Genomic DNA, 69,815 nt, shown 5'->3' on the forward strand with positions numbered 1-69,815 from the left:
ATATCGTTAATATGTTTGTTCGTTGAAATGTATAAAACAGCAATGACAATAGATCTTTGATCAGATATTTGACATTGTGTATAACATAAGTCACCAATTGAATCTTGTCCAGCAGTTAAGTGTGTTACGTAGTGTAAATTAGAATTGACTTGTCGTTTGTAAATAGCTACACCACCTGATCGTCTATTTCGCTTGGATTTAAGAATACATTCGAAATTCGGTATATCTATGTCCTCATCATTATTGATCCAAGTTTCAGTAAGTAACAAGAAATCGCAATTGTTCATGATAAAAGGCTCTTTTAAGTCGGTTCTGTGTTTTCGTAAACTTTGACAATTAAAAGTCAAAAATTTTAACCCTGTCATCGAAGATAACCAGCTTTCTAACGAATCCTGAATAGTTTCAAGTCGATTTAATGATAATCTTTGAAATTCTTTTTGCAATGCATTAACTGATGGATCATTTCTTCTTCCATGATAAAATTTTTTTTCGTCCTTTGCATGAGTAATGAATAATCCATCAATGGACGTGACTCTAGATAATGCTACATACACTAATGGGGTTGCATGAGTTTTATTATATTCATACACTATTTTGTCGAATGTTCCTCCTTGCGATTTATGAATTGTCATGGCACATCCTGATATTAGTGGAAAATTATTTCGTTTCGCATTAATGGTTTTATTGTTATTCAATGCTATTGTTGCATTTCTTCGTTCTATGGGTAACGCAAATTTACTAATATTTAATTTATTTGCATTTCCAGCCGCTTTGGTTCTAACTTTCTGGCCAGTTTTCTTATCGCGAAAAATTAACCAAACTCTAACAGGTTTATCGTTCTTCATTTCGATGTAAACTAATTTTCCAACAGCACCATTAGCCAATCCATCGTTAACATCAATATTTGTTGTTATAATATATAATTTTTCCAGTACAAAAGTTATTTGGTACGGTATACCACCGGTTTCAATGACCGATTTCTTATGCAACTGTTGCCTGAGAAAAGCTAATTGCTTCTGGTTTTTTTCATCATTTCCGAAGAAAACATCTACAGCTAACGAAACAATTTTATCTTTGTGTGATTCAAGAATATTATTGTTATATTTATTAACTGAATTATTGTCGACAAATAGTCTGGTACCATCAGGACACTTTAGAAGAGCCTCTTCTTGGGTAAAAAATCGACTTTCTATAAGCTCTAGTTCCGTTTTATCGAGCATACTTCCGTTACCAATTTTTGTCAATAACGGATAGAATATAACATTCGACTGTCTCATAACTTGCGTTAATTCATAAAATTTTAATCCTTGCCAAAGTACCGGACCAACCATTCGCTGTCTTGATCCTTTGTAAATCGGAGTAGCTCTAACCGGTGGTAATTGTCTTAAATCACCAATTAGAAAAATATCTAATCCACCAAAATTTTCATTATAATTGCCGGTTATTTGTTTTAGTCTTGAATCAATATGTGATAAAAGTTCCGATCCTATCATACTAACTTCATCAATAATTAAAACTTTCACAAATTGAAAAAGAAATCTAAATAAGTGAAGCGTTTCGTTGCTCAATGGCAAAACTTTAGAAATAGTTAATTTCAGTGCAGTATGCACAGTTGTTCCATCAATGGCTACAGCAGCTTTACCAGTTGATGCACAAGTTATGTATGAATTGCAAGAATCTTTGTTGTTCGAGAATCTGTTGTATATCTCCATTATTAGTTTAATGACAAATTTTTTTCCACAACCAGCTGGCCCCGTGAAAAATACTTGCAACGGGGAAGTGTGACAACTCTTATTATTGTAATTTATTACGTGATGAATAATATGATTCAGAAGTTTAAACTGCTTTTCATTAGCACTTCTCATTAAATCACAAAATTTATCAGTTTCCATTATGTTTTCTCTTTTCTTTGCAATCGCACCCAATTTTTGGACAGTAGCGAGAAGAAGATCTTGATACACAGCAGCATTTGGGTTTTGGTATAATTCTTGATAAGGATCTGCTTCAGGGAAAAGATGGACATCATGTTGCTCTTCGACGTCGTCATTTTCATCGAATTCTCTACATAGTTCACGACAGATTTCAATTGTCTTCTGTAAATCTAAATTTGATTCGAATTCTCTACATAGTTCACGACAGATTTCAATTGTCTTCTGTAAATCTAAATTTGATTCGAATTCTTTTCTTCTGTTCAAAATTTCATTTTCATTATCATCATATATTTTGATAAATTTCATGCCTTCTAACAAATCAGCTTTTTCATTTTTGAATGGAAAATGAAGAGTCACCATTTCTCTTCTGTATTCATTATATTCCTGAACTATATCATAATTTCTATATCTAATGATTCTCCATTTTTTTTCGGATAATACTTGGCAAAAAATTGAGCTAAAGTCACATCTTTCATGCTCTCTGGACGTTTTTCATACTTGTCAAAGCAATTTTCTTGGAAAATGTCAGTACACTCGTCGTCCATTGCCTCTAGAGCTTTTTGACATTTTTTAATTCTATCTCTGTCGGTAGGCCAACATGTATTAATATAAACAACAACTATCGAACTTTTTGACATTGGCTCTCTTAGTAGGTACCAAGCAGCTTCTTGACTACTCATTTCAACAGAATTCAACATATCAATACTCAATTTTCTTGTAATTTCCATAATATTAAATTCAGGGTGTTCGTCCATTGTTTCGATAATCGTTCGTTGTAAATTACTTATACCTCTATTTGTTTTATTTACATATTCGACGACATATTGAGCCACTGAATATTCTTCGGTTATTATTTGAAAATCCATATTAGATTGAAGTCTATCCAAAACAAAGGGATTAAAAGGATTGTGCCATTTTTCCGAAGGATCTCGCTTAAGGAATACTCTAGGTCTAATTATGCCAGCTGCAATGATCTTGTAATATTCCTCATCTGATGTAATATTATTTTTTTTATAAAATTCATCAATGTCGACAAAATCATTGCTCTCCAAATTAAGTCTAATATCATTGTATCTTTTTCTATAAGTCTGGAATGAAGGTTCTGATGATTTCATAGGAATCAAAATAGTTGATGCGACTATAATTTTTAATGAAAAAACCTTATATCCGTCAAATGAAGATGTACAAGTTGATCATTTAACTCTTACCCCACTGGAATTGGAAAACATAGAGGAAGCTTTAAAAAATGATGTAAAAATACTTGCCGCTGCAAATTCTTACGGAGATGTTACGTACGGAGATAGTTTTTTAAAGACTTTTGATACCGAGGTAAGAATGCTATCTCAATTAAAATATTACTATTATAAAATAATTTTCATCCCAGATCTACATAGACGATTCTCGCTTATTTTTTAAATTCTTCACATGATCTAATTAGGCGCTAAATCTAACATGTGAATTTTTAGTAGTCCTTTTTATATATTTTGCTAGAAACCATTTTTTTCTCGAAAACGAATAAGTACCGCAATTTAAAGTTATAAATAAATGTCTGGAAAAATGAACGGTCGGTGAATGATTCGAAAATAAACGTATTTTTTGTAAAATGCATGAGACTATTAGTGAACTCGCCTAAATACTTGATGGATAAATAAACGTTGACAGTTGGGTTACATTTTTTATTAAACTTTCACTGCACTAAACATACTTTTATGTTATCCAATGAAATGTGAAAATCTGTTTTTTATTAAAGCGATCCAATTCTTCTACTCTACCAGACTGAATTGAAGTGTATCTACCCAGTTGAAAAAAATTGCATGGATATCCACGTGGAAATCCACGAGGATTAGTAATCCTCGTGGATCGATCATGGGCTGAAAAAAATGCAATCACCACGGATATTCTACTGATCCACGCTGATTTTTTTTTCAATCCTCGTGGATGTGGAACTTGTTCGCGAGCACGCGCTCGTCCGCGAGGATTCGCGGCGAATCACCACGGATTTTCGACTGATCCACGCTGATTTTCTTTCAATCCTCGTGGATGTGGAACTTGTTCGCGGGCACGCGCTCGAAAATCAAGGAGGATTTGCGCGAAAATCCCCGTGAATCGATCGAAAATCAACGAGGATTTCCGCGCAAATACCTGTGGGTCGATCGAAAATCAAGGAGGATTTGCGCGAAAATCCTCGTGAATCGATCGAAAATCAACGAGGATTTCCGCGCAAATACCTGTGGATCGATCGAAAATCAACGAGGATTTGCGCAAAAATCAACGAGGATTTCCGTGCAAATCCCCGTGGTTTACGTACGTGGACTCTTTATATGATCCATGTTCGATCCACGTGGAATCAATGTCCCATCCTCAAGGAATCCCTGTATGATCCACGTGGAATCAGCATGGATAATCCACGTGGATATCCACGCAATTTTTTTCAACTGGGTAGTGCATTATATTTTTTTTAATCTTCGGTTTTTTAAAATAATTATTTTCTGATTGACGTTAATCATAAGTAGTATACTTTGATACATACATATTTCACTGAAGACGTTTGTTTTCGATTGGTAGATTATTATTAGTAGATTTGTAGTCAGATCCACTTTTCTCTATGATATTTTTGTACTACAGACTATTTTAACAATTTCATAGGTTCAAAATGACGGGGATAAAAGTAACGAGCAAGCATGGGAATTTTCTGCTAATGAGGTGATTGATTATAAGCACTATTATTTTCCGATTTTTTATTATGTCGAAAAAGATAAAATAACTACCATTGAATCGCTTAAAGCATTTAAAAGTGAAGTCAATGTAGATAGTTTGACAAAAAATAAAAATACTGGCAAAGCTGCGTCTCATGGGCAGAAGAAAATAAAAGTAAGGAAAGGGACTCCGAAAGTTGCTGAAAAGAGTCTAAAAAAGAAAAGTCTTGTCGAAACTGCATCTGCTGGGCCAAAGAAAAATGAAGTTAACAATAAAAAGAAATTAAATGATGATGATCAGACTATTAGGAAAAAGTTAAAAGAAATGGAATCAATGGTTCAAAGACTACAGGTAGAATTAGCAGCAAAGAATGTTGAAAATAAAAAATTAATTGAAAGAAATTTCAACTTACAAGATAAAATACTTGATAAAGTAGACTTATGGGGTAAGTTGATGTTTACAGTTATAATTAAGCTATATAAACAATTTCAGTTTAGAAATGCCTAAAAAGAATTATATTTTTGCCACTTTTTGTTGTAAAATATCTGATATTCATCCGTATAATTTTTTTCATGATGTTACAGAAATGCAATAAGCGTGCTTGTTTTATTTTTTTATCATCCATTTTTGAATGAAATGTCTAAAAATGAAATTTTAAAAATACGTCACTTAATTTATAAAAGAGAATCTCACAACAACTTCTAGTTACAATGAATTCATTAAAAATTAATTTAAAGCACGTATTTATCAGTTCTCTAAAACTTTTTTCCAATTATGATAACTGATAATTTTAAAATTGACAATGATCGCGCCCAATAATAATGTTCGATATAGACGAACACTGCATTCACCGGGTCGGTTTTCAATTTGTATCAATAAAGAACTTTTCTTTTAATAGTGTGAAATATATATTTTCAAGAACAAACCGGTAAAGATTTTTACTTCATATAATATTGGCATACATTTTTCTGTAATATTTTTTCGCGTAAATTGTAACTAATTCAATACTCATTTTTCTTTTTCTTTTTTCCAAAATTCCTAATCATATTAAACAATTGACTCTTTACAGCGAGACGTCAGATTAATCCATTTTGCTCTCGCAATAGGGGAGACATCCCGGTCGGGACAGAAAAGGATGATCAGGTATGGCCTTTAAATCAATAGTTTCCGAAATTTATTCACTGACATATTTTACAATTTTATAGATTTATTGTGGCAACAGTATTTGGATAAGCAAAAATGTATATGATGAGGCTCGATGTCACGCAGCGAGTGGAAAGCCTGGATGCGAGAATAAGAGATTTGTGTTTATAATTGGCCGCGCATTATTTACCTCGGATACATTAAAAACCCACAGCGTAACAGGCAAAAAATGCAATGCTATAAAGGAAGCAGTTGCGAAACCAGCTCTAAATCAATCCACATTAGAAGCTGTATATGGTAAACAAAATTTTAAAATCTTTTACTTATATGGCTAATTCTTGTATAACACATGTATCATTTGGTCTAAAGTTACAGTTTAAATCGATTCTGTAGAAAAACAATGTTTTCATCGTACAACATTCTTTCTCCTTTTGATGTAAAATCATTATCAAATATTGGCTCTTTACAATATGATATGATTATAGACAATGTCACGTTTAAACTTTAAATTGATTTTCTCTTTCTTGTTATCTCTTTTCATGCGACCTCCCGTGTTTCAATCTAAATTTCTAAACTGATTTGTTTATTTCTATTAAATATTTGTTCCAATTGTTACATAGAAATGTAGTATTATTGACAAATTTTCTGTAAAAATCTCGAAATCATTTCAATTTTAGTCTGTCTTCAGTGAAAAAAAACTTATTTATAGAGTTGTCCTGCAAAAAAATTCTTTTTCTCAAGAATCAAATATAGTTCTGAATCATTATATTATTGAACTGGTTAGATTTAATAATCAATAAACTATTTTTTATTTTCAGAAATTTTCGAATTTTATTTAAAAGATCATAGAAAAAAAACTTGTATTGAAATTCAGGACGAACTTCATCGAGTTTCGGAGTACATGAGTAGTTTGCTGATCGAAATAGGCAGAAAACGAGATCCAAAACCAAAACCAAAAAAAATCCAATAAAAATAAAAAGAAACAGCAGGAGTTTGAAATCTCTGAAATATCTGATAGCGATGAAATCATTGAAGATGAAGAACAGTATAAAAAAGTTGTAACTGATGATGAAGAAGAAGATAAAGATAATGATGAGGAAGAAGAAGAGAAGGAAGAAGAAGAAGAAGAGGAGGATGCAGAGGAGGAGGAAGATGAGGAGGAGGAGGATGAGGAAGATGAGGAGGAGGAGGAGGAGGAGGAGGAGGAGGAGGAGGAGGAGGAGGAGATGACTTATGAAAACGATAAATCAGATGAGGAGGGCGAACTTGAAGACAATAAAAATGAAACTAAATGAAGATAATAAAGATAATGATGAATGATAGTCGACATAATGGTGAATAATAGTTAATGATAATCAAGATAATGCAAAAGAAAATGATAAATACATTAATATGTTATACTAATCAGATAATTAGTTTTTCTTGGAACAAATAAAAGGATGTCAAATTCAAAGTACCGTTTTATGATTTTATTTAACCTGCATGATTTCATTAGTAAGTAGTAGGTTTAATTAATATTTGATTAATCATTAACTTCTTCTGTATTAAAATTTTTTACTTTAAGAAAATTGTTCCAACACAATGTTTTAAAACTTCTATGCGTTTAATGTTAAACTTTTTAACTATTGAATTTACATCTTATATGTCAAATGGTAATAATACCTAGCATAATCAAATTTTTCGGAGAATAATTTTATCTATACTCGTATGAAACTAGATTATTTATGTATTTCACTGCTAATGCAATTTAATGCTTACCGGTATGTACGTGAGGGTAAATATGAATTTTTCTACCTTAAAACCTTTCAGACTTTCAAGCTCTGCAAAGCTTGTCTAGTTTTACACTCTACACAGGAGAATACAAACACAAAGCTGAAGCATCAAGAAATTTTTTTATAAATTTTATGTTCTCATTTATGGGGATTTAAGCATTTTTGCAAAATCAATTACTACCACATTATTCATATATCTTTTATCGGTTTCAAGTAGAGAATCCTTTTATGATTTTGAAATTGCAACCATATAAATTCCAATAGATATAAGACATGAAAAAATTTCCCACTTCGAACCAATAAAAAACACTTTAAAAATGTGAGTTGTGACTGATTTTGCAAAACCAGATTGATTCCATTACATGTAACTTTTAGAAAATATTCCAAACTTCAAACCATTAACTAGAAAATGCTACAAGTTGAACCTTATAAAATGTCAAACAAGAAGAAGATTACATGTTGGGTTATGTAAATAATCGTGTACTCGAATCTAATGGGTTTTCCTGGTGCAGAAACCAACTTGAAACAAGTTAAAAATTTTTTTTAATGGTTTCTACAGGACTTTGTTAACAGGGAACGTTAAATTTTCCATTGATTGACATTTAATTTTTTTTTCCGGACGCTCGTTAATTTCAATTGAATTTTTCTGGTTAACTTGGTGTTTTTTTGTCATTGGTTGAAGACTATTACTCAAAAAATTGTTTCATGTAATATTTCATTCAATATTGAATATTAAAATTCAATCATGAATATAAAAATATTTAAATACTTAAAAAAAAAAAAATATTTAAAAAGATATTTTAAAAATACTCACGCTGATAATGATAGAGGTAAATTTAAATAAACTTGATGATCCTTGACAAGATTTTTAAACATTCTATCTAGCCTGTTATTAAATAATTTTTTTCATTATTATTTTCATGATTACTCATTATTGTACAGTGAAATCTCTCTATAGTGGACACCCATAAAACCTGGAAAACTGTCCGCTATTGGGAAGTGTCCGCTATTCGGAAGAATACGAAGCGGGTAAATATGAAAAAAAAAGAACATTTTTGACTATATTTTTTTTTCATCCCCGACGGGAAAAAAATTGTTCGAGAAAGAGTAAACGTAGATATTAAAACTATCAAATTAAATTTATTGTGTTATTGTATTTATTTTTTTTCAATTGTTTCAATTGGATTATAATTGCTTATAATCAAAAATAAGTTTGAATGCTTACGATGATGATTGTAGCAAATTTGCATAAATAGGATTTTTCTCCTTGGGAGTTTGAGACTTTGTAGTACCCTGACTTCTAAACGAGTGATCATAGTAATTTCATTATTATTCATATTATATTTATTTTTTCAATTTGATTATAATTGCTTATAATCAACAATAAGTTTGAATGCTTACGTTGATGATTGTAGCAAATTGGCATAAATAGGATTTTTTTCCTTGGGAGTTTGAGACTTTGTAGCACCTTGACTTCTTAACGAGTGATCACAGTTATTTTATGAATATAAAAAGTTTTGTTTTGAATTTGAATTATCGAATTAAACAAAAATATACTTACACGCTTAGTAAATGTGGTATATTAATGGGAAAATTGTCCTGTTTTTCATTTTCTCGTGAACAAGGTCCAGTAAAATGTAATAGTTTTGGCGATGTTTCATCGTTATGAACCTTTTGTTTCTTCATTTTCGTTACACTCAATAAGCACAGACACTTTTTTTGCACTAGATGAATTAAAACCAAAACAAAAGAAATATTTTGAAACTTATGTAGCAGATCAAACTCATTCGTCTGCGGTTCAAGTAAGACTGGTACCGATGGAAATGAACTCATTTTAGCAGTTTACATGATCAATTAGAAAGTGTCAAGACAATAAATATTATGGGTTATTTCGAACGGAGCAATGCCTGTTTTCGTGTACGCTACGGCCGCGGAATAGACATACTCGATCAATTAACATTATCTTCAGTTTACATGCTCATATTACAAACGCATTGACGATGAACAGATTTCAAATATCTCACACCTCGAAACAAAGACAGATGAGCGTATGCGCTCAGGTCTCACTTACGATATTTTTTTCGGTGTTCAGTATTTAAAAAAAGTTTCATGAGCCATAAAAGTATTATATCATAGATGTTAAATATAAAGAAGTTGACTCGTTTTCGAGTTCAATAAAAAAAAAACCAACTGATTCCCTTTAATATAAAAATTTCGAGAAAGGAAGTAATACAAATTTTACGAGTCCAAAAAGTGTTTCGATTACAGATAGTACGCATGAATAAAATTTTGTATCTTAAACTAAACTATAAGTATCAACTGAAAAGCGTCGTGTGTAAATAATGATTTTTTTGATAAGTATTTTTTATTTTTTTTATTGGACTCGTACTTTTTTTCTTCAACATTCAATTGTAGTTTCGAAAGTACATTTTTGTTAATTAAATTAGTGCAATGAATCTCGAAAGATGAAGAAAATTTTTCGAGTAAACTTTCACGAAACTTTCGAGTAAAACGCATTTACGCTTATTTGCTATACAATTTAAACTCCAAAGCTTGAATACTTTTCCAGTGTAATTGATAACTTGATTGATTACTCAATTTAAATTGTCATTTGCCCTAAACTATGTGACAGGCAAAGATCCTGAATTCGCAACAATAAGTTTAAAAGTCCTAAAAATTTCTTTTTGCAACTTATGAAAAAACATGAAAATTTTGTTTTTATTATTGTCGAATTTGTTTTTATTCGGAACCCACGAAGGTGCGTGATATTCATGAAATCGGAATATTTTGCCGTTTCTATAAATTTAAAGCATTTTTACACGTATATGCGCGGAATTCGAAGCACTATGTATGCACTAAAAGTTGCGCTCGCTCGGACGGACGGACGGACGGACGCTCGGTTTTTACGGGTTTACCCCTGACACCAAACGCGAATATAGATGTTTCACATCAAAAATTTTACGCGAAGTTCGTAAATAAGAAAGCCTGATAGACGAATGAAAATAAGATATAAGTAGCTCGTGAAGGAAAAACAATTTATCCTAAACCAAGTACATGGATTGCAGCTTCATATTTTAGTGAGAAAAAAATATATTAGATGGAGCTACGCGTTTTGAGATACGCGAAAAGATAAGTTACGCTTAGAATCGAAAATGCTCCACGCGTTGCTATTTAAACTATTTATGCGGATGAATTAAATATCAACAGTTAATTTGTAATTAACGAATATTATTTTAACATTGATAATTACCGAACACAAGTACACGAAGAAAATGCCTTTGATTTTAATTAACATTGAAATTAAATAATATATTGTGCATTACAGGCATCCCTCCGTATTCGCGGCTTCCGCATTCGCGGGTTTCGCTTATTCGCGGTTTTGTAAATGCGGCTATCCCTCCGTATTCGCGTATGCAGTTTCACTTATTCGCGGTTTTTTGCTGCTCGTTTCGATTTTGAAACCAGATATTACGAGCGAAAATTTTGGAAAATGTTGAAAAAATTTACGTTTGTATCGAGAAATCGCGTGTTTACTTTTGTAACAGAATAAAGAATTCTTTGTTGAAAGAAGTTTGATGATTCGCTTGGCTTGGCAAAAGATGTTAGTGGAGAAGGCTTCGAAGACATTCAAGAAGACGACGTTTTAGAGCTTGTCTCGAAGCCTGAAAACCCACTCACCATCACAGAAATCGAAGAGATTATAGATCAGCCTTTGAATGAAGTTGAAGAAGCAGCGAATGAAGAAGCTGAAGATACTTTCTCGTTCAAAAAAGTAGCACGAATTCTGAGTCGCGTGCAATCGGCCATCGATGAAGCTCTCGAAGAAGATCCGATCGTCATGCGAAGTTTGCGATTTCGACACGACTGTGAGCAAGCAATGGCTTCGTATCAACAATTGTATAAAGATTTAAGCAAAGGTTCGAGACAAACGCGATTAACAGATAACTTTAAAAAATCCTAATTTACTCTGTTTTTTTGTACTACATTTAATTATAGATTACATTTTTTTCAATAAAAGTTATGCAAAACTTTAACCAATCAGGTCTCATCTCAATTTTGGTATACCAATTACCCGTTTTCCCATAAGACTAATGCTTCCATATTCGCGGTTTCTGTATTCGTGTCACTTTTTGGATACGGATTAACCGCGAATACGGAGGGATGCCTGTAATTAAATGCGTGAAAAAGGTGACTCGTTACGCTCTAATTTAGTTTTAATATTTGAAAAAAAAACAATTATCTTCACTCATTTTCATGTATTTGAATAAAAAGAGAATGTCTAACTTATAATCAAACTGATTTGTACTGGCTTCATACATCCAAGTGTAGTTGAAAGTTTGAAAGTTGTCAGCCATATTAGCCAAATATAATCTGAATCATTTTTGGTTTTGTTTATGTCGTTGTATAAAAATCAATTTGAAAATATTATCCCTTCCAATTGTTTCTAACCACAACAAAATTGGTCGACACATTATTTGCATTAGGAAACATCAAATAAAGTATATTGTACTAATTTGAAGTTGCTTTGTATATATTGCTGTAAGTCTCGCACCGGCGGAGTGCGAGGCTCCGCTGGTTGCCGGTCGGCTGGGGTTTTTATAGTGCCACCCGGCAACGAGTCGGGTGGACTTTTTAAATTAAGGGCGAGGAGCAGACGCTCTACTCGGTGTCTTCCCCGAAGAGCTCCTTCAGGAGCTTCGGGTCGACGTGAAGTCGACGATCAGCTTTGATCGTCGGCACACCTCGGGCTCGAGGCACTCCGGTCCTCACGCGGTGCTTCGGCGACGCCGAGGGCGTGTCCAGGTCGATGACCACGGAAAGGGCGGCCGATCCAGGCAGCGGTCCGTCGGCCAGCGTCCGTTCCAAAGGCGGGCGCACGTACGGCGTGCGGACGGGGGCGATGCGTCTCCTTGGAAGTCGTGGTCGGGGCGCTGGAGCAGCGGGTCGGGCGGCGGCCGGAATGGCAGGCGTCGCTGGACACGTCTTCCGTGCTAGCGTTGCCCTGGGCGATGGTCGGGTGGCGACTGGCCTGTTGCTCCTCGGTGCGGGCAGTACGCCAGTCTGCGCGGCGGTGGAGACGGTGGTGGCCTCCATCTGGGTCTCGGCCGTGATCCGCTGTCTGGGCACTCCCGTGTCCGGCACCTGGGTCGTCGTGCTCCCTCTTCCAGTGGCGATCCTCTCGAGCTCCCAGACGTGACGTATTGCAGGCCACACGCCGAGTATTCCTGAGATACGACGTAGCTCCTGGGCTGGAATCTCCAGTGAGTCGGGACGAGGAGTCGGTGGGGACATGTGAAATGACAAGACTTTGTTTTGTTTAAATTGCTCTGTTTATTGCTTTCCGGCGAGCGAGCCCGGGAGAACTGACTCCGGCTCTACATATCGCGTCTTATAATCACATCGGTCGACTTTCTTTTTTGCGTGAACTCGCTGAGTTCGCGCGCGTGCCGCCTAGCGACGACACGGCTCACTCTCCATACATACATCAATATATATATATATATGGCCGATTCTCTGTGAAATCGAATGGCCAAAAAAATTTTTTTTCTGCAAATATGAAAAACTTGCTGTTCCCGATGTCAGAAATGTCCCCAAATTTTATTAGAATTTTTGGGACCATCTATCACTCTTTTTCAGGGGCCCGAAGTTGGCCATTTTAGGGTTTTTTTGAAATTCATGAAAAATCACAAATATTCAAATAAATCCTGGATCAGGGTAGAATGATTCAAAAGTAAAAGTGCCCAGCAACTTTTTTGTTGGAAGTTGTCCAAATTTTCAGAAAAAAAATATGCCAAAGTGATTGGAGCTACCCAAAGAGAGCATAGTGGGAAAACATAAAAAAAAAACCCAAAACAAGAAATCTACTCGAGTTCGAACCGGACTTTCATTTCCTAAACTATGTGAAAAGCTTCCTAAAGACGTCAACTAATGCCTGATAAAGTTTTGTAATGGGTCTTAAAGTTTAACGCAATGTAGACAACAATGTGTGGCGAAAAACATGCAAAAAAGGCCTGAAAATGGCCCAAAATGCCTAAAATCACTAAAAACAGCCATTTTCAGGCCTTTTTTGCATGTTTTTCGCCACACATTGTTGTCTACATTGCGTTAAACTTTAAGACCCATTACAAAACTTTATCAGGCATTAGTTGACATCTTTAGGAAGCTTTTCACATAGTTTAGGAAATGAAAGTCCGGTTCGAACTCGAGTAGATTTCTTGTTTTGTGTTTTTTTTTTTTATGTTTTCCCACTATGCTCTCTTTGGGTGGCTCCAATCACTTTGGCATATTTTTTTTCTGAAAATTTGGACAATTTCCAACAAAAAAGTTGCTGGGCACTTTTACTTTTGAATCATTCTACCCTGATCCAGGATTTATTTGAATATTTGTGATTTTTCATGAATTTCAAAAAACCCTAAAATGGCCAACTGCGGGCCTCTGAAAAAGAGTGATAGATGGTCCCAAAAATTCTAATAAAATTTGGGGACATTTCTGACATCGGAAACAGCAAGTTTTTCATATTTGCAGAAAAAAAAATTTTTTGGCCATTCGATTTCACAGAGAATCGGCCATATATATATGTGGCATTTCACGTCCACACTCCCAGTGCCGCGTAGCGCGACAGAATTAAGTCAAATCACTAAATTTGTGAATCGCTGTAAAAGTACTAAAATGCAGATAGAGAAAAAAACGAACCCATGATTCCGATGGGAAATCGCCTCAGCTTTCCGATGGTAAGGTCAGATTTTCCGAAATTTCCCGCTTTACCCGGGAAAAGTGCTGGGAAAACTTTAAAATCAATTATCTCAAAAACTTCATATTTAAGATTTTTTTAAATGTTCTAGATCGAAAGAGCAGGAAATTTTCCATCGATATAGACATTTTCCAGAGAGGCGTTTTTTGATTTTAGCGAGATATAGCGAGAAAAAGAAGAAAAAACGTGGTTTTTTGGCCCGCGCGGTAAGAACAAAAAATCACGGGTTGGTTTTTTTCGTTAGGTGCATTTTAGTACTTTTACAGCGATTCACAAATTTAGTGATTTGACTTAATTCTGCCGCGCCACGCGGCACTGGGAGAGTTGACGTGAAATGCCACATATACAGCCATTCGCTGTAGGTGAGCGCTGGGTCGACTCTCGTTGCTCCTTGCTCGCTGCTCGCTGCTCGCTGGATCGCCGCTGAGTCGTCCGTCCGTCTTGCGCTGCTACAGATCTCCTAGGGTCCGGGCTGAGAGGGGATGGTGAATAGGAGGGAGGTGAAAGAATTAGTCGAGATTCCTTTTTCAAAGAACTCAGTTTATTTATTCACCTCTCTTTCGCCTCTCTCGAGGCCTCCGAAGATACAAGCTTTTCTCGGGTCTATATAACGCTCAGACATTACAAACTCACTTGCGTGAACCGCACTTTTACTCTGTGCCACCTAGCGGCGACACGGCTTACTATAATACATACATCAATAAATATTGGGGGGTTTATACACATGTAGCCTATTTGGCCTGGAAAGTGCCCTCCGTATTGGAGGCTTACACCTTGATTTCCAATTTTTTCATCACCTTTTTTTTACCTCTCCTATGTTCCTTTACCTTTCTTTTTTACCTTCCCATTTTTGCCCTTTACCATTTATATCTATCCTTTACCTATCCTTTTCCTATCCTTTTCATATCCATCTCCGCATTTGTCCGGGGTCATGCCCGTGATATGGGGAACTCAGTGAGAAAAACCCATACCGGAGTTGGTCGGTGCCTTTACGGCACCTCCCGCTAGAACATGATGACGCTGGCAAACACAGCTTTGTATATATATTCGAGTGCGCAAAGTGTAGATTTGACCAAAGTCTCAGTTTAGTAGTAAGCTGTCACAACTTTATTTAATGGTTGGCCCTAACTCACTAGCGAGTCAAAGAGAACACTAAATTTCAATTAAGAGCAAATATAATTTATTACACTGTTGATCAAACTACTTTGTGGGTAAATTTAGCCAAAGTCTTATTTTAGTGGTCAGCGGTTAGAAATTTTTATTATCATTGTTACCAGTTTGTTTGAGAGTCAAAATAATCTTATTTATTTGATTATTTCAACTAAAAGTATGCAAAGAAATTTGAAAATATTATATTTATATACATACAGCCAAGATCTGATTTATCCAAATGGCGATCCTTTCCCAATTATTCAGCTTGCAATACAATGGCAGTCAGTAATGAACCATGATAGCGTAGTGTTATATGTACTGCAACATTCAAATTAAACATTTATTTATTATTAATATTACATCAGCACGCATACATTAATTAACAATTATATCACACACGTAGTTTTGGCTGAGCATTGATCAAGAAAATCACAGTCACGCTGCGCTCGAAGAATTTATTCGACTATTTCAATTATAAACATAATATATACCTTTGTTCAATTAAGATATAAGCTTCATATGCCTTGGTCCTCGTTTATCTGCCCTCGCTGCGCAAATTTTCACGGGCAGCAGCACTTGGTGTTATTTGCACAGCGATTCGCGAAGGAATTTCAAGTTCATCGCACAGTAACATATCACTTTTTGCGCATAAATATACAATTAGAAAAGCATTAAAATCATTACGCTTTCGGTGTTTTTGAAACCGTGTAACGTTGTTGTATGTATATTGACAATAACTTTGCAATCGCAAATCGAACGTGACTTGAAAGAAAGTTGAATTCGTTACACCGGAGCCATCGAACAAAGGTATATGTTATGTTTATAATTGAAATAGTCGAATAAATTTTTCGAGCACAGCGCAACTGTGATTTTCTTGATCAATGCTCAGCCAAAACTACGTGTGTGATATAATTGTTAATTAATGTATGCGTGCTGATGAAATCATAATAATAAATAAATGTTTAATTTTAATGTTGCAGTACATTTAACACTGCGCTATCATGGTTCATTGCTGACTGCCATTGTATTGCAAGCTGAATAAGTGGAAAAGGATCGCCATTTGGATATATCGGATCGTAGATGTATGTATATAAATATAATATTTTCAAATTTCTTTGCATTCTTTTAGTTGAAATAATCAAATAAATAAGATTATTTTGACTCTCAAGCAAACTGGTAACAATAATAATGAAAATTTCTAACTGCTGACCACTAAAATAAGACTTTGGCTAAATTTACCCACAAAGTAGTTTGATCAACAGTGTAATAAATTATATTTGCTCTTAATTGAAATTTAGTTTTCTCTTTGACTCGCTAGTGAGTTAGGGCCAACCAATAAATAAGGTTGTAACTGAGCTGACTACTAAACTGAGACTTAAGTCAAAAGTACACTTTGTGCACTCGAATATATACAGAGCAAGTCCAAATTAGCATTCCCAATGCAAATAATGTGACCAATCTCGTAGTGGTTAGAAACAACTTGAAGGGATAATATTTTCAAATTGATTTGCATACAACGACATAAACAAAAAAAATGATTCAGATTATGTTTCAAACTTTCAACTACACTTGGATGTATGAAGCCAGAACAAATCAGTTTGATTATAAGTTTGACTTTCTCCTTTTATTTACATACATGAAAATGAGTGAAGATAATTGTTTTTTATTGAAATATTAAAACATTGGTATTTTCTTAATGAAACTTGAATTTCGACCAAATAGGAAATACTTTTAATAAAAACTTTCTGGTCTGGTATATAATATTTTCCAATTATTTTGGATACATTGAAATGTATGAAGCATTAATCTTTGTCAAAGTGTATGCATAATATATTTCTTTGTTTTTGGTTTAAATTAGACAGTAGGAAAATAATGATACATTCGTTTTAATTTGGAAGCAAAGCCTAAGTCTTAAAAAATTTGTAGATATTTCAGAATTGTCATTAAATAATTGTATTAAAGATTATTTTCATTGTTTTCAGCTGCAAAAAACTGATCAATGTAGTAATCATCAAATCAACCTTAATGAGCACCTAGGTGAAACCGATTAGGGAGTTGAAAATTTGCAGTCTTCTATATTTACATGTAAAAATGATTCTTTTTATTAGTGTGGATTTGAAATTGGGCTGTTCAAAATTATAATAACTTTCATCTGTTGTAGGGCAATAAGAATCTTCGGGAAAATGGTTATTGACGTGAGTACACGCAATGATTTTCCCCTCTACGTCGCTCCGCCATATTTTCAAATTTGGCCGGTCAATCGTCCCATTTTCAAGTCTTCGTTGTGCCATTCTTTAAATTGGTGAGTGAAAAAGTTTTTTATCTTCAAAATCATCAAGATAACTTGATTCGTGCTTAAAAATCGCTAAATCGCTCGTGCGCGGACAGCGGGAGTTCGGGATGAGCAGTGTATGGAGAGTACGTGGAGGGAGAAATCTTGCTTGATGTATTGAATCGGCAATGAGAGTGCGATTAAGTTTGCCGCGATGCGTGTTGCTCGAGTCGTTCGTCAGAGGCGGGCTAGCAGCACCGCTGTGTGCGAATGCAAGGCTACGGCTACGGCCAAAGTACTTAAGGACAATACAAACGAGATGATCGAGCTGAAAGGCCATGTACCGAGTTGTCCACCCGACGATAATGCCGTGAGAATCGCGCGCTATAAAGAAACTTTAAGTGCCGCAGCCATTGCTGACTTTTGCGTGCCCCGTGAGCTGTACGATCGCTACGCACTTTTGGACCAGGAAGCAGCAGCATTTGTCCCGTTTTCGAGCGTAAGTTCAAGTACTGGGTGTGGCACAGATTATCTTTTTCACCCAGTCCGAACACGCTCGATGAAATGGCAGATCAATTACAAAGTGCTGCCAACGATCGTCTTTTCGGGCATCAAACTGGAACTCTACAGAGAAGAGTAATTATTGACGCCGACGATTGCCGCCATTAGGCCTTTTATGATCAAGAGATAATCGAGCATATAGCCCCGCATATCGAAATACTAATGTTCGATTGCACGTACAAAACGTGCCTGAAGGTGGAAAATGTAAGAGACAAACTCGGCACTTTTATGGCCAATTATCGAGGTCACGCGCTGCCAATTGATTGGTTCATTATGACCCGTAAAACTGGTAACGCATACCGCAAAGTGGCTTCTGTCATGGGTGAATTGCTAAACAATAGAAACATACGGGCTGTTGTAACGGACTACGAACTGGCTGTACAAAATGCATTGAGAGCTGAGTTTAATCGTGCGAACATCGTCGGTTGCTATTTCCACTTTATTCGGGTAAGATCTTCATCAATATATGCAAATTCTTCTATTCGAAACTTCATGCATATTTATTTTAATTTTTTTTTTTATATTTTTTACAGTGCCTGCACGGTAAGCTACACAGTTTAGGAGGTTTCAATCGAACTTGTGGAGAATAATGACGAAGTAAATGAGTTCGTGCGAAAAATCGCTGCTCTTGCATTTCTACCGGTCCAAAACGTAGAGAGAGCATTCAAATTTTTGATCGAAGAAGCACCCGCTTGTGTCGTTCATGTGCATCTGCGTGAATTCATAACGTATTTCAGAAATTTTTGGATGACTCGCATCAGACCGATTAATTTTTCCGTTTTCTGTGTACACACGCGCACGAATAATGCCGTAGAGTCATACCCCAGCGTAATGCTAAACGATGTCGGTCAAGATCCCCCTCTGTGGAAGTAGGTGTGCAAAGACAAAACAATTATCCAAAAACAATGGACCGACGTCGCAGTGATGAATACAGGACGCGCAGCAAAAAAACAGAAAAAAGAATAAAACTGTCTTCAAAAATCAGTTACTTCAAAACAGTGAGTTAAAAATTTCAAGTACCAAATAAATAACGGCTAATTTTTATTTGTATAACATGCCTTTTTTATTACAGCATGGAGACAAATGCATCAGGGTGAAATTGACTGTTATCAGATGATGACTATTGGTTCAAATATCATAGGCCAGTATTTTGAATCTCGTTTCCGAAACATACGCTCACTAAATATTGATTATTTGATTGACTTGGAGATAAGATTCAATTAAAATTTACAGGCTAACGACAATTGAGATCCAGAATATGATGAAGAATAGTTTAGGGAATTGGTTCCCAACGAGCTCTTTAGAATGCAAGAAAGCGAGCCCGGTCGACAGGCAGCAGTACCGAGGCGTAGGAACAACAATGGTACAGTTCATTTTGATTATAATCATTTTGATTATAAATTTCTGATTATGAATTATAAATGTTTGATTATTGATAAATATAGGTAATCGGCGCCGGCGACAACAAAGAAGACGACTAGGTGCAGGAGTACGATTGCCAATAAACAACCAGAATCGTAGACGGGGCGGCTTACGTCCGTGAATTTGGCCTGCCGTGCTGCAAGCTATTGTAACAATTAATGGAGGTAATCTTATTTTTTTGCTTCTTTTTCCAATCGAAATTTCACCACATACTGTATCAATCGATAGAGAATTATTACTACTTATTCATTTATTTATTTTGTTTTGTATTCGTGAAGGTGCTGTCGCTGCTGCAATCACAGAAGCAATGTAAGCGATCGAGGTACCGGCTCCATCAGTCACCGTTGCTCCAGTACCAGGGCTCTTTTATCCATCGCGGCCTAATATGCTGAACTACAGTTTGAATGGACTCCAAAGAGCGTTAGGTACGTTTTTTTGATGTGAAACATCTATATTCGCGTTTGGTATCAGGGGTCAACACGTGAAAACCGAGCGTCCGTCCGTCCGTCCAAGCGAGCGCAACTTTGGTAGAATAACTGCCGATACAGTGTTGGTTTGCGCTACGCGCTGTGATTGGCTGCCGCGCCAGCCACATAGAACTGCTTTCTGCTGCTGCCGGCTGCCGAGACTCGACGCGCGTATCTCTTTCTCTCTCGCTCTCGCACGCACTTATGACTGTGTTTACATATACGCACGATGCAACGTAACAACATAAGCAACAACAGTCGCCTTAGCTCACGGGATTGACTGCGTTGAGATATCTTTCTCTCTCTTGCTTATGCGTATAGGATAATACATAGAATACGTATGTGCTGTCTATGCACATGCGTCGCGAGACTACGCACTATCATGCACGTTGTCAAATCTGATATTGATTAATGCATGTATGTATACGTATCTACGAGCGTGTATCTTCTTAAGGGAAGTTGAAATTTTTATCATGTCATATATTAACATACAATTAATGATAACCACTTAATGCACTAGGACGATATTTTGATTCGGCGATGACTCGTGCAAGGAAGTCAATGTTTTTATGTCATATCAATACTGAGCTACAACCGCTCAATGCACTAATTTTATATCATAATTCATCAATAAATAATTTGATAAAAATGTACTTTGGAAACGTGATTTCCAATGAAAAATCTAAACAAAAAAAAATTAAAAATTGAAAAAATTAAAAAAAAATCAGCTGTTTTTGAACAGCTGCAAGATGTGAAACATCTTTGTCAATTAATTAAAAAAAATTCAATAATTAAAAAAAACTTTAAAAAAATCCAAAAACATGAATCAATAGTCAAAACAAAAAACCAAACTAGAAAGTAAAAAAACAAAAGACCAAACTAGAAACTAAAAAAACAAAAAAACCTAACTAGAAACTAAAAAAATCGAGAAACAGAAAAAAAACTCAGAAAATTCCAACACAAGCATCGATGTTTCACATCTGGTGCAATTATGCTCGAGAAAATACTCTGATTTTAAGAGTAAGCACTCATTCATTAGGCACCAGATATGAAACATCGATCCTTGTGTTGGGATTTTCTGAGTTTATTTTGTTTGTAAAAGAATCCTTTTTTCTTTGTATTTTTAAAGGAGCTGCCGCTGCTGCAATCCCAGAAGCAATGGAAGCGATCGAGGCACCGGCTCCACCAGTCGCCGTTGCTCCAGTACCAGGGCTCTTTAATCCATCGCGGCCTAATATGCCGAACCACAGTTTGAACGGACTTTCTTTGTATTTTTAAAGGAGCTATTCCCGCTGTTATCCCGGAATGGAGGAGTCGATGGCTTTACCATTATTTAATGAAGGACTAATACGCGCTGTGGCCATTGCTCGACCACCAGGGCTGCTCCCTGTTCTGCAGCAACCTCCACTTCAAGCATCCGGACTGATCAATGTTGAAGAATCATCGTCAAATCGGGGTAATGTATATTGTTGCAGTATAACGGGCCAAGATGACTCAGCTGAGTCTGTCCATTATGGACGTTATCAACTGCAGCATTGTGCTTCGCTTTTCTAAGCCTCAACTATTTTTTGTTGTTCTAAGGATTTTATTGTTCATGACGATTTTGATCTCTTGGTAACGATATTGTATGCTTCGTGTCTGATTTTTCATTGCAAGTGGTCGTTAATCAAGACTTGGTCGCTATAAATTGCACTTCGAGTCCGCAGCTTGGTAAATGATGTTTGGCATGATGGCCTCCGACTGCTGCCAATCGATGATTCAAATGTCTTGCGATTTAATCAAACTAATAAACAGTAGAGTTATGAGCCGTAACTTCGTCATTAATTTGACGAACGACACCTCATTTGACTCCTTTTGATTATTTAATTTATTTTCATGTAAATTATTGATACTCGATAAATTGTCATTTTTTTCTGAAAGTAATATTTATATATTTTTTTTTATCCATTGCAGCTACCTGTGTTGTGTGCTTGTTTGCAACCAAAACCCATGGCTTCTTTCCGTGTGGACATTTTATTGCTTGCGAACAACGCGCTCAGAGGATTTTTAGTGCTGAAAGATGTCCAGCTTGTCGAGCATTCGCTATTCGTATATATAGAATTTACAAGTAAATGGACGCAAAAAAGTTTATTTGGTCATCTGGTTAATGTTCTTTCGATATTTTCTTTACTGCATAGTTTTCAATTAAAGTTTTAAATTCTTATTATCAAGGAAAAATAGACTTGAAAAATATTTTCAAGTTTACTTAATTATTTATAAAATTATTTTTTGTGAAACATGTGCTCGTGAAATTTTTAAGATGTCAATCATTACAAAAATTTACGAATAAAGCACCCGAGTTTGTTAAAAAAAATATATATCATTTTGATAATGTTTTGCCCTAGATAATTGTAAAACTGAGTTTTGAATTCTCATCACTATGACAAAAAAAATTTAAAATCATTTTATATTTTGCTTACCTTTATTTGTTAAAATACTTTTGATAGTTGATACTTGATATGATTTATACTGCATTGTTGTAAAACTGAGTTTTGAACTCTCATTATCAAGAAAAAAACTTTTAAAACCTTTTTATACTTCGCTTACCATTTTTTGTTACAATGCTTTTGATACTTTTGAATAAATAAATGAAAAAGTGTTCGTATAGGTTATTTTTATTTTTATATCTTATTATCATATTCATATGGCATCTTTTTACGATAATTTATTCGAAAATGCTACCTTTAATTGTTGAAAGAAAACGTTTACGTACTAATCGAACCCTATTAATTTTACAATATATTAGAAGATGTCATCATTTTTCATTCGCAAACATCAGTTAAAACTATTATTGAATTTTCAACACTCTATGCATAAAACATGGTTTCTTTGTAACAACCTTTACGTGTCACAAAAATCACGTTCTACGCACAAAATGTGAAATGTCGTATGTAACAAGAACTTGAAGAACTAATTTCCGAACACAAGTACACGAAGAAAATACCTGTGATTTGAATTTACATTGATTTAATTTAATATATTGTGCATTGAATCAGTGAAAAAGATGACTTGCCTATTGATGAACCTGAAATTTCCTTCGTTGAAGTTCGACGAAAAATTCAAAAATAATTTTTTTTTATTTAAATGTTACAATCGCGATGCACTATCATATTTAGTTTTGGAGGGTTAATTGTCAACAAATATGACAGTAGACCAAGACAACAACATTCAAAGAATAAAAAAACTTTTTGAAACCCTTCGTCGAAGTTCAACGAAGGAAACTTCAGGTTTATCCCGCGAGTTGTTTTTGCCCGAGCGTAACGAGTCATCTTTTTCACTTATTTAATTAATGCACAATATATTATTTTATATCAATGTTAATTAAAATCAAAGGCACTTTCTTCGTGTACTTGCGTTCGGTAAATATCAATGTTAAAATAATATTCGTTAATTGCAAATTAAATGTTGAAATTTAATTCATACGCATAAATAGTTTAAATAGCCATGCGCGGAGCTTTTTCGATTCTAAGCGTAAGTTATCTTTTCGCATATCTCAAAATGAGTAGCACCATCTAATATATTTTTTCTTACTAAAATGAAGCTGCAATCCATATACTTGGTTTAGGATAATTTATTTTAGCTACTTATATCTTATTTTCATTCGTCTATTCAGGCTTTCTTATTTACGAACTTCGTGTACAATTTTTTAGATTAACGATTGTTTATCTCTTTGTAAATTATTTTTTGATGTGTAACGTCTTATGGCTCGTTGGGTAGGCTAGTGCATCCGTGAAAAACGAGCGAGCGAGCGAGCGCGATAATCGTAGGTTTTTAGTCTCAGTAGCGTCTGTTCGCTTCTCGCGCCGTGATTGGTCGACACTAGGCAGTGTTGAGTGACTGCTAGCTCGCTTCTGCTGCAACACGAATAGCTAGCAGTACTCGGCAGTCAGCGCTCATGTCTATGAAACGTACAATGTAGCGTTGTGTGTCTCTGCGTCTCTGTCTCTCGCTCATGAATTGCGTTATTATGCGTGTTGATCGGTCAAATAATAACTCGAGTTATTTTATTGTATAGCTTCGCGCACATGTCTACAATCGTAAATCATAAATCGTAGTGTTCTGGTACACTAATTTTTATAAATTTACGTAAATATAACTACAAATTCGTTGGTGAAGGATGGTAATATGTCGAGGCCGCGGAGCGGCCTCGGCAACCCCAATTAAACCTTATTTTCAATTCATAACCAATCATAATATTAATTATCCATCCGGATTATAAAATTCACGAAAACGCAATTCAAAGGACCCTGGGAAGTTAACAAGGCACCGTGGGTGGTTTTGACCTCCTGAACATAAGTCCTTATGGGCGGTACTCGGTCCTGCGAGCCGTTTTCGAGAAAAAAAATTATTAAAGTCTCGTCCTTTTGCGGTGACCCGACATAACCCCTCTGCGCCAGTTGAGCGTCGCGCGCGATCATTCAACGCAACCGACGTCTTTCGCTATGCACAAATAATGATAAAGTAGAGTTGTAACCCAAGAAATGGGATGATTCCACGTAATTTTATCTTCATGATGCTGAATTATAGAAAAAATGAGAAATAAAATCGATTGATATGATCATAAAACTCTGACAGAGAGTACATAACGAAGACGCGTTAGGATAGAAAATAATTTTTCTCTACCACTTGATTGCAGACGCGATTTTCAGAAAATTATAATGAATAAAAAAATATCTCGAAGTCTAAAAAATGTAAGCCCTATGTCTAAGATACTTTGAATGAATTTTTATCGCATAAAATACTAAAATCGTGAACAAATCAAACGTTCAAGTCGATCGCATACATTTTCCAGTAATTTCGACCGGAATGAACGTTTGTTCGAGGTAAACAATAATTTGAGGAAATTCCATGAAAAATAAGGATATCTAGGGGTCTTAAAACGTATCAGGACATCGCTTGCGACATTGCAATGGTTGGAGATAAATATACTCATCGATCGCCAGCTTTTGCAATAGGTCCAAGACTTAGGCAGCACGTCCGTCTAACTTTGAATAATTTTTGAACGATAATCATCACTTTTTTGTTGGATTATCTTCTGTTCGAGTTGATCGCCAACCTTTGCAAGCAATTTCAATAGGAGGAAATATTATTATCAGGTAAACAAGAATTTTAGAAAATTGTGTCAAAAATTAAGGTTTCTAGGAGTCTTAAAAAATATAACAATCACGTTTCAATAATTCTGATGGCCTAAGATAGCTTAATATTTTGATCGCCAGCTTTTGCAATAGGTCCAAGACTCAGGCAGCATGTCTGTCTTACATTGAATAGTTTTTTAACGATTATGACCTTATTATTTTTGGCTGATCTACTGTTCGAGTTGATCGCCAACCTTTGCAAGCAATTTCGATCGGAGTAAACGTTATTTTCCGGTAAACCAGAATTTTAGAAAATTGCGTCAAAAATTAGGGTATGTAGGAGTCTTAAAAAATATTGGCGATTGACTCGAACAGAAGATAATCCAACAAAAAAGTGATGATTATCGTTGAAAAATTATTTAAAGTAAGACGGACGTGCTACCTAAGTCTTGGACCTATTGCAAAAGCTGGGGATCGATGAGTATATTTATCTCCAACCATTGCAATGTAGCGATCGACTTGAACGTTTGATTTGTTCACGATTTTAGTATTTTATTCGATAAAAATTCATTCAAAGTACCTTAGACATAGGGCTTACATTTTTAAGACTTCTAGATATTTTTTTATTCATTATAATTTTCTACAAATCGCGTCTGCAATCAAATGAAAATGTTACTTTAGGCCGGGGGATTCACAAAAAATTGTATTTGCACCTATGTAGCGAAAAAAGAAAGTCTCAGAGCACGTGATTATCAGCCTCGGCTTCGCCTCGGATATTAAATTACACGTGCTCTGAGACTTTCCAGTTTTTCCAGGTGCAAAATATACTATATATTGTGAAACGCGTCAAACGAACTTACACCCTGAAAGAGTCGCGACCGGCATGTAAAAGTATGAATGAATGAACGCAAAGTACGATGTATGAAATTACACGAATGCACAAATGCACGAATATACCGAATCACGAAAATACTGTCAATATAAAGAAGTCCTGAAGAGGCCGACAAAGTGGTCGGCGAAACGTCGACTAGGTGACGAGGTAGTGTGTGATTACGCACTCTCGTCCACCGCCTGTTTTAATAAATTTGACTTTGGCACCGCCTTTATCGCTGTTTTATTTATATTGACATTTACCAAAAAAGGCGCAACAATTTTATCACGAAAATACTATTTAACTTCCTAAGAAACGGTCCGTGTGCCGATAATCGCAAGGTGGCGCCCAGATTTATACGAGCATTTTGTATTACTTTCTTCATAATAAATAATAATAATTCATTAATATATTTATTAAATTGAAAGTCTTTGAGTGATTTCTTAATCCTTATTATGCCTTATATACGCCTCTATCTTTGGCCTCTCTGTTAAGCTCATCCGATCTTAGCAATCGTCGGCTCACTGCTTTCAGCAGAACCCTATAATCAACTGGGATTAGGGGGCTCTTGTACGCAGCACTGCGATAAATGTGCTCTGTGGCAAAATCTAGCCTCACTTTTGGCACTGAAACTTGGCACTTGCACGACCGATGCATAGTCGCGACACTTTTGCTGCACTCAGCTATGCACTCGTCGGCGACTTCTTCGTGTCAAAACTTTGCTCAGCCGCAAACTGTTACTTTTTTAATCGTAAACTGCAATTCTGTTGTGACTTCCGTTTACACACGTGTCTACTCTTGCTCGGCTTGTGGTTATCTCTGCCATGCCGTGGCTTGCTCACAGGCGGTGCAGCAAATTGCGCAGCGGGCACGCTGTTGTACAGCTGTTTTTGCGCAGCCTGATGTTGCATATACTTGGCCTAAGTTTGTCGTAGCTCGGGCCTCTGCTCGCTATTTGGCCTCGGTGTCGAGTACTAGATGTCATCCGAGCTCGTCTTCTTCGCGGCCTGAAACCTAGGCTAATCGGAAATACACGCGAAGGCTCATTCGTTCATTCATTCTCGTGGCAAAACTTTCCACCACGTCTTGCCGATGTACAGCCTGCCTGTGGTTTGGCACGATCTTCTGGCTCATGAATTTGGGCCTTGTCACATATCATTAACTCGTGTAAACCTTCAGAAAAATTGCACGGGATCATATAGAAAAGTTTTTCATGGGAATCATCATTTTCTAACCATGGAATAATAATATAAAACATTTTTTGTGATGATTTATAAACTAATTTATTAGTATAATTATATCACATTATTAAAATTGTAAAAATTATTCTATAAAAATGTTATCTTATTCAACATAATTTTCGCATTCAAATTGATATAATGTATCTTTCATTAAAAATTAGTTTCACTTGTGGATGGGATCTTAAGAATACTCTAGTTTTTTTATAGGATATTTTTCACTTTGTGCTTGCGAATTCTAAACAGTGCAATTATCAGTTAGAATTATTAGTAATTTCGCACATGCTTGTGTATGTGCCTGTAAGAAAACCTAAAAATCCAAATGCTATGATTAACAAATTTTTCCATAATTTCCAAAAACAAAATCCGAAACCATGATCTTGCTCCCAAAAAGTAACCAATTCAATTATTGATGGAAACATCAGGCCAAGAGTTGATAGACATATTGCTCCAACAAGAGATATAAACGGTCCAAGGTTTGGTATAGCGATGGCCATTCCAACAGTAAACGTCACCAAAACTATTCGAACTATATATTCAGCTACAACTTTTCTGGATCCAAAAATGTGTTTTATATTTTTCCATATAATTTCCATCGGGACATAAAACTGAAGACCGTAAGTCAAAAAAATTGCCGTCGCTATCATTACTTTTACTGATTGTGCAAGCATAGAGGATTGCTCTAAATTGAGAGTGATTGAACCTTTAGTGTCATCTTGATACTTTAAATAACCAAAAAATCCAACAGTACTGTATAAGCTCACAACGAAAAACATTCCGATATTAAGAACTCCAGGACATCCGAGAAAGTGTGATGGTGTTTTCATATTATTTTCTAGTGGCATGACCTGTAATATTAAAAATTAAATGTATTTTTAAGTAATTTTTGGTAAGAAATGGTCCATTTTTATTTAGCGCATTCAATTAAAAATCGTTATTTAAATATTAACAATTCGTTTTCATCTAATAGAGATATTCCACAAACATAAAATCAAAAAAATTTTTTATTATTTTCTTTATATTTAGCCCCATAACAAGTTTTTGTAATTTTTTCAAGATTTTTCTCTATGTCTAGATTTTTCCAGTCTCTAAGACCTATCGAACTAATACAAAAACTCATAAGATATCGATTGTTGTTGTATGATAATGATTGCGGTTTTGGCGGCAAAGATACACGAAATGACTTTTGTGTTTTTTCTAAGATACACAAAATAATTTTTGTGGCCACTAATATATGCTTAAAACAATGTATTGATTCAAATAAACACTTCTGTGTAAACTATTTGGATGTTAATTTTGTCCAAGGAACGTGGATTAGAAAATGTATAAGCATACAGATTTCAAGTTCCAGGGACAAAATTAACATCCAGATAGTGTACACAGAAGTGTTTATTTGAATCAATAAATTGTTTTAAACATATATTCGTGGCCACAAAAATCATTTTGTGTATCTTAGAAAAAACACAAAAGTCATTTCGTGTATCTTCGCCGCCAAGAGCCTTCGAAGAGTTTTTTTAGTTTTTACTTTTTGCCATCATAATATAAGAATTTAACCCATTAACGACCAAAATGCTTGATTTTTTTGTTGGTTTTCGCAGCGATTTTTTTTGTAGTTTTAGACCTTAAAAAAATTTCGCAGGGACCTATTTCGATGTAAAATTTAATGCCCTTTCAGAAACTGAGCGCAAAATTTTGATTTTTTGTGTAATAAAAAAGTTATAGCTACTTAAACAAAAAAAAACGTAAAAATTTTTGAAAAAAATCAAGTTTTCGATTTTTTTTCGCCATGTTACCGGTAAGGAATCACGATATAAATATGATCAGGGGTGATCACGACTATCAAAGTATCTCAGAGAATTTTTATGGAATTTTTGAACCATTTTTCAAATCTTCGTTTTGTGCACTTTTTCTCTAAATTCAATAGTTTTCGAGTAAAAATGAGTCATGTTTTATATGAATATGAGTTATTTTTTGTTTGAAGTAATGGTTCGAAAATTCCATAAAAATTCTCTGAGATACTTTGATAGTCGTGATCACCCCTGATCATATTTATATCGTGATTCCTTATCGGTGACATGGCGAAAAAAAATCGAAAACTTGATTTTTTGCAAAAATTTTTACGTTTTTTTTTGTTTAAGTAGCTATAACTTTTTTATTACGCAAAAAATCAAAATTTTGCGCTCAGTTTCTGAAAGGGCATTAAATTTTACATCGAAATAGGTCCCTGCGAACTTTTTTTAAGGTCTCAAACTACAAAAAAAATCGCTGCGAAAACCAACAAAAAAATCAAGCATTTTGGTCGTTAATGGGTTAAAGTATTTTGATAATTTTGCAAAAATTTTTAGATAATAGCTGAAAACGCCATCTTGTCCCCTTTAAAACTCGATGAAAGTTTAATATTTCAAAGTTCTCTATACATTAAAACAATATTTTGGTTTTCGAATAGCTTCCGTGGCCTATTGAATCTTCAATTTAGTACATAAAGCAACTTTTCAAGCTATTCTGATGAGTCATCAGTGATGACCTAAAAACGCTTCAAGTGAGTACGGAATCTAAAAATTGGGGTTTTCAGTCAAAAATACTAATTTTGCTCTGGTGGCATCAGTGCGTTTTTTGCTTGTTACATAAGTGAGGCTCCCGGCCGCGCAAGTTAGTCGCCTCTCAGCAGTCAGCCAGAGCACTCGTAAGTTGACTTATGTCGAACGGGCCCCCAAAAATTTTGGCCCAGGGCAATATTTCAATAGTGAGCTTGGTAAACTATAAAAATACTCGCCTTATCGTTTCGCTACCTTTCCCCAGTTCGAAGCTTTAGAATCGGCTGCCAGGTGGCGCAGCGTTAAAACCCAAGAGGAAGAGCATTGTTCAGGGTATTAGTGTCAAACAACTTCTAATATTTAAAATATCGTAAGGAAAAATACAAAAGTGACGACTGGACCCTTTTTACTCGGCACCTACGATTGCTACAGACCCAGAAGGGCAAATCGACCATGGTGTCCATCAAAAGACAAAGGAAAATGTGGTCTTCTTCCCATAGTCTCATTCAATCGTCTTGGAGCGTCTCTGTCAATTCCGAGTGGTCCCTTGTGGCTTAGAGTCTTGCAACATCGCGAGAAATCTATCCGGGGCGTATTTGACTATCTTAAAGCCCAAATGGCACTGACAGAGGACTCACCAACAAGTCTCTGGCAGGTTATCTGGCTACACATTTCAGCACTTACCAACTCCAAGACCGGCAGTCATTTACTGCCCAGTTTAGAGGGAACAAAAGCCAAAGCTAGAGGTTATAACATCAAAAAAGACATGCGTCTCTCTAACTAGGAAGTAACCTGCCCAACGAGAAGCCGAGTAACGAAGTCAATAACAAAGATAACAGTAACTAACTACAAAACTAATCAGCCCTTTTCAGGGCCACGATAAAATTAAAACGTAGAAAATATTACGCACTAAACAGCTTTTAACGCTGATTAGTCTACAGATGGTCACATCAACTGATGCAATCTTCTCAGATTTTCTCCTACCTAACATTGCACAACAAGAAGAAACAATAGGCACTCCTATAAGTCAATGATCCATGAAAGAACATTACCTAAGGAGCTTAGCCTTCTTGGCATCTCCTTTCGAGGTAGAGAAAACTTACTAACAAAGCACAGAAATCCGGCTAAGCTTTGACATTTTTTTCGTGAAGGGCTGTGGACTCAGAGTAGATTGCTTCAGCCATTTCATTCGTTTTTACGCCACACACTTGAGCAGATCTTGTATGCAGCAAACCTTCTGAACCTCACAAGTTTCATAATCTTTTTTACACGTACTATTTCTTTTGTGATAGCACTTCACTATTAATAAATAGATCTCTGTATTAATTTAGTGAGTGAAATATTTATTAATTTGTGTGCCTCACTATTAATTTAGTACCATGCTTAACGACACATTCCATTTTTAAAACTAAAATTGCCAGAAACTCGGATGAGTCTCTAGTCAGAAGCAATCTGCGACTATTACTGAAGAGATAGGGAATTGCTTTGGTGATCTATGCGTTCTACTGGAACAGTACTACGGGAAAGCGCCTTGGGTAAGAAGGTGATTTATGCTCCATCAACTGACAACTGCTGTATTGATTGCCAGTCCACAAGTTCACTTTGTAAAGACACCAATCCTTCCTAAGATACTCTCTGCAGCTGTCAGAAAAGTTGAAGGGTAAATATGTAAATGTGTAAATGTCCGTCTTTCGATGCTTTCAACCTTGGTCATTCCAAAGTCGTGACCGTGGACTATTGAGAAATTTCCACAGCTGGTAGTTTGATATTTGGTGACTCTGCTAATATCTTTGGTCAAATTGGAGCTGGGAGTACTAAAATTGCGTCTTTGCGATAAATTACCTGAAAAAGATTCTTTAGCAAAAAATACAGTTTCTCGTGACGTTCACAATTTGAAGAGACACAAGTTTGATAAGAATAATCACTTATCTTGCCTCATTAACTTTGTACGTCTTCACTTCCGAAGAAATTGAAGATCGGGAAACCATTTTTGTAACTAAATTTTTGTAAGTATAAACTCATCGATTGCAAATTAACCTTCGACAAACCGTCACTAAGTTCGGCTATCAACCTACTTCTTTGAGAAGGCTACTTGTTCTTTACTTTTGATGAACTATCTATACTTTTGTAATGGACAATCATAATTAAATTTTAGATGTGTTACTTGGGTTACTTACCCAGGACGGGTCCGTAACACATCCAAAATTCAGGCCTTCAGATAAAATCATTAAAAATGTTGAAAATCTAGATACGGTGAGATATGAGCTGATGTAGTACTCGGAAATTTTTTCAGTTTTTTTCGGCATTAAAAAACATAACCTCAAATTTTTTCAGATTTTTTAATTGAAGGCGATAGCTTCTAGGGCCGAAAAATACTATTTTTAACAAAAAAAGGTTCCTAGAACCCGATGGTTCCGGTAAAAAAATTTGAAAATATTTTTTTTTAATTCCTTGACAAATTTTAATAAATTTTGACCGTTTCAGTATTCCGATTGAAGCCTCCTAGCACAATCTAGAGCAGGACAAAAATTAATGCAAATTTCTGAAGACGGTTTCTGAAAACATTAAAAAACGATAAAACTATTTTGATGCTATTGAGCTCCGTATCGCTCTGAAAAAATTATTTTCGTTAAAAAAAGCGGTTTTTGGCTTCAAAAGGTGCGTTAGGTAATCTGAAAAAATCTGAAAAAAATTGAAGTAATGTTTTTCAATGCGATAAAAAACTGAAAAAATTTCCGAGTACTACATTCGCTCATATCGCCGTATCTAGATTTTCAAAGGCCTGAAGTACTCGAAAAATCTGAAAAAATTCAAAATTGTTTGGATTGTTGAAAAGTATTTTTGTAAATTTTTTCAGATTTTGTAATTGTTTCATGTATTCAGAAAAAATATAGATCCAAAATGGACGTTTATACCGGAAGTGGGGGTAGGAGGGGGAGGGAGTCTAAAAATTTTTTTTTTTACCTTTTTACCATGTACAATAACATATCAAAAGCGCGTCAAAATCGGTGACATACGTGCGCACGGGTTTGTAAAAAAATATCATTTTGACCCATATATATTGTATGTTCTGCGTATTTGACAAGAACATACGCTATTTTTGTACGATGCATTTTTTAAGGCTTAAAATTCTATAATTTTGAGCAAGCTCTATTCATTAAAAAACCTGCGAAGCAGAATTTAAGCTAAAAAAATGCATCGTACAAAAATAGCTGAATCTCAGCGAATCTTGCAAATTTTTAACTTCTGAAACCGGCGTTGGAAAGGTGAGAAAAAAACCTATTAGATGATTTCATGCAATTTTTTCCATAGTTGATTCTACTTGACTATCTAGCCATTTCCTGGAAGAAACTAATACACTTTCCGATTTTTCAATTTTTCGTAATGTCGTTTTTTGGGATAAAGTTGTATTTTTCTGCATTAAAATAATTTCAAAGTGTATACTAATTTATACCATTGGATTTGTCATAAAAAATCCTAAATTTTGGTGGTGTCAAAAAATTTTCTAGATTTTTTCTGTTCATTTGCCACTCGCTCGAAAATAAACTTTGCGGAATCAGCGAAAAAGAACGATCGAAAAAGTCTATTTTTTGAATGAAATTGTACTCCTAGGTCAAAACTGACTACGGCATTCGATTTTGCAGACAAAAACACATAAGAAAATGTATTGTTAAGATTATTTTTACCCTCTAAACAGAGTTTGAAATAAATCGAATGATAGCCCGATTTTGCTTCTTTTTTGGAGCACGTTTTTAAGCTTCAAAATTCCATCGACACCATCTAAAATCATTTTTTTGAGTTCTAGTTTACGGGAAAATTCATTTTAAACCTCAAACTTTCTGATTCCGATGGATCCCCCGAGATACAAAAAATTTTTGAAAAAGTGGATCACCCTACTGTATATGCTGCATGCGAAGTATATGTATGTTGTACGTTCTGCGAAAAGTATACACATCTTGACTGTTTTATGAAAAGTATATATAGGCTGCATGGATTATATAGGTCGACTTAATTCGTTTATCTATGGCTGCTGTGTATTGTATTGAGTGAAATTGACTTGAATCGTCCGATTTGTGAAGCGGGTGAACGTAAGTATCTGTGTCGTGCTCCGCTGACTTTGCTTTGCCATGTCCTCAGAACCAAATTCGTCCAAGTCGAAAGATACTTTCCGTATATTTGCTGTGCTCTCCCGTATTGATGTTGCGCCGAATGATATTCGGACAGCTTGCGCTGAGTTGAAGGCCGGAGCCGCTGTTACGAGTTTCAAACTCGACAGAGCTATTGCGACTGTAGAGGGTCACTCCAGACGTATTGAGGCCCTTGAAACCCGCCATGAACACGTTGAGCGTTATCTTTGTGAGGTAAAACCTTGCCCCGAACTGAAAATCATGGGTATTCTATCTGACCTGGCTTGCAGCGCCAACTCGGATATTCGTCACCTGCGTGTTTCGATCTTGGAGCTTTTTGGAGCTGGACATACTATCACCGACGTCCAGGAAATACGGTGGCTAAACCCACCATCTGCTCGACGTACTGGGAATAAGCTCGATCAACCTCTCGCTGCTCGTACTATGATTGTGCGGTACAAGCAGACCGACACTGGAGACTACGTTTTAAAAATTAAGAGGAAATTTGGAGAATTGCTCGCCTTTGACGTTTTGCCAGGTGCCACTGGCAGCCTAAAAATGTTCGAAATGCACTCGAAATATGTGCTCCATTTGCTTCGAACAGTGAAGAATGTGCAAAAGAACGTGGATACGCTTATATTTGGGATCGTGGTAGAATTGTGTTCGTAAAGAAATGTGATGGCAGTGACGTTGTCGAACTACTGATCGAGCCAGATATTGAGAGACTTTGCTCATTTTTTCGTACATTGTGCTGTGATTGCTAGTGAAAACTCTTGTTTTATGTGTATTTGTGAAATTTATGTGAAAATTGTGTTTTGCCAATGTGTGTGTGTGTGGTTTGCACCCAATTTGAATATTGCTGTGTTGTGTTCAAGTGAATTAATCAATTTTGCTCTACTCTGCCTTAACTTCTGAGAACTTTGTAAATATCTGTATATAGTGATGTTTTTGCGATTATTATTGTGCTGATGCTTGTAATATTGTGATCATACTTCAAAAATTAGTATCGAAGTGCTCAATGTATTGTCATTCGTATACTAAAATTTTTTTGCATTTTGTTTGTCTACTGATTGTATTTTTGAATGTATATACTATGCTGGTTGCCATTCGAACCCTGAGTCCTTGGCAATCTTAGCATAAATAAAAACGTTCAAATTGAATCGGGGCCTATATCTCTTGGAACATCCAGTACCGCCACTTGATACATTTTTTTTTTGACTGCAATCATAATCGATCTCCTATTTACCCATATCTGCGCCATAATGACCCAAGATCACAAATTCCTACGTTATTGACCCAACTTGTTTTACGATGATAGTAGACAAATTAATTCTGCGATTCATATTTTTTTTATATTTTTTGTAACTTATAACTGAAGGGGAGTCATACACCAATTCACTCCTCTTTGTCATTTTTTTTATATAAACCACAGTTTAATGTCAATCTACATTTTCAACATAAAATTGACATCTTTGAGCCCTAGAAATGTAAAAAAAATTGCAGAATAGTCCTTTGCATCTAAACGTAGCTCATTTTTGCTATTTTAGCCTTTTGGCACTGTGCGCAAGGTTCAGATCAGAGTTTTTGGGTTGGGAGATCCTGATAGGTCTCAAAATTTCTAGAAGAGTATCCTTTATGGGCTGAGTTTTGTGTAATTTTGATTAGAGTTATAAAAAAGTTTTTATGCCAAAAGATGTGAAAAAAACAAGATATAAAAAAAAGTTATCAATGTTTTTGAGCACACATTGAATAATAGAACTGATATGAAGGTCTAAGTCAAAATTCCACAAAACTCAGCCCATAAAGGATACTTTTCTAGAAATTTTGAGACCTATCAGGATCTCCCAACCCAAAAACTCTGATCTGAACCTTGCGCACAGTGTCAACGTGCTAAAATAGCAAAAATGAGCTACGTTTAGATGCAAAGGACTATTCTGCAATTTTTTTCACATTTTTAGGGCTCAAAGATGTCAATTTAATGTTGAAAATGTAGATTGACATTAAACTGTGGTTTATATGAAAAAAATGACAAAGAGGAGTGAATTTGTGTATGACTCCCCTTAAGGTCAGATCATAAAAAAACGGTTAATAAATCGAAAATTCTCATTTATAGGTTTTCGAGGATGCTAAATTCAAATATAAAGTCATATTACCCCTTAAACTTTGACTTCAAGGTCATTTCAATGTAAAATTAATACAAGAAAGAAAAAAATTGATAAAATATTTTTAATTTTGCATGCGATTTTACTTTTTTGTTTTCGTAACGCATCTTCTTTTCTTCACGCGATCAGCGTAATGGTTGTAGTTTGCGTTTTTCGTCTCTTTTATTTGACTCTCTTTCTTCAACATCCAGCCATCATCGCAAATCCTATCTACCTTAATATCGCTGCTCCATATGTTTTATGTCTTGATGGAACCATTCTCCTTGCTTGTCACCAAAATCTCCACAGTTTTGAGGGAACTTATATGTATAGCTATACAGAGAATACAGTTTATAAAACATATTACATTCTATTTCACCGAAATTTCATAATGAATGCTACAAATATTGAGAATCTATTTTTTCCCATAAATTCGATGAAAAATTGTAACAAGGAATATTAGATGGACCATGGTGCATGGGTTAGCTTCAAAAATTTTCAAGGTAATCAAAGAAGCGATCATTGAAAAATTTTAATATCAACGATGATAAAACATTTCGACAAAACAGAATGTAATATGTCTTATAAACTGTATTTTCCGCATACCTATACGCAGATTAGTTCCCAGAAAACTGTGGAGATTATAGCGAAGAGAATGGTTCCATCAAGACATAAACATATGGAGTAGCGATATCAAGGTAGATAGTATTTGCAATGATGGCTTATTACTGCAAGATGTTGAAGAGAAAGAGCCAACAGAGAGGAACTAAAAGCAAATAGCAACCATTACGTCGATCGTTTGAAGAAAAAGAGCTGCGTTACAAAAAAAAGTGAAAAGGCATGCAAAATAACCTTAATCTTGACAATATCTGAATTCCTCAGCTCCAAAAACCTATACACAATCGTTTTCTGTTATTTTATCACGTTTAAATGATCATCAATTGACCTTAAAATGGCCAGGTATAGTCATTATGAACTATGATTGAGATTCAGCAACCCTCGGAATAGTAATGTGATTTTTTTTCGGATATTTATATTCAATTCTGTAAGTTTGACATTCAAATGACCTTAAAGTCAAGGTCATAGAGGTCATCTTAGTTCATTTTGAATTCAGAATCCTCGAAAACCTATTTATGAGAATTTTCTGATTTTTCAACCTTTTTTCATGATTTGACCTTAAAATGACCTTCAAATGACTTTTATATGACCGGATACAGTCGAAATAAGTTCTGATTCAGATCCAGCAACCCTGAAAACACAAGTATGATTTTTTTCGGATATTTATATCGGATTCTCTTAGTTTGACCTTCAAATGACCTTGAAGGTGACCCCCTGAAGGTCATCCGACCTCAGATTTGGATTCAGCATCCTCAAAAACCCATGTATGATTTTTTTCTTTCTAACCTCAAAAGTGACTCTATAGAGGTCATCTGATCTCGGATTGAGATTCGGCATCCTTAAAAACTTTTGCATGAATTTTTCAAATTTTTTTACCACTTTTCTTTAAGGGGCTACATATGTAAAAATCTATCGATCATTTATTTTATAAACTCCCTAGCAAGAAATACTGGTCACAGGTAGCATACAGAATTGTAAATCTTTTACATTCAGATAAGAACGAAGCAGCATGAATGGGCACACGTATTATCAAGCGTGACTCTGTATGAGTATTTGCACGATACTGTATGAGTGCTCACACGCATAAGCAAGCGCTGATTGGTACGAGTATATGAATAAGTATGAAAATACACATGTTAGTATGTTCAAATAATAATGTACAAAATGAAACGGTTATGAGCATGTGCAAGTAGTATGACTAGAATGGAAATATATTGAAGGGCTTAACCATGTGTCAAACGATATTGAAAATGTACAATAACAGTTTCAGACATAACAATGTGCATCATAATTCGGCGAATTACCAAAAATAGCATTTATATTGCGATATGCGCTTTCCTCTGCTTTTCAGTAAACAAAGGTGAAAGATGTTGACGCATAAGAATGAAACTGAACAGCATATAAGCGGGGCAGAAGTCCAGCTCGGGAGCAAATCGGATATTACAGTTGAGTACAGCGGAGCTATGCCAGAAAATCATGAGACTTACAACTGTTAATGAGGGAGAAGCTCTGCACGATCAAATTTCCTAATTACTAATTGAGTGTTTTGGGAGTGAGCTTGAGTGTGGTGAAAATAGACTGAACATTAAATATACTAGCTATAACAGCTACAGTGTCTTCAAAGCCTCGGCTGTTTGGCAGGCTTTGTGCCTAGAAATTCCCCGAAGTATAGCCATCAACTTCGCAACAGCGAATGCCACCTTCAACCCTAAAGTAGCGGCCAACCCACGTTTAAGCAATTACGCCACCGAAGATATTTGATTATAACAACAATTAGTAAGCTAATTTTTTGTTTATAAATTAGATATAACAACGAGAAACAATAAATCAGAGTGTGCATTAAAAATATATGAATGTTATTATTTTATTTTAAACCCATCCGTATACACTATGCTCAAGTTGTGAGACAACGGTAAGTTTATTTTATTATGGAAATAATTGAGCTAAGAAAAGGGCTCATTACACATAGCTGTGTGACGGAAACTATAACTTTTTTTTTTGAAAAATTATTTTTTAAAAACCAAAAGGTTAACCAATTTGAAATTCTTACACAACAAAGTTAATCTATTAGAGAATTTGTGAAAAAATTTTCAGATAAAAATATAGAAAATTGTTAATTTTTCATCAATTTTCCTGTCAGCTCGGTCTTGCGGTACAGGTCAATTCGACATATTTCTCAAAGTTTATACTCTTGGCTAGTAATTGAACGAAAGACAAGTGCAAAAAGAATCGATAAAAATAAAAATTAGCACGAGTTTAAATGAGTTTTTTGTCCATTTTTTGCTGAATTTGTGCGTCTTTTTCTAAATACGCTTTTTAGTTTTATTTATGTTAATTTAATTTAGTTAATTTATTAAGTTTAATTCTACAGCTTCTCTAATAGATAAACTTTGTTGTGTAAAAATTTCAAATTGATTGAACTTTTGTATTTTAAAATATAATTTTTCAAAAAAAAAAAAAAAAATAGTTTCCATCACATAAAGCTATGTTACCTCTAAATTTGATCTTCAAATACCTTGAAAATGAGTTAACCTAGATAAGCCAACATCGGGTTCTCAGTCCACTAAGTATGGTCTCTGGACAATAGGGAGACAAAAGGTCCAAAACTCAAAATTCAAAAAAATGTCCAAAGGTACAAAATATCCAATTTTCTGATGTCCAATGAAATTCATATCCAAAGTTAATTTTAATCCAACCCCAAAACAATCCAATAATAAAAAATGCATAGCTGCTGTGCATATATGTATATTTGTGGTTTTATGTAAAAAGGGGAAAATTCACCAAGCAATAGACGTCTAGGATCTCTGCAACTGGTGTACACAGAGTCTCAACGATAGAGTGTTTAAAGTGACATTACACCTGCCAAAGCTATTCAACAGTATGAAAAATAAATAAACATAGGTTTTTTGGTAAAAAACAACAAGGATTTCGAATTTGTATGTTAGAATTCAACAAGTGTACTATTTTTCATTAAATATGAAAAAAATGACTAAAGTCCCAAAATAACCATGTTCGAAAAAAGCCTGATAGTCCCTTCATCGCAATCAAGGATTGAAATATGAACATAGTAATGAGTTATGATGAATACGTGGAAAACGATTTGCAGCTAAAATATATTAAGGACCTTGGCAATTACCTACACTTTTAATAAAGGATTTTTTTACATATATCTTTGTTCTATTGTTTCTGTGGATATTTGATTTTTTGGGCCTATGCTTTATGGTATTACCGTAAGGCAATAAATAATTAGAAATGTGTGGTGAGGAACGGGAGAACAATGAGAATAGTTATTATTAGTCTCTTTTTGAGTCCTAAAATACTCAACCAGTTCTAAAATACCTTGACTGATTGTTCTCTTGAGTGCTGTGACTAGAAGTACGGATGCTCGGGATCGTATTCTAGTTCTGGCATGGAGGGCGCTGTTGGCCTTGGCTTAAGAAAGTCTCGTGCCCAACGTGGAAGCGGAAGATGCAGAATTGACCTAGATGTCGTTGTGGTCGGCGGTGATGATCGGGGATCGACGAGGTCTGACTCTTCCTCCTTAGGTGTTTCTTCGAGTTTCTCCGTAAACTCCTTCTCGATCTCCTCCTCGATCTTCTTCTCGAGCTCTCGTTTACAAGCCCGAGATCTCCGCTGATATATCCGCCTTCGTTTCTTCTGCTGCACGGTCTTGGGCATGAGTCGAAATTACCTCTCTTTAGAAGTGCTTTTGATCGCTACCTTCTGTAGAATGATAATTCGACGGTAACCAATCAGTGAGAGAAGCAGTTGTAATAAACTCTGCTAGTCTCGTTGAAAAGTAGAAACTATTAGCCAATCAGTGATAGAAGCAAAAGCAATGATCCTTTGCTAGTCTCGTTGAAAGGCTCCCGTATTTATCAATCAATGAAAAATAACAAGTTAGTTCAACCCGGAACATGCCGGAGCTTTATTCACCCCGACTCTTAACAATTCTCAGCCATAGTTTGTTTATACACTGCGACTTATTGTGTACGTGCCACCTAGCGGAAAGTTATGAACTAACATGTTGTTGGCTTAAATAAACAATTGAACGTAACAATGGATTCAAGGTTTTTTGGACATTTTGGACTTTGGACCTATGTTTGCTGTTGTATCTTACGGCCTGGACCTTTTGGACTGGACTTTTTAGATTAGACCTTTTGTACCTCAATCCTCTGGACATATACATTTTTTGTGTGCCTTTGTAATCATCACACTAAATAGAATCTTAATATTTACCCAGGCAAAACCAAATTCTGTGAGGATGCAGAATCGTCTAAGCTACATTGGTCTGTGTATCTGACCTTCAGATTCTTTGTTATTAGGTTTGAGCTAGCGCAAGCAAGTTCCGAGTAATTGCATGCACGGAAATATTGCTCGAAACGCGAGCGCGTTGCGGCTAATGAGAAAGGTAGCAACGAGCTGCAGATAAAGTACAGTTTTGGCCCGATTTCAAGCAACAAGTGCGTATAAGCTGAAATCGGCCTTTCTTGTAAGCCCGCTGTATTCACACCACGAGATTAATCTGTATGCAACGAGTGCATTGTTAAAGAGTGTGTGAGCGTGCCCCGCAATCCAGCGTCGTGAACTCAGGCAGTGGACATCACAGTCGGAGGCAACTTTTCTATAAGTTCCAGTTTCGTTGACTTTGTCTCTCTCTCAATTGCATTGCGACCCGCATTCGCCGGGTTAGGCGAATACTCGCACGCGACGTGGTACTGCACCAGTTGCCGTCCAGAGCACGGCTATATCGATTGAATCATTATTAATAATAACCACTTGTTACTTTTTCCCCTATTAAATCTGACTCTTTTATTTGCCTGCCTCTGCACCCTATCTTGATACTTTTAAGGCAACTTGGACCCGGTTGCCAACGCGACCCAGGTGGTGGTAAATTACCGACGACACAGGTAACAATAACCGTTACAAATGGCGCCCAACGTGGGGCGCAATTTGTAACGGCTGTAATTTACTTACTCATTCATTTATTAATAATGATTATTCTTTTGGTTAAACTTAATCCCTTCGTTTTGCTTATTTGCCTGTGCACTCTCTTCTCTTATTTCCTTGAGGTAACTGGGCCCGGTCGCTAACGCTACCAATACAATATTTATTATTTTATTGATTAATAATTATTTACCCTTTTCACTCGTAACTTTCACGGTTACAGCTTCGAGTATTATCGGAGTCAAATTGGTTGATCAATAATATTATATATTATTGATCCTATATTATAGGACGTCTGTTGGTATTAAGTTGGGTAGCCGAAGGTTTCTAAAGCATGACTGCACTTTTGTATAGCAGTACACCGCCTGCTAAGTATGTTTTCATGCCTTGAAAAAAATAGACAGTGAAGTAGTCTTACAGTGCAAACATTTCAAGTGCCACATAAACTCCGGACGTTGTAAATATGCGAAGCCTTATACAAGAGTATTGTGATAGGACACCTTGATATGACTATCTCAATATAAAAACTTTACTTATAAAAAGTCGCTTGTGAGCGGTGCCAATAGGTAAATTTTGATAAGTGATCGATAGGGTATATTAAAATACTGCAATGCAAACGTGCAGTCATGCTGCATAAGCCTTCTTAGTTCATGTATTGATCAGTAGAAGGCTGGCATAACATTGGCCAGTTGACTGATTGATATTTGCAGGGTATCGGTCAGATGTAATGACAAGAATTAACTGAATCTTGCGGCAAGAATTCAGTATTCTAACAGTAAGATTTACTGGGTTCTTGCCGCAAGATCAAGCCTAATCTTGATATTAGCTTTTTATTTTCATCATTTGAGTCTAATTTAGGTAATGTTATAGTTTGCAGTTATTATAAATTAGCGATTGAATATTTTCGAAGTTCTTGAGGAGGTTTTTTCAGTACAAGTTTTTCTATAGTGAACTCTTGTCTAGAGCTGTACATTTTGTATGCGCAGTCCGCACTGCGCAGCCTGGCATCAGCTGATTCATAACAAAAACATCGTTTTTTTCACTTTGTACGATGTACGATGTATAGGCTGAAAGATGAGGATTTTTTTCTATAAGTCCTGTACACTCCGATACCCTAACAAATTAATGTTTGTTTATAAATAATTTATGAACTGGCCGTTCCATAAGGCTGATGTCAAAAATTTCATACTTTGAGATAAAATATCTTGAGATTTTGAAGCGCGAGCCACATAAATAATTATACCATTGAATTCAGCGTGATTTAATTTATCAAATAGTGTAGGTCTCATTTTTCAACAAATGTTAAAAGAACCTCAATCATGTAATAGGTATGAAAGAAGTATAAATTAACTCGTGTGAATTTATACTTTTGGAAAATAAGAAACCAAGTTCAGAACATGATATAAACATAAAATTTTTTTCTATTAAAAATATATACAAAAACCTACTTACCACACCAATGCCCTCTAAGGCAAAAATTGCTATACCAAAAAATAATGGCATATCTTTCCAGGAAGATATTTTGTTGACATTTTCAATTGATGGAAGATCAGAAAATATGTAATAAAATGTTATTCCGAGACCTGCAGCAATGAATCCATTTGCTACCATGGAAAATGGAGCTAAATATTTTAAATTTCTTACCAAAGAAAGACAAATAAGAAATGGGAGTGCCATTATCATATAGATTCTAACATCTAAATCTGGTTCCATATAAAAATCAGCAACTTGTTTAATATTCTCGGAAACAAATACAACGTAAACGCAACAACAACCTACAAGATCCAGGACTAAAAATAGATTAATTGTAGCCCTGAAAAAGTTAAAAGATGTTAATTAATGGAGATAAAAACATTCTACATTTAATTCATATCTAAGATGAGATTTAATAATTTAATTGAGTAAATATTTGAAAAGATTTAAGTTTGGGTTTTGTAAAATTTTTATTGGCGGATAAAGAGATTTATTAATAATTGCACTAGCTAGCGTCCTCTATGAACATTTTTTGAAAAATACAAGGTAATGTATTTTGAATGAAAAAATTAGAAAAAATTTTTTCCATATTTTCTTAGGGCTCCATATCACCCTAAAAGAATTATTTTCTTTAAAAAAAGTAGGATTTCGGCTTCAAAAGGTGCGTTAGATATAATCTTAGACACAACAACGTAAAATACAGATCATTACCTTTAATTTCATTGTGTTAAAAGTATCTGAGTTCATTAGAACCAAAGTTACAGGTTTTTAAAGTTTTATTGGAGAATGAAGTACAAAATTTATCAATGGTTCAAAGTGAATTAGATAATTGAATTTTTAGAGAGCCTTTGAACACTTATAGCTTTGGTAAAAAGTTTTTAAGACAATCAAATTGAAGGTTATTTTGTTTTATTTGAGACCAAGCTACTTTAAAAATAGATTTAAGTAAAATGTATAAAAATACAAAGTATCCCTTATGAAAATTTCTTATAGGATCCCGCAAAATTCCTACAGAAATCCTATAAGATTCCAGCAGGAATTTCGCGGTATCCTGTAGGGAATTTTTATAAGGGATTAATACTTTTTTCTTACTTTTAAATATTTTATAACAAATTTATAGTAGATTAGTCTCTGGGAAAACAAATTTACCTTCAGTTTGGTGTTATAATGTGTTTAGAGGTTCTTAAAAATTGGAACAATAATAATAAATATCGATTTTTCTCAATTGACATCTTTTTAAGTTTGCCTTGAATTTTCTTGAAATAAATTGCATTTATTGACGAATGTATTAAGGATAAAGCCCATCACATTTCTTTTTATTCACGCAGAAAAAAAATTTTTTTTTCAATTTTTTTTCAAATTTTAAAAATAATTTTTTCGTTTTCTTATAATTTCACACACTTATGAAAATTTTAATCATTTTTAACTTAATGTAATCATTCCCAGTTTGAAATGGTACCAAAGGTAAAAAAAATTTTTTGGTCTCCAAACCATCTTTGGAGGAAACTCCTTGCCAATAAATTGGCAGCGGGTTTTTAATTCTGGCCTAATCGAAGAAGACGAATTTCACTTTTGGACTTTTATTCTATTTACTGATATTTTCTCATATTTAAGGATTTTTGAGGTTATAAATATGACTACTAAAAAAAACTTGAGTTTTACATCAAATTTTCCATTAATAATCATGATTTAAGAAATGTTCACATTAAGTCCAGAAAATCATAATTACAAGCAGAATAACATCAGAAAAACGAAATTCAACTTGGAAGCCCTGTAGATTAATAAGAAATGGACCTAGAGGGCTAAAATTTTTAGGATTTTCATTTTTCAAAGTACTCTTCAAAAGTACATAATTTTTCAAATTTTTTTCTTTATTGTTCGTATTGTTGCTCGTATAGGTTTTCACCATGACATTTGGCGAGCGTGCATACCTTCCCAATTGAAAATAGTTGCATGGATTTCCTCGTGGATCAGCTACGTGGAATCGATGCTGATCGAAGATGGATTATGCGTAGAAATAGCGTGGAAACAGCGTGGAAAGTACATCGATTCCACGAGGACAGTTTATAGATTCCACGAAGAAAGATCATAGATTTCATGTAGATTTATGCTAGTTTATCCACGGGGACTTTCTTAGACGATCCACGAGGAAATTTTGGTCATCGAAAAAATGAAAAAAAGTTTCTCCCGTGAGTAGGATTTGAACCGGGGATGTTTTGATTTTGAAGCTGATACTTTAGCGACTGAGCTATCAATCGTCGTGGATCGTCTAAGAAAGTCCTCGTGGATAAACTGGTAAAAATCTACATGAAATCTATGATCTTTCCTCGTGGAATCTATAAACTGTCCTCGTGGAATCGATGTACTTTCCACGCTGTTTCCACGCTATTTCCACGCATAATCTATCTCCGATCAGCATCGATTCCACGTAGCTGATCCACGAGGAAATCCATGCAACTATTTTCAACTGGGTTTATAAAAAAGTTCTTAAAAATAATGAAAACTTTTATCAACGCTTAATTACACGATTTATAACAATTATTGTCACTTGTAAACATTTTTCTAAATTAAATAAACGATTACGTTACCCGCCTAAATATTCCGGAAACCAAATATCAGGTAACACATAAATTTTTAAAATTCATTCATATCATTTAAAACTTGTATGAAGTTTTATTTACTGTTTAAAATCATGTTACAATATCCGAATATTTATTAGAATTTTTAAAAATTATTCAGACTTTTGAAGAGTTTTTAAAAATTAGAATGACGATGAATTACCGCAGGGAATCATTATAATTTTTAAAATAGAGGGGTCTGGTTTGAGATAAACTCTTTAAAAAAATATCCTCTATATGCTGAGCTTTATTAAAACGTTTTTACACCAACAAATGTGGTCAAAAGCAAAAAATTAGAAAATTCATTGTTGTACTAGAGCTTTTAGAGCACATATTAAATGATAAAGTTAATATAAAGATCTAAATTAAAGTTCTAAGTTATTCAGCTCATAACAGACATTTTTTTTAACAATTTGGTTCAAATCAGAGGTCTTTAACTTTAAAAATCTGGTGTGAACTCTGCGCACAGCTATATTTAGACACAGAGGCCCATTTTCAAAAAAATTTTTTACATTTTTCAGGGCTTATTCATTTTATAAATTTCGTAAAATATCTGTGTGTGCGTCCGGCAATATAGAATTTGCGTAACTTTCCAACAGAGGCACGTAGCGAGACGTGGTTTGTCTTGTATTGAAGGATTTGTATGTTGTAAGAAACTTCAAAAACTTATTTAAGGATCCATAAAAAGTTATAAAGTTACAAATTTTTTTATCGTTTCCAAAATGGTTTCATTATGAATTTTGTTTTTATTTTGTTGTGTGTAAATGAAGTAATTTTAGAATTTTTTGTAGTTATTGTGTAAGCAGAGCAGTCAAACTTTAATTCGAGACTCAAAAGACAAGTGAGGTATAATTGAATAACAATAGCTATTTTGAAGAGAAAAATGTTGATATACTTCTAGACTTTACGTTAGCCTATCGATTATTCGCCCTAAATCACTTTATTACTTGGAATCACCCTTTAAAAGTTCACCTCTTTGGTGAGAATGAAAGAAAATCAACATTGGATATCAAACGGCAGAATCAAGCAGGCTCTACTAGATTAACAATTCACAGATATGGTACAAGAATTTTCAATAAAACTTTAAACAGCTATAACATTGCTTCTAGAATACTAGGAAATGAAATAAATTAAATTAATGATCGTAGCCTATAATTTTCTGTTATTCCATTAAATTTGATCATTTATACTTGTTTTTGTTATAAATATATGGAAAAACAATTACGTTTATTTCGAATTTTTTTCTTAAGATTTATATACATGCATAAGCAAAACTACATCAGCAGGATTTTTTCAAGTAAGGTATCTAACAGTAGGGCTTGCATTGGTTGTTGTATTATTGTTAGTCTGGTGGTACTTCTTGAGATCTAAACGTGATTTTATTTCATTTTTACTTAAAATATTTTTCAAGGGGTAAAAGCCAGTATTAGGTCAACATGAAAAATAACGAATAGGTTACTTCATGTATAAGTAAATTTGAACGTGTTCAAACTAGTCATAAATATTCTGAACGTGATTTTACTTAAAATAGTTTTTATTACTTACTTTGCTAATCTTGCATATTTTTGAACTGGCCTTGGTCCTACGAGAAATGCTGCTTCAGCAACTTCTGCAAAACCTAAACTGGGGGTTTGCGTTCTTTTGCAAAGAATGTGAGCACATTTAACCAAAATATGGACACAATAGGTACATATGGCACCAATAAAGAAAGTAGCAAATAGTCCAAAAAATAGGCCAGCACTTTTGAAAGCCATGGGCATCGCTAAAATTCCTGATCCCAAACTACCTTTCAACAAATGTATCAAGGTATCTGCATCAGTTGTAGGATGCGTTAATTTTCTATGTTCAAATGGATTGTATGACTCAGTTTCTTCGTCGTTTGATCTTTCCACCAATGGTAATGTTGAACCATTTGTCAAAGTTATTGGGACTTCGTTTTTTTCACACTTATATCTGAAAAAAATGAAAGAAAACAATACAATAGTTTTCTACAAAAAAGTCATGCAGAAAAGTTTTGCTGAATATTCTACAGATTTTCTTGTCAGGAATTTTGATTTAGTGGCTTATTTGTAGAATTACTTATTTTAACCGAGTAAAAACACTACTTGTAAAATTTCCGAGGCTATTTATTTTCGAGATCATTTTTACTCTTAGGGCAGAGTTTGAAATCTATTTTAAAGTTGACCGATTTCGCTCATTTCTAGTACTATGTATTTAAACTTCATAAAGCTATCGATATCGGTTCGCCTTATTTTTCAGAATTTCTAAGCCCGGTTTTCTCTTCATAAAGACTTGAGAGTGCGCATGACCTAATCGTAATTTCGAAAATGTATGCAAAAATGAACCAACTTACTGGTTTTAAGCCCCAAAGAAATAAATTAGTACCTCTAAAAAATTTTTTTACGAGAAACGTTTGCTAAAAACTCTTTTTGATACAGCGCATGAATGCTACACTTAAAAGTGTTACGAACACAGTAGGAAGAGAATAATTTATAATTTGCATTAACCTTTAAAAAAATAGTAATTTACGTTCTCAACATTAATCCTACACTGAACAAAATCATTATTCCAGTAATGGAAAAGTCGGTATCATGCGACATAAAAACAGTTTTCTTGCTCCATGTAGAAAAGTTTCTTGTCACAAGAAATCACTCTCCTTGTGGCAAGAAAACTGACTCTTCTTGTCAGAAGAAAAAATTTTTCTTATCACGTAGAGACCCGTGGTTGAGTCAAAGGCCCAGACCTTTACATAACCTTAAAAGTATCACTTCCCAATTGTTGAGTTCTCCGCGCAGTACTGCACAGTGTGTGAGCTTGACACTGCTGTATTGAAACTTTGTACATTACCCACATGAACACGAGGCTACTAGCAGTCTCATGGCTGCTGCTACGCATACACAGTAAACACATATTAGATAGATCTTTTGATAGCAGCTTAAGCCTACTGGCCTAGAAGGTGGGGCCACCCACTCACCACCTATGTGTGGGGGTGTATTGCCACACCATTTTCCTACTTCTATCTTTCCTGCATGCACTGAGTGAACGTCTCCGGTACCAAACCGTGTCAGTAAGGCTGACACTCCCTGCGCCTACTGGCGCATCGGTGTATAGTTCACTACGTACAGCCTCTTCCCAGATATGTCGCCCTGTACACTAGCGACAATCCTCACCGGTTAAGCCAACGCTCTCTGCCTTAGCATCGGGTTGAGGCAATTAGCTTCACCGATCAGCCCTTTGGGGTCAGCTCTGCGCCGGTAAGGCTGACCTACCCTGCCAATGGCAACGGGTCCACTAATCCACTACCTACCTTCTTTTTACTCCCTAGCTGCTACTTTCTCGCATTTGCCCTAGCCCGAAGACCTGTGGTGTAAGGAAAAACCTGGATGTGTATAACAGTGGGTTCGTGCTAGAGGTATACCCAGGGAAAAACCCGCCCCGCGACAGCAGGAGCTCATAGGGTACTTATCCCGCCGCATGACACTCGGAAAAAAACTGTCCATACCGAGATTCAAACCCAATGCTCCTCAAGTGGCCTATTGTTTTCGAGGCTAGCACGCGAACCACTGAGTCCACGACCGCTCCAGTAAATTAAACACAGATTTCGAACACACATACAAAACCGATGAGATTGAGCTGCTCGTGACTGGCTTACACTCGCCTCGTGCTCTCTGGATCACATCAGATTCGTCTGCAGTGATGCTCAACTCATCTACGTTCACAAAATATTAGACACACACGTACTTATTTACATACACGGCGAGTAGAGTAAGTGCTTGCCACTGACTTTGGCAACATTTTAAACACTGCACTTACACAGACACACCCACAAAGCCAGATGAGCATCTCACGACTCAGATGCTGTTATAAATGCCCACACATAAGCACATACAAACGTGCACCTTCCTTCTTTTACAATATTTTAATAACCGTTACTAAGCAATCGTCAAATTCATCATCATACGAGCGAGCAACTAAACTGCTATCCAAAATAACCAAACAAGTCTGAGCCTTTCTGCATTTCATGACGGACCTCTCACTGAACGAGACACCCTTATAAAAATTTCCTATATGATTCCAGTATAAGGGCACGTTGCGATTCTGGCGATTCGGCTGCTCGCGGATTTGTAAGGGTCCAATCAGGCAATCGAACGGTCATTTCAAAATTCGAAATTTGACAGTTGTAGTGGGCACGCGTTTGTATGTGCTCATGTGTACATTCATACAGCATTTGAATCATGAGATGCTCATTAGGGTGGGCCGTTTTTAGGCTATTTTCTAAAATCGATTTGTAATAGTGATTTTCTGTTAGTTTTATGTATAAAATGAAAGCTCGTTCAAGGCAGGCGCGTACAAATAATTCTTTCTATCTCCTCAACGTCGATCAATATTTTTTTCGCTGGTTTTTGCTCAAATTCGCCTTTTTTCACTCTACCACGCGCCAAAAATGGAAAAATGATGTTTTGCGATTCTAAACTCCGCGATTCATCAACTTATAGGCTAATAAACATGTTTCAACCACCACCTAAGCTCAGAATTAAGATATGGAACCACGTAATGCGTATAAAGCCGGGATTTTGGCTGTTTTTTGCCCATTTTACCCGATTTTCGACTACATGGTCGAGGTCGATTTTTAAATTCAACACCATCGCCCGCGGTCTCTTTCTTTTCTTCGAGATAAGTACTGACAAGAAAAATGCCCACTGAGGTAATTTTTAAAGCAGGAAAAATTTGGCGCGCTCGAAGAAAACCGGATTTTTATGAATTTCTTTAAAAAATGGATCGTTTCAACGTGTACCTGGAGTTTATTTATTGTGTTATCTCAATGCAAAGTGCATCGTCTCAAAGTACTCTTTTCAACGGGAAATTTAGAAAAAAAAGAGTTCTCTACGATCATTTTAGCGGCCTGTAGGTCGTTTTGAAGATACCATTAACCAAATGCCACGTTTAACTAAAATCGACGCGATGTGAGGCATCTTACGTATACATTCTATGGTATCTTCAAAACGACCTAGAGGACGCTAAAATGATTGTATAGAACTCTTTTTATTTCTAAATTTCTCGTTGAAAAGAGTACTTTTAGACGATGCACTTTGCATTGAGATAACACAATAAATCAATCGACCTCGACCATGTAGTCGAAAATCAGGTAAAATGGGCAAAAAACAGCCAAATCCTGGCTTCAATCAACACTGTGACGAATCTGATGTGATATACAGAGTATGCATCACTCACGTATCTCACGTATTCGTATGTGTGTATGAGTAGCAGCAGACGTCAGATTGCTAGTAGCATCGTACTTGTGTTCAAAGTGTCAATTGAGCAGTGTCGAGCTCATACACTATATAGGATGTTAATTCACCAGCGTGCGTGGAGAGTTCAACATTTACGATAGTGGTACTTTCAAGGTTATGCAGAGGTCTGGACCTTTGCCTCAGCCGGGGAGCTCTACGTGATATGAAATATTTTTTTTCTGACTAGAAGAATCAGTTTTCTAGTCACATGATACCGATTTTTCCGTAACTGGAATAATGATTTCGTTCAGTGTAGTCCTTTGCCGGAAAGAGTTTTACACGAACATTATTCTTTACAGATATGAATATAACTCTTTGATGTTTAAGAAGATAATGAATTTTCTGAATCTCGTATTAAACATTTCTCGGAAAAGTTTCATAAAAACCTTTATGTTCATGTTCCGAAAGTTGCTGATAAAGAGCCGTTTCGAGAAATATTCAGTAGAAGATTCTGAAAACTGGATCAAAATTTTGATTTTTGCCAAGCTTTGATTTGTAATATTTTTATCATACAGGCTGCCAAAATAATGTCATGCAGAATGGAGTTTTCAATTAGGAACATCTTGCTGCTATGAGCTGAAAATGGCACTTCATTGCGATGCTCTATGGAGCAGAATGATGCTAAGAATGTCGACAAGTGGCAATAAAAAAATACATTTCTCATTTCTGCATGAAAAGAAACTTATTGGCTCCATAATTTAAATATTTGTAAGTGTTAAAAATATACTATTTTGTTATTTGGTATTGTATTTAAACAATGAGTATAAGATTTCGGTCATTTTTAAATGTCGTATCTCCTTCAATAATTAATTGGTGAAAAAACAATATTTAATGCAATTCATGATTTTTGGAAACTTACTTTGTGGATTTAATAGATTTTTTCATATAAATACAAATTACACAAATTGAATCTAAGTACCGCACCTAAAAATACGTGTGAAACGCGCTTTAGCGATGACTAGTTTATTATAAAATGTTATTATTAAACTGAAGTTGTCATTTATTTATTCTTAATTATACTTACTTAGAAAGTACCATCTCCGAAAGATCTGTTCTGACACCTTCTTTTTTAAAATCATATTCTGCCATTACGGGATGCATCTGAATCTTCTAGAACAAAATATTTGAAAATTATTTCAACCAAAAAAATATTTTTATCGTAATTTCTATATTGATAATGCAATGACCCTTTTCCCTTGCTCGAAAACAAATTTCGGAATTTGTATTTTATACTGATTGTGCATATAAGAGCTGTTTGAAGTTCTTTAATCCATTCATGTTGAAAACTTCTCTTCATCAGCTTTCCAATGGACCATGGCAAATTGCTCTTATATGCACATATCACAGCTCATAAATAAAAATCAGCTTTGCTTAAGTATTTTAATTTTTAAATTTATCAGTAAAAAGTTTTACGATAATAAATTATCCTATCTCATGTGTTTGCATTCAGAAAATAATTTTAAGAGTTAATTAAAATTATACGCTTTATAACGTTAACATTTTACAATAATGCAATGCAATGTTTATGGCCTTAAGTAAGATCCAAAAACTTCTTAATAATAACTTGCAATATTTTCAAAGATCAGGTATCAATAAGAAGCTAATCAAATAGTTTGAAGATAGACAATTAGTGTTTAATGCGCCGTATTTATTTATTTTTATTATTTTAACGTATTTATTTTATCTATGTAATAATTATATAATAATTAATAATTATAGAATAACTAATATATAATAATTATTCATTATTATTAATATTAACCCACAAAATCATTAAAGTACCAAACAATGCAATTTCCAAATTTTTGCTTAAGCGACCATAACTTTTATAATATGCCTACAATCTTTAATCTGAACTCGGATTCTGAAAGGGCATTGAATTTTACATCGAATTAAATATTTTTAAAGTGTTTCAAAGACTCCAATTATAAAAGAAATCGTGTGAAAACGAGGTAAAGTTTCCAACTTTTAACCCATAAAAGCTTAAAAGTACTCAAACGTAGCTCAACCCATAAAATCTTAAAAGTACTTAAATGTTGAAAACATTTTTTCTTTCTACTTTTTTTTCTTTCACACTTTCCACATTCTTTTATCTATTTTATATCGATGGGAATCTGATTTTGGCAAAAAAATTCGCAAAAGGGTACACAGTGAGCCGCAGCCAAATCTAAGATAGATATTATAGATAGATATCAAGCATGGTGATGTCTTCTGGTACATACAAAACGAAGTGATTCGTAGTAACCTGACAGTTCTAACTGTTCGTATGGAGATTGACAGCGTATTCTCGAAATACAAAATAAAAATCAGCAAAAACTTCAACCCGCTCACTTTTGAACTAACAACACTGATTCAAGTCTCAAGACTAAAAAGAAAAAAGTCTAATAGTAGTGCGACCCTTTCTCCATCCATTTTCTATCCAATGAACGATCTGAATATTTTGTAAAAAATTAAACTCCAAGATCGGTGAACGATCATCAATCTTTTGTATGTTGCCATTGTATATCAGTGGTGGAAAGGGAAAACCGACCAACTCCACTTTTCGTGTTTTCGAGAAAAACGTGTTTGAAGTTGCGTATGAGTACGTAGCTAGACGCGGATGACTATAGCTTTGTACCCATGATATTTTAAGCTACTATGACGTATCTTTTGGCCAATATAACTATCAATTTAACAACTTAGATGCAAAGCAAAAAAAGTGGACTTGGTCAGTTTTGCCGGGAAACGTCTTGTGCTCAAATCCACTTGCTCAATTTCTAATTCGCTGTATAATCATCAAATTAACCCACCTGAAAAAAAACTAACTAGTGGATTCGATAGAAAATTTCTTCAGTTTTCTGATGGTAATATCAGATTTTCCGAAAATTTCCATTTTCACTGAGAAAATCGCCATCAAACATTCCGAGCTAAATATTTCGAACGAGACATCGCACATTATTTCTGCGTCAAGTGCCCCAACGATCGCAGTACAGCATCAAATGATGCGTGAGTTGTATATACAACCTTCCAATATCATGTTCTATCATTTTCAAACCAAAGTTAATTCGATATCGTGTTGTGGGACTCACTGAGATGGACTTGGTCGGTTTGGCTGGTCACCATTTGTCTCGAAAGAAATGGACTTGGTCGGTTTGGCATTGTGCCGTACCGAACGATAGACGCAATTTCCGGTCATTCGGACACTTGCACATCAAAGTTGACACTAAATGTAGGTTTTTAACGTCATAAACTCGATGTTGGAAAAAATAGAGCTGGTCGGTTCTCCCTTTCCACCACAAATATGCATATGCTTGTTTAAATCAAAAGTCCTGCATTAAATGTCTTGGTGCTACAGTTCATAGTAAACGCGATTAAAATGCAAAATGTCCCCTGTTTTCAAGTGTTGCTGGTCATCTAAAATAGTTTGAAAGTGATCGTACAGAAGTAATAAACGTGTCCTCAAATTCTATGAAATATTTACACAGAGAGAAACACTATATTAAATATCAGCATATTCGCAAGCAAAAATTACTATATTTGCTAGAACAAGTTCCCCAGAGTCGAATTATGGGCGTTTTCTACTATGTATATGCTAAATATTACTGTAATATTGAGTTAATTTTGTAACTTTGTATTTTTAAAATATTTATAAGATATTCTAAAAATTGCTGATATGTAGCAACTTTTACTATACATTATGAGAAAAAATCGAAAATGAATATTTCAAAAATTATTTTGTATTGTAACAATTTTTACCACAATCAAAGCTTTTCGATTTCAACAACAGATGGAGTATGGTAAATTCCCGCAAGTGACAGGAAAAATTGTCCGTTTGGTACATTTATAAAAATTTTGAATACATAATAATGTTCAGAATGGGAACAGCGCTAATATTAATACTCGACTGTTAAGTAGGTAAGTTTTCTAGAGGCAAGCAAATGTTTGTTAGTAAATCTCTACAAACAAAATAATTAACTCAAGAAAATTATTATTTTAAAATAATTTTACTAATCTAAAAAATACCACATACCGCACTAAAAATTACTATGTTAAATAACAAAAATTAATATACATCAACTATAGAGCTCTTATTCTAGTGAACATAGCAATAGTGAGTATAATATTTCTCTCCGTATAATTATTTCAAGGGTCTGTTGCCGAGCTAGACAATCATTTTGGACTTTTTAAGCCCATGACGTTCATGTGCAAGATTTTATTTATACATGAGCAATTCTATAAAAAAACATTTTTTGAGGTACAATCGCGGCTAACATTTTTATCACTTGATGCGTATACCTACCATTGGAAACCCTTATAAAAATTTCCAATAGGATCCCGCGAAATTCCTATTGGAATCCTACAGGACTCCTGTAGGAATTTCGCGAGATCCTACAGGAAATTTTTATAAGAGAACTGTTTTAGGAAGTCACAGGAACACACAAACAGCGATGCAACAGCAGGAACTCTCGATATTTTGAAATTTGAAGGTACTTTTTAGCTACTTTTGTCTTTCAGAGAGTGAAAAATGTTGTTTTCATGTAAATATAACGATATACTCAATTTATAACTCAATGTAAAAGCATCAAAACCCTCTTAGAAAAAGTAACTAACCAATAGATGCGATATAAAAATTTTCTCAAATTTTTGATAGTAATATCAGATTTTTTGAAATTTTCTATTTCCACTGAAAAAATGGCCATTAAACATTCATAGCTAAATATCTCGAAAAAATAATTGCGGAAAAAATAAATTTTAAGGTTTATTCATTTTGTTTTAGAAAATGGAAAAGCATAGACAATTTTCTATCGAAGCCATATATTTATTTATTCTTCAAGTCAAATTACAATATTATACGAGCCAGTTTTGATCATAGCGATCCATAAAATGCTACCCAGTTGAAAAAATTGCGTGGATTTCAACGTGGATTATCCACACAGGTTCTGCACGGAAAGTGCAAGTATTCTACGTGGAAAGATTTTTGTAAAAATCTGCTAAGATTTTTCAATTATCTTTTAAAAACTGAATCGCACTTTCGTATCCGTTTTCACGGAATAATCGAAAAATCCTGGCAGATTTTTACAAAAATGATCCACGCTGATACGACATGGAAAATATGCACTTTCCACGCAGATTCAGGGTGAATTCCGTGTGGTTAATCTACGTAGAAATCCATGAAATTTTTTTCAACCGGGATAAAAACGGTTTGAGAGCAGAAAACAAAAAGAAATAATTGAAATTCTCTCGTATAATGACATTATAATTGAACTGAAAGAATAAATGAATATACTGTTTCAATTAGAAATTTTTTGATTTCTCTAATGATGATGTCATATTTTCTGATTTTTTGCATTTTTAAAAGAAAAAATGAAAAATAAATCATATAAGTCCCCTCCGTGACCGCACTCAAATGAAGAAACTTCATTCATTTCGTAAATAAAGCATGTGCTACTCTTTCAATCCACAGTTACTTCATTTTTAAAATTAAAAACCATGCTTCATAGTTACAATACCGGGGGAACCAATTTATATTTTCCATTTTATTGACGTGAAATACCGGACTTTCGATATAATCAACCATATACCCACCTGTATTTGCCAAAAAATTTTTAACTTCTCCAACTCTTCGGGGATCTTCGTAGATCCACGAGGATTCTAGCGAAAATCCTCATAGGTTAATCGAAAATCTACATAGCCCGATCCTTGAGGAATCTGTGTGATAATCTACGCGAATATCAATGCAATTTTTTGCAACTGGGATGTTACTGGGAAGTATACGATACTGCAGTAGAATATTGCAGCCTCTTAGTATTCAGTGTGAGCGTCCCATAAAAACTAGAAGAATTAGGGGAAAATCGCAGACATACCCTATTCTTCTAGTTCTTATATAAATTAACATTGAATGCATAGAAGAGTTGTGGTATCGTATATTTCTCAATAGTGCATGGAAAAAAAGCGCCTTGTACAGAAAAATCCAAAAAAATTCAAGAAATTTTTTTTAATATGAGAATTAGGAAAAAAATATTCTGGTCTGCGATTTCGAACCACTTCATTGAAAGCAATATTATTTAAATTTTCAATTATTTTTTCTGAAGCCCTGAAAAATCCAAAAAGTAAAAAAAAAAGATCAAGGACGTTTGCATAGTGGAAATATACCTTTATGAATTTTTTCAGATTTTTTTCAAATCGAAAACAGCTTTAAAATCGGTAAAAATAAAAAAACGTTCATACAGATTCAGAAGGTTTGAAATTTGCTCAATACATTAGGAGTAGATCAAATTAATTCATTTTGTCGTCTGAAAATCTCGCTTGTCTATGTAATGTTGTATTTTTTTTCATAAGAAAAATATTTAAACACATAAACTTAGCTGCATAAAATATGCTTTGCAAAACAGCTGTTTGTTGAAAATGCTTCAAAAATTTTTTGTAAGAACTCAAAAAATCCTCTTTTACATCGATTAAGAATACTTTATGAAATCCAATAAAAATCATTATGTATCTTCACTAGGGCTGCTTATAAAATTTTCAATAACTCTTCAAGAATCCTTTGATAGTAATTTTGAAAAATGTTTTAAATTACGACTAAGTTACCCTCCCTCATAAAAATTTCCTATAGGGTCCCGCGATATTCTTACTAAAATCCAATAGGATTTCTGTAGGAATTTCGCGGGATCCTATAGTAAATTTTTAAAGGGGCTGAAGCATCGGTTTCCGATAAAACATGATAAGCAAATTGTAAAATACTTTCAGTACTTAAAAAATTTAAACATGAACTCTTTATGAATTTTATATAGCACTAGTACACTCTCGAAGAATTTGTTTATTAATTTTCTTTGGCATCTGAGATATTCTATGAAAATATGATAAAAGTAAGAGTCAAACGAACGCAACCCGCAAAATTGTCTCACCAGCTAACGCATCTTTGGATTTTAACTCATTAACGACCAAACTGCTTGATTTTTTTGTTGGTTTTCGCAGCAATTGTTTTTGTAGTTTGAGGCCTCCAAGAAGTTTCGTATGGACCTATTTCAAAGTAAAATTTAATGTTCTTTTAGAAACTGAGCTCAAAAGTTCGATGCTTTGCTTAATAAAAAAGTTATGGCTACTTATATGAAAAAAAACGTAAAATTTTTTGCAAAAAATCAAGTTTGTGATTTTTTTCACCATGTTACCGTTAGGGAATCACGATATAAATATGATGTGGGGTGATCACGACCATCAAAGTATCTCAGGGAATTTTTATGGAATTTTCGAACCACTACTTCAAACAAAAAATAACTTATATTCATGTAAAACATAACTCATTTTTACTTGAAAACTACTGAATTAAGAGAAAAAGTGCAAAAAACCAAAGTTTGAAAAGGATCAGTTCAAAAATTCCATAAAAATTTTCGGAGATACCTTGATAGACGTGATCACCCCTGATCATATTTATATAGTGACTTCCTAACGGTAACATGGTGAGTAAAAAATCAAAAACTTGATTTTTTGCGAAGAATTTTAAGTTTTTTTCGTATAAGTAGCCATAACTTTTTTATTACGCAAAGAATCAAAATTTCGAGCTCAGTTTCTGAAAGGACATTAAATTTTACATCGAAATAGGTCCATATGAAACTTTTTGGAGGCCTCAAACTACAAAAAAAATCGCTGCAAAAACCAACAAAAAAATCAAGCAGTTTGGTCGTTAATGGGTTAAATCAACGAATGCGTTCTGAAGAATATGCCTATATTGATATAAAAATTTAATTTTCAGCTATATGTTAAAACAATATATGTTCATATTGTTATATACTTCAAAGGGCGAAGGGTAATAGTTTTAGAAATTGAAAAGTATTGTGAAAAGCAAAGACTTTTTTTACCTGTTTCAATTTTTGCATAACGTCAAACTATTTACTTCAGTAGCCTAAAAGTAATTTAAGCCAAATAAAACGTAAAAATAAAATAATTCAGCAATATATAATTTGCATATAGCATACATGTACTTTTTCATTTATATTTTGAAACTAAAATGACAACAAGGATGCACTTACATTGTTGACGTCTCGGACATAGTTGATATTCTCTTTCATCTGGTGAGACATGATTGGATGTAATGAATCTTATGTAGAAAGTTCGTTTCTACAAAAATATAAATAATCATTAAAATTGTAGGAAGGTTTTGTTAGTTACTTTTAATAATAAAAATCAAACCACAGATAATTTTTTAAAGTTGCATTAAAATTCATATAATACCGATTATAATGATTCAATTATTTGAAATTTATTATTTATTTGCATATTAATATTAATATTCTAGTATTAGTCATAACTAAATTTAAAGAATATATTCATTCATGGTACAAAAATACACTTGATGTATGCTTTTATTTCACGTGAGAAATTTATAAAAATGACCATAGTCGTTAATAAATTTTTAAAAATAAAAGCATGTTTTTCTCAAAAAAATATTTTCAACATAATCTTCAACATGTCTATAGATTTATTTCACTAAGTTCTCGAATTTTTAGATAGTTTCATTTTGTATAATACCATAAACGATTTCCAATTGTATCAATATAGAATTTTTCTATAATTCAGCAAGAGTATGCATAATAACAAGAACAAAACTTTAAAATCAAAAATACTAAAAATTATAATTTTTAGATGCAAGAGACAAGCTTATTACGTGCTCGACGTAAATAAATTTGACGCAAGAACAACATTAGAGTAAGACAAGCCGTTTTTATTGGCATTGTTGGGAAGTTGTAGTGTAAGATATCGTAAATTGAACCCCCACTTTCAATTGGCATGCACCCTTCTACACGCTTCATCTCAAAATAATTGAGCATAAATCTTTAATTAATGAAACAATACTTTGTTCTCTACTGAGCGACATGTTTCAGTATTAACTATGATATTGTTTAAAGAAGTTGACCAAGTTATTATTCATTTAGATTAAGCTTATCAAAATCAATTTAAAAAGTTAAAGAAAAGCAAATGATTCAGAAAATTCATTTGATTGGACAAATTTGGTTGCTTTAAAAATTACTACCGATCAATAAATGATAATTAATTATTAATGTATGGATAGAGTAGCTTTTTAATTTTAGCTTGCATTGCAAATTTTTTTATATTTTTAAAGTTTAATAATATTTAGTATGTTAATATACAATTGTATAGAGCTATTTTTCAAATTTGTTTTATGAAAATCATGAACAAATGAAATTTTTACTCATGTATGCAGAAGAGAATGGAGCACATGAGCTATAGGCAGCTCGGAGTACTAGTATTAGATGATTAAAATCCCCTTGAACAAATTTGTGCATGGAAGTAGTGCAGAAAATGCTACAGTAAATCAACAGGGTAATTCTGCAGGATTTTCTATAGGTAAATTCGCATTTCATTATTCTGCAGAATCTCTTGCGGAAATAATAATGACAGATATAAATCTACTTATTTTCGAAGTTTTGCCTTCCATAGTATACTTATACATATAAAAAAAAATACATTCAGAAGGATGTCAAAAAACGTTCTGTAATATAAACTTTTATTCCACAACCGTCAAAAATTATTTATAAAACAAATTTGTCGACGTTTCGACGTTGTTTCATTATCCGGCCTTATCAAGATTTAACTGGTTGAAGGTTTTCCACAGAAATTCCACACATTTCTGAAGGATGCCTAGGGGAAATTGTTTGTTTTTATACAGGATTCCTACAGAACTTTCACACTTTTCTCTTGGATTACCCGCAATAATATCACATTTACCTGAAGGATTCTCATAGGAAATCCACGGATGTCTGAAGAATTATCCATAGGAATTTAGCGCTTACCTGAGGGATTCCTACAGGAAATACATGCATTTTCAGAGGATTCCTATGGGTAATTCTTGAGATAAACAGGAAGTTCTTGTGGGGATCCTGTAAGAAAAACGCAAAATTCCTCCTAGGAATCCTTCAACGAAGTCCTAAATTCGTATTGGTACTTCTTCAGGCACTCCTGAATTTCCTACGGGAAACCTCGAGAAAATAAGCAAATTTTCTGTAGGAATGCCAAAAAAACTCTACTGCTAAAAATCGAACGAATTTATTTCTAACCAAAATTATCAAAATATCTGCAAGGAAAATTCGATTTAAAACCGTTATTTTTCTTTCTGTAAGAGATGCTGCAGAATAATGCGGTGCGAATTTACCTATAAAAAATTCCGCAGAATGACCCTGAGGATTTCTGTAAAATTTTCTGTAGTTAATTTCTGCATAAATTTTCCAAACACTTTTTCGTAATGCTTTGTGAGATGATCTATAAAAAAGCAATTCATTTTCTCTAAAAGAATAAAAAAATTTAAATGAGATCAATGTACTCCTATATGTCTCCACTTAAAAAATGTAGCTTAGAACTTTGTCTAGTTTCATTTTTATAAGTTAATTTTTTTTTAATTTCCAATATTGGTGAGTAGTTGATAATTTGAATTTTATAATCGATAATTACTGTATTATTGACGTTTTATCAAGAATTCCTCGTCCTAATCAAGATATGCAGATACAGATTTTAAATTATCGTGACACTGTCCAAAAACCAGAGTCTCAAGACTTCAACAGAGCTTTTGGATTACCGGAACATACACTAGAGTCCGTTTGATTTGGTTCGCTAATATTTATTATTTTTAAGCGCAGTTTTGCCAAACCTACATTTTTGTACTACCTCTCTGTAAATTATCAACTTATTTGTACCTAACCTTCGATTTCTTGACAAGTAGCATCGAAAATTGCAGAAGCCCCTAACCTCATTAAAAACGTAATCTGCAGTAGCGAACTGAATCAAACGGGCTCTAGTGTACAGACTAGTGTCTGAAGTGTACCACCACTCTATGATCGGATTTTTCAACGCAAAGTATCCCTAAAATGTTACTACCATACTCCAATAAATAAAAATGACAAGCCCAAGTATCCTTATTAAGTTATTGAAAAGATACCTTAGTAAGAGCATACAAAAAATACATGATGTACAGTAGGCCCTCCGTATTCGCGGTAGTTAGGTTCCTAAAAAACACCGCGAATACGGAATCCGCGAATAATTGAAAAATAATAATAATCCATGTAATAATAATAATGTCGAATAACAAAAATATTGAATAATTGAATGTATTTATTTTATTGGCATTTTTCAAAATATTCTGTAATGCGGGATTGTTTTATTCGCCGAACCATGTCTGTGTGCAACTCTTTATAAGGATTTAATGCCATCGTTTAAAAAATGTAAACAACAAATACAAAAGTTAACCAAAAAGTTGTGTTTGGCATCAGGTAAACACCGCGAATATCGAATTTTGTTTCCGCGGATACGGAGTGAAGGTATCAACAGAAAATTCCGCGAATATAGAATTCGCGTATACTGAATCCGCGAATATGGAGGGCCTGCTGTATCATATTTTGTGCTCCAAAATGCATTTGAAAAAACACTCTCAATTGGGAAAAAACCGATGCCAATTTATTGCCAAGGAGATTCCTCCAAAGATGGTTTTTATTTATCGTTAAAAATAAAAAAAAATTAAATTCTTTTCCTACCTTGTGATTGAGTAAAAGTGAAGATTACTTATAAGAATTAAGGGAAAAGCTTGTTCCCAGATTTTGTTATGGTCTTAGGACCAAAAACATTTTATTTTGAAAATTAAAAAAAAAATTAAAAAAGATAGACAAAGAAAAAAGTATGTCAAGTACTTTTTCAATTTTTCAATGATTCAATTAAGTTCGAAATATCAAATCATTTGATAAACCGAAATTTATTTTTGAAATTTAAAAAAACAAATTTTTGAAAAAAATGCTCCTTAAGCACGCATGATGGCGCCTGAAGCGAGAACCACACTCACAAGATTGCACTGGGCAGCGAGTGTAGCCTTGAGATCGAGAATCTTACACATGTGCATCAAAAATCTGTACATATTGTACTTAATATGCTTACTATTATATAAAATCGTTATAAATAATAAACTATCTAATCTCAAATTTGTAGCTGAGAGGGATTATACGTACGCACCAGTATCGAAACTTTGCAGCACTGCACTTCTTATGCTTACTACTGTCTATTATTGCTATTACTTCATGTAATTACTACATATTAATGTCAAAAAGAATGTTGTAAATATTTAATACCATTCAATTATTGTATCTTTTGTCCCAGGTAGGATTCCCCTAAGACCGAATGAAGTTATCTATTTATTTATCTATCTGTCTATCTGTCTATCTATCTATCTCTCTCGTACATATGTAGAGCTCTGTGGTATTTTGGTTTCTGCTTCAGTTTTTTGCCCACGGGCACCTATTTTTTCAGACGAATCTTGCATGCTATCTTCTGCAATGCCACTGCCGCGAATTCGTTGCCTCATCGTCCTTGCAAGCGACCATTTTTTATCATTAAATGTCGGCTGGTATTCAATTAGAGGTTAGTGTACTTCGCCATCGATCGTCTCCTAGCTAGCTTGGCGTTGAAATCGACTCATGTGGATCTACGCATCTCCCTCCCAGCGTTTGTCACGCCCGTCGTCCGAGCAAGTTCAGTGAAGTCGAGGAGCCCAACAAGGTTCGAGAGTGTTGTGCGAGTGAGAAACCGAAACGTGGGGTGAACGAGGAACCCATCGACGAGCCGGATACTCGAGTTTCTAGGTTATAGAAAAGGAAGAGCCCTACGTAACCATCGCCTTCTAATGCACAGAGGCACTGCAACTATCGACTGGTGTACCGAGCTGTCTGCTGGTGTCGCGTTGCCTATCGTTTATTGTGACGGCTGCTGTTGTACTGTCGACTGCTTATGCGGTGAGACCTGTGAGTGTTCGTTGACATTTTTGTGTGAGACTCGTCGCTGGGAATTTGTGCGCTACACATGCTAAATAAGTACTTCGTATAAGTATACTTGCTCCAGTAACAGTCTGTGAGCTCGTTTGTATGAAACAACTGTGAAGAAAAGACTGAATATTGTGCAACTTTCAATATGTCATCAAAGTGACTACATTAATTTTGGTTCGTGTAAAACTGTGCCTGTAGCGTTGCCCTCATTCTGCTCTCGTTCATTCATCTTGCCGTATCGTACACTTCTTACCACCAACATTTTTTTGCATTTTATCATTATACTTACCTCATTTACAAACACCAATTACTCTTTTCAAGCCTTTCCACCTACATGAGCTAATTCTTGCTTCCTGCCATGATGTCACGATATTTAGGCGATGCCCGAATGTGCTAGACGTAATTCGAACATCACGAGAGAATACCGTCAATGCAACGCCTGTCACAAGTGTGTACATCCCACCTGTGCTGCTCCATATCTGCGTAAAAAAGGAACCAGTGCTTGATGCCTCAGAGCATTTGCTATCAAGGACAACGACGTAATTTCGGAAATTCAGGCCGAGTCTTCCAGAGCATCCATTGTCACAAAATCTGCCAGTGTAAACGCTCGCAAATTTACGCTGGACAAGGCTCGTGGTCTAGTTGAGGATAACACTGTGAATCCACCTACATGCTTGTACGTCACTGAAATGTCCAAACTTCCCGAGGAGGTTCCGGCCTGGTTCAAGGACTTCGTCTAGACACTACACAATAAGATAGACTCCAATAATGAAGCTATCATCATAATAAAATCGATGCTACTAACAGCAAAATCGATGCTCACTTCAAAGAGGTCTCCACGCGTCTCACAGGCCTTGAAACGGCTGTTGAGAGTCTGGATGCGCGCGTGTCTGCCCAGGAGGGACTATCCTCTCAGCACTCACATGAGATTTCCGGTATACACGAGAAGTTGAGGGAAGCCAGGACCTTGTCTGTAGGGGGAGCTGTGGTTGCGACTCCTCGTGTGACCGACACCTGCGAGATACTGCTGTCTGGCATACCGTCCTCCGCAGATCTCGCAAATGAGCAACTTTTAGACAGTGTATTCACAGCAATGGGCCTCATCAACTTCAAAAGATTTGTGTTTTATACTCGTGACTGGAAGCCCTAGGGCAATAGTTGTGAAGCTTGCATCCCCCAGCACTAGAGACGACTGCCTGTCAAACACCTCGAGACTGGCATCCATTAGTACTCAAACTATTTTCGGTGCTGGCGGTGATGGAAAGTTGAGACTCCGGGCTCTCTGGCAGAGAGGTTCATGCTTTGTTGAACAAGGCCTACACTGCGGCACTTACTCTCAATTGCACCAGACTGGTAGTGCGCAATCTCACGGTCTTTATGTAAGCCACAAACAAATCTGAACTCGTACCCGTCAGGTCTGAAAGTGATCTGAAGGCCCTCAATCGAGGAGAAAAATGACGCTCTCACTCCACCTACAATTAATCCCTCTCACTCTAACTCTATCTTTATAGCTCATGCAAATGTAGAGAGGCTACTTCCAAACTTTAATGCCGTTGAAAACCGTTGCCTAACCCATAACTATGATGTATTTGCCATGGGCGAAACTTTTCTTAAATCCGAAATTGCCGATTCAAGAGTTAGACTCGAAGGCTACAACATCTTTACGAATAGCAGAAAGGACAAGGAGGGAGGTGAAGTTGGCGTGTATGTCCAAATTAGTATTAATGCCAAAATTCTCATCAAATCAGACTCAAATTACGACAACATGCCGGAATTTCTCATTTTTGAGTTGAACTACTTGAATGTATCATTGTTATTTGCAGTGGTCTGTGCAAGACCTCACTGTACCCAACTTGAATCCTTCTTCGATGCCCTCACTACAATATCCTCCAACTATGCCAATATAATCGTCACTGTGTGATGCAGTAAGTGCATCAGATGCTCGGCTGCCCGGCGACCCCCTGTGTGATCGTCGTCGTCGGCCAATAGTAATTTAAAAGTAGGAAAGTATTTCATGGTCGTATTTATATTTTCATGGGAGCGCGGCGACGGAAGGAGAAAGGACCGTTGACAGCTTGTCAACACGTCTTATACGAAAAGAGAAGTCAGTTGCATACAAATCGGCAAGATCTCACGATAATATAGTGTACGCGAGAGTATCGACGTTGTGTAAGTCGTGTATGTGGATACGCAGTGTGTGTGAGCGCGACATCCAGGGTGACCGTCTGGATGTTTAAGTCGACTCTTGGTCGAGCTCCACGGGTGAGATCACCCTAAGCCCTCTTTGTGAGGAGTGTGGCCAGCTCGACGAGAGCTCGAGTGCGCAGAGAGAGAGTGTGTGTGTGTTTCGGCGGCCGAACGAGGGTGCCCGTCATCATCACGGCAAGAGAGAACGACGAGGCATCCTAGCTCACCAACCGTTGTTTTGTTCTAGGAGGACAGGTTACCATCCAGGCGACAGGGACTTGGAAGAGGTGGTGAATCGGGCTGAGAGCTGCTTCTATATGTTCCTTGTCTCTCTAAGCCTCGCACTTGATGCACCGCTACGCGAGAACAGCGACAAGTCCTCGGACCACTCTGGCCATGTAACGATTTCCCGAAAATAAATCGTTATATTTATTATAACAACGTGTTATTAATTACTGTTTGAATGAGCCCGAGCCCTTTTTTCTATTAGTCCATGTAGGTATCGAGCGGACGGATTCGCGACGGACGGACCGACGACGAAGGGACACACGTGGCCGACAAGGGCTGCGGATCCGTGGAGTAAGTGCCAAAGGTCACAACTGGTGATTTTAACACCAATTTAGCTGTATCAAACTAAACTGCAATAAATTTTAGGAATCTCGTAAACTCATTCACGCTCTTCATTGTCCCGTCCGAACCCACACATCATTCCATGACTGTAAACGGTGTCGTGCATACCTGGCTTGACTTATTCATAGTTGGTGATTCTACTTCGGTGGGTCATTACAGCAAGACCTCAGCACCACTTTTATCAGCTCATGATCTGATAGAGCTTTGATACTGTGTACCCGTCAAGCCACCGAAACCTCCAAATACCATCCAATCAAGGAGACTCGGATCGGTGAACCATGGCAGACTACAGGATCTCTTGACGTCACAATTTGCTACCGTCTCAGCTGATCTTGCTTCCTCAGAATCTGGTGTAGATGCAGCCGTCACATCTTTTACTACTGGGTTGCTCTCTGTGTTCGACACTATTACACCTGTAGTATAGTCACAAGAGCGCGCACGTATGCGCACTCACATGGTGTACGTACACACCGTGCTCCGAACTAAGTCAGTCTTGTACCGGCACGGGCGCACTCGAGAGCTCTCGCTATGTATACAACATTCCTATGTAATTCCTAAATAAAGTATTAAGTAATTAAAAGTAGAGCAATTGTTGTTTAATCAATATATTACAATTGGCGACGAGGATTCGACGACCTTACGTGAATTATTTAAAGTTCGATGAGTGAAAGTGGCAATAGTGACGAACCAACTAGACAAGAGATTATTCAACAGTTGGAAAGGGCCGGTATACAATATTCAGCAAAAGACTCAACGAAGCGGCTGAAAGGAAAATTAAAAAAAGCAACGGAGGTCACACCAAAAGAGCAAAGTAAGAGTGAAGTAAAATCGAGTGAAGTGAACAGTGTTCACTGAACACAGTATCATCGATGACAACGATCGACTCAAAAGTGAAATTGGTGTTTGAATTTGGCAAAGACGATTGGGAGACGTTTGTAGAAAGATTGGAATTATATTTTTTTGCAAACGGCATTAGTGATGAAAAAAAACAAGCAGCCATCTTATTAACACGGGTAAGCGGACACATACAAACTCGCCAAAAATCTATGCCATCCAGAAAAACTCAAGGATAAAAAGTTCGACGAAGTGTCCAAGCTATTATCGAGACTACCAATAGAGAATGAAACACCGATTTTCAGTAGCGATCTTGGGTTGATTAAGGGTCTGGCTATTCAGGGGAATTTGGTGGACGAAAATATTTTCGTACACGAAAATTTGGATTTTCCAGGATAAATTCATCGACGAAATTTTCCGGAAAATTTTCGTACACGAAAATTGGGATAACAAAATTTTCCAAATTTATTTGTCAACAATTTCGTGTACGAAAAATTTCGTGGACGAAATCTCGAAATTTCTACAACGAGTTTATTAACGAAATTTTCAGGAAAATTTTCTTGTACAAAAATTTGGTCAACAAAATTTTTCGAGTCAATCATTTTATCTGTCAACAATTTCGCAAACGAAAAAAATTTCGTACAGGAAAGAGGGTCGATGACTTGAAATTTTTCAAAATATTTCATTCACGAAATATTTTCGTTCACGAAATTCTTTCGTACACGAAATTTTTTCATTCACAAAATTTTTCAATTGGGTAAGCTGCCCAGTTACTGACCGAATTGTTGTTTTTCAGCGTTAGAAAAACTAAAAAAAAAGAATGATTGCGTATAGAAAAAAACCAAATAGATCATCGCGTAGCTAATTAAATGTTAAACCAATTAAAAATACAGAAAAATTATTTTAGGTGATCTGTACCCCATAGATTCGAATAATGTGTTCAATTTATATCTTTTTTTCTAAACTGATCCAGTTTTGTTGATTTTAAGATGATTCCAGGTATGGAATTAGCTAAAATTTTTACCAGTTATTCAGAGCAATAAAATGAAGGTTCCCATAGAGCCGTTTTTCGATATTCAATTTAGAATTATATCTCTTATTACTATATAGTAGAGAGGATGTGGTTCGCTTGCTCCCCAAAATTTCCACCTGCTCCCCCACAATTTTTTCAAAAATGTGAAATTCACGTGATTTTTACATGATTTTCGGTGTTTTTCCCCGTATAAATTATTACTGCTCCCCAAAAATTCCACTGCTCCCCCACTGCTCCCCCACTGCGCCTCCACTGCTCCTCCACCGTAAATCCACCGGATATGTGACAGGTATTTTATAACAATAACGTATATCACGTATAATAATACAAAGGTACTTTTATACATAGGTACTTTTATAATAAACAACAAAAAATTTCCGAGAAATCAAAAAAAAATCGTGTCGTGATACGATCAGTCCAGGAGCGGGCTACCTTCCCTTAAGACACTATAGGTAAATGATTAGAATAAGGTGTTATCGATGGATTTTGACTCGCTGAACCCAAATTTGGTAATTAATGTTGGCTGCAAGTGGTACCATGTGGTTAAAAACTCATTTGTTTAAAAAAATTACTAAAATGGTCGAATATGGATTTTTAAACATCATATTCGTATTCTAAGAAAATTTTTAAGAAAAAAATGTACCTTGTGATTTTTCTTTAAAATGCATATTTATCGTTAGGTAATCCTTAGAAATCTTGAAAAAAAAACTACAAGACTTTGCATAGAGATGTCCGAAGAATAATAAAAAGCGCTCACATCATCGAAAATATTGTTTTTTCATGTTATTACACGCAATCGAATATCACGAAATTAGCGTTTTTCTCATTTTCATTGGCTTATAACTCGATAAATATGCATTTTTGGTAGAACACGAACATGATGTTTAAAGATCCATATTCGACCATTTTGGTAATTTAATTAAACAAATGGATTTTTGACGATATGGTACCACTCAGAGCTAAAATTAACCACCAAATTCGTGCGTCAAAATTGATCGATAACACCTTATTCTAACCATTCACCTACAGTTTTCTACGGGAAGGTAGCCCGCTCCCGGACTAGATAAATATAGCCAAAAATGTATTTTCCTACAGACTATTTTTTTTTAATTTTTCATCAATAAAATACTTGACCGTTTTATTACTAAAAATATCATTATTTTTTTTATTTAAGTGTTAAACTTAATCGGGGGGTTG

General features: G+C 35.0%; 1 protein-coding gene across 3 annotated transcripts; it reads right to left on the reverse strand.

The window, feature by feature from the left end:
- Positions 1 to 27,429: 27,429 nt before the first annotated feature.
- Positions 27,430 to 59,834, reverse strand: LOC106649781 (proton-coupled amino acid transporter-like protein pathetic). Of its 3 annotated transcripts, none has more exons than XM_023459349.1 (6): positions 59,646 to 59,834; positions 59,147 to 59,234; positions 52,165 to 52,247; positions 47,395 to 47,802; positions 43,211 to 43,571; positions 27,430 to 28,239 (listed from the first exon to the last, which is right to left on the reverse strand). In XM_023459349.1, the coding sequence occupies exons 2-6, from the start codon at positions 59,195 to 59,197 to the stop codon at positions 27,646 to 27,648; spliced, it is 1,497 nt and encodes a 498-aa protein (XP_023315117.1). In that variant the 5' UTR covers positions 59,198 to 59,234; positions 59,646 to 59,834; the 3' UTR covers positions 27,430 to 27,645. The 3 variants fall into 3 exon arrangements, with proteins under 3 accessions (XP_023315117.1, XP_014222879.1, XP_014222880.1); XM_014367393.2 differs by having other exon boundaries at positions 52,165 to 52,250; XM_014367394.2 differs by lacking the exon at positions 59,646 to 59,834 and adding an exon at positions 59,307 to 59,349 and having other exon boundaries at positions 52,165 to 52,250.
- Positions 59,835 to 69,815: the final 9,981 nt, after the last annotated feature.

This window comes from Trichogramma pretiosum, unplaced genomic scaffold (assembly GCF_000599845.2).
Source record: "Trichogramma pretiosum strain Unisexual culture from Peru unplaced genomic scaffold, Tpre_2.0 scaffold142, whole genome shotgun sequence".
In the NCBI taxonomy this organism is placed as follows: domain Eukaryota; kingdom Metazoa; phylum Arthropoda; class Insecta; order Hymenoptera; family Trichogrammatidae; genus Trichogramma; species Trichogramma pretiosum.

What these genes read in the sequence shown, in the direction of transcription:
- LOC106649781 (XM_014367393.2), bottom strand. Translation starts at nt 59,197, where the DNA reads ATGTCTCACCAGATGAAAGAGAATATCAACTATGTCCGAGACGTCAAC. An exon ending in AAATATGCAAGATTAGCAAA is followed by an intron (nt 43,572 to 47,394) that starts GTAAGTAATAAA and finishes TAACTTTTTCAG; the next exon opens with GGCTACAATTAATCTATTTT. An exon ending in CCTTAGAGGGCATTGGTGTG is followed by an intron (nt 28,240 to 43,210) that starts GTAAGTAGGTTT and finishes TTAATATTACAG; the next exon opens with GTCATGCCACTAGAAAATAA.